Source organism: Salvia splendens, chromosome 18 (genome assembly GCF_004379255.2).
Source record: "Salvia splendens isolate huo1 chromosome 18, SspV2, whole genome shotgun sequence".
Classification (NCBI taxonomy): Eukaryota; Viridiplantae; Streptophyta; class Magnoliopsida; order Lamiales; family Lamiaceae; genus Salvia; species Salvia splendens.
This window is the reverse complement of record NC_056049.1, coordinates 8,901,676-8,971,502: the sequence shown is the minus strand read 5'-3', so window position 1 is coordinate 8,971,502 and position 69,827 is coordinate 8,901,676. Positions and strand designations below refer to the sequence as shown.

General features: G+C 37.8%; 8 protein-coding genes across 10 annotated transcripts; 6 read left to right on the top strand and 2 right to left on the bottom strand.

Annotated features, from left to right (window-relative positions):
* Window positions 1–17,254: 17,254 nt before the first annotated feature.
* On the top strand, window positions 17,255–22,071 carry LOC121777497 (probable inactive receptor kinase At5g10020). The gene is made up of 3 exons (XM_042174770.1): window positions 17,255–18,431; window positions 19,473–21,128; window positions 21,269–22,071. The coding sequence occupies exons 1-3, from the start codon at window positions 17,501–17,503 to the stop codon at window positions 21,838–21,840; spliced, it is 3,159 nt and encodes a 1,052-aa protein (XP_042030704.1). The 5' UTR covers window positions 17,255–17,500; the 3' UTR covers window positions 21,841–22,071.
* Window positions 22,072–23,400: 1,329 nt separating this feature from the next.
* Window positions 23,401–25,697, top strand: LOC121776512 (glutathione hydrolase 1-like). Of its 2 annotated transcripts, none has more exons than XM_042173681.1 (6): window positions 23,401–23,564; window positions 23,763–24,270; window positions 24,334–24,569; window positions 24,708–24,963; window positions 25,038–25,175; window positions 25,365–25,697. In XM_042173681.1, exons 2-6 carry the CDS (start codon window positions 23,893–23,895, stop codon window positions 25,596–25,598), a joined length of 1,242 nt encoding a protein of 413 aa, XP_042029615.1. In that variant the 5' UTR covers window positions 23,401–23,564; window positions 23,763–23,892; the 3' UTR covers window positions 25,599–25,697. The 2 variants fall into 2 exon arrangements, with proteins under 2 accessions (XP_042029615.1, XP_042029616.1); XM_042173682.1 differs by having other exon boundaries at window positions 23,445–23,536.
* A 99-nt stretch (window positions 25,698–25,796) lies between these two features.
* Window positions 25,797–27,326, bottom strand: LOC121776513 (60S ribosomal protein L30-like). Its single transcript, XM_042173683.1, has 5 exons — window positions 27,218–27,326; window positions 27,027–27,132; window positions 26,806–26,907; window positions 26,054–26,122; window positions 25,797–25,960 (listed from the first exon to the last, which is right to left on the bottom strand). Exons 1-5 carry the CDS (start codon window positions 27,236–27,238, stop codon window positions 25,920–25,922), a joined length of 339 nt encoding a protein of 112 aa, XP_042029617.1. The 5' UTR covers window positions 27,239–27,326; the 3' UTR covers window positions 25,797–25,919.
* Window positions 27,327–31,135: 3,809 nt separating this feature from the next.
* On the bottom strand, window positions 31,136–33,700 carry LOC121775781 (18S rRNA aminocarboxypropyltransferase-like). Of its 2 annotated transcripts, none has more exons than XM_042172825.1 (10): window positions 33,555–33,700; window positions 33,420–33,454; window positions 33,199–33,251; window positions 33,023–33,088; window positions 32,880–32,920; window positions 32,312–32,448; window positions 32,021–32,111; window positions 31,650–31,721; window positions 31,465–31,583; window positions 31,136–31,356 (listed from the first exon to the last, which is right to left on the bottom strand). In XM_042172825.1, exons 1-10 carry the CDS (start codon window positions 33,638–33,640, stop codon window positions 31,232–31,234), a joined length of 825 nt encoding a protein of 274 aa, XP_042028759.1. In that variant the 5' UTR covers window positions 33,641–33,700; the 3' UTR covers window positions 31,136–31,231. The 2 variants fall into 2 exon arrangements, with proteins under 2 accessions (XP_042028759.1, XP_042028760.1); XM_042172826.1 differs by having other exon boundaries at window positions 33,199–33,248.
* A 5,211-nt stretch (window positions 33,701–38,911) lies between these two features.
* Window positions 38,912–48,071, top strand: LOC121777537 (protein CELLULOSE SYNTHASE INTERACTIVE 1-like). Its single transcript, XM_042174824.1, has 8 exons — window positions 38,912–39,209; window positions 39,665–39,801; window positions 40,483–40,556; window positions 41,075–44,123; window positions 44,240–46,784; window positions 46,869–47,323; window positions 47,404–47,520; window positions 47,622–48,071. Exons 3-8 carry the CDS (start codon window positions 40,540–40,542, stop codon window positions 47,796–47,798), a joined length of 6,360 nt encoding a protein of 2,119 aa, XP_042030758.1. The 5' UTR covers window positions 38,912–39,209; window positions 39,665–39,801; window positions 40,483–40,539; the 3' UTR covers window positions 47,799–48,071.
* Window positions 48,072–51,985: 3,914 nt separating this feature from the next.
* On the top strand, window positions 51,986–52,601 carry LOC121776484 (heavy metal-associated isoprenylated plant protein 23-like). Its single transcript, XM_042173660.1, has 2 exons — window positions 51,986–52,142; window positions 52,310–52,601. Exons 1-2 carry the CDS (start codon window positions 51,986–51,988, stop codon window positions 52,597–52,599), a joined length of 447 nt encoding a protein of 148 aa, XP_042029594.1. The 3' UTR covers window positions 52,600–52,601.
* A 3,192-nt stretch (window positions 52,602–55,793) lies between these two features.
* LOC121777024 (agamous-like MADS-box protein AGL66) lies at window positions 55,794–57,731 on the top strand. Its single transcript, XM_042174156.1, has 11 exons — window positions 55,794–55,985; window positions 56,069–56,122; window positions 56,201–56,219; window positions 56,298–56,353; window positions 56,476–56,503; window positions 56,586–56,647; window positions 56,727–56,826; window positions 56,899–56,952; window positions 57,045–57,190; window positions 57,319–57,496; window positions 57,600–57,731. Exons 1-11 carry the CDS (start codon window positions 55,801–55,803, stop codon window positions 57,681–57,683), a joined length of 966 nt encoding a protein of 321 aa, XP_042030090.1. The 5' UTR covers window positions 55,794–55,800; the 3' UTR covers window positions 57,684–57,731.
* A 1,521-nt stretch (window positions 57,732–59,252) lies between these two features.
* On the top strand, window positions 59,253–61,255 carry LOC121776438 (protein NEN4-like). The gene is made up of 6 exons (XM_042173613.1): window positions 59,253–59,706; window positions 60,287–60,333; window positions 60,431–60,494; window positions 60,624–60,707; window positions 60,823–60,945; window positions 61,040–61,255. Exons 1-6 carry the CDS (start codon window positions 59,269–59,271, stop codon window positions 61,106–61,108), a joined length of 825 nt encoding a protein of 274 aa, XP_042029547.1. The 5' UTR covers window positions 59,253–59,268; the 3' UTR covers window positions 61,109–61,255.
* The last annotated feature ends 8,572 nt before the right edge of the window (window positions 61,256–69,827 follow it).

Below are 69,827 nucleotides of genomic sequence, written 5' to 3'. Positions count from 1 at the left end.
TGGGTCCCCACAATGACCACGACTCCCGTCGAGTCCACATCATTACCTATGACTACCCCTAACGCCATGAGAAATTACTAACCCGTTTGGGTTGATTGGTGCATCCACCTTTGGTGGAACCGATGGTTCCATATTAAGTGGTTCCATGGGATCTTTGATAGGATCGATTGTTGGACCATTCGAGGTCAACACGGGTGTTGGGGCCTTCGGGACCAACACGAAGAATGACGGTTCTACTTTTTGTGGTTCCGCAAGATCCTCCAATGGATCGTGTGTTGAGTCCTTTGTGATCAACACGAGTGTTGGGGCCTTCGGGGCCAACACGTAAATTGACGATTCCACTGTTAGTGGTTCCTTGAGATCCTCTAACATATCAAGTGTTGAGGCCTTCGGGATCAACACGTGTGTTGGGACCTTAGGGGCCAACACGAGAACTGGCCACTTTTAGTGGCTTTATAGAATCCTCTAATGGATTGAGTGGCCGGGTCCAACACGAGAGTTGATGCCTTTGGGATCAACACGACTGACTCTAATGTGGGGGAGAGACCTTGTGAATGTGAATGGTCGGTAAGTCCTACGGGGACGTCTCCCGTCGTTCCCACAGATAGGGTCATTGGGCGTGTCCCATTGGTCTCAAGGGACGTCTCCCGTTCGTCGGCAGACATGGGAGGCATTTTGCTCCCGTCCGTGCCTTAGAAAATGTTCGAAGACATTTGGCACACATTGATCCCAAGGGACGTCTCCCGTTCGTCGGGAGACATGACGAACATTCGACTCCCGTCCATGGCATGGGAAATGTCGGGAGACATTTCTCACCGTTCGTGCCTTCAAAACGACGGGAGACATTTCGCTCCCGTTACTGCCTTAGAATATGTCGGGAGACGTATGACACACATCTGTGTCGTGGGAAATGTCGGGAGCAAATTTTGTTCGTCGGGAGATATGGGCTCCCATCCGTGCCTTGGGAAATGTCAGTAGACGTTTTGCACCCTTACATCCCTTGTGAGATATCGGGAGAAATTTTGCACACGTCTGTCTCTTAGGAGATGTCGGGAGCAAATTTTGCACCCGTCGGTCTCCCATTCGTCGGGAGACATGGGGAGACATTTGGCTCCCGTTCAGATGTCGGAAGAAAGATGAAGCCACCAACCAAGAAGCTTGGTGGAGCCAAATTTATCAAACATGCCAAAGGCAACATAGCTGCCTTGGTAACTGAAGAAGTCAACCACGTCGAGAACAAAGGTGGTTGGTATATCGACACGGACGTCACTGCCCACGTGTGTGCCAATAGAAGTAAGTTCTACACTTACAAGACTGTTGAGGGGAGGAAGCTCAACATGGGGAACCAAGCCTCGTCCAAATGTGTCGACTTTGGAGATGTGGTCCTCAAGATGACTTCCTACGTGACAATCACTCTAAGAAAAATGCTACATGCCCCGGACATACGCAATTCTGGATCAATACTTGTAAATAGGGGTTTTTTAACTTGTATTTGAGTCTGATAAGTTCTTTGTGTATAAGTTTGGAAAACCCATCGAAAAATGTTATGTAACCAATGGTTCTTTTTAAACTAAGTGTATCGGCTATTCGCCGCGTTGAAAAGTCATTGGCTAATAATGAAAATGCAAATACTTCCTCCTATTTGTGGCATTGGACTTGTGAATCCTAATGCTATAAAAGTTTAGTAAACATGGATTTACTAAAGACAAAAGAAGTCAATACCCAAAACAAATGTGAGACTTGTCTTCAGGCGAAAATGACTAGATTATCGTTTCATTCTATTGAACGAAACATGAAACCCCTTGAAAATTCACATTGACGTATGTGATTTAAAATTCGTGCAAACTAAAAGTGGTATAAAATACTTTATCACGTTCATAGATGATTGCACAAGATGTTGCTATCTTTATTTTTTAAGAAGTAAAGATGAAGCAATTGAAGTGTTCAAAAATTATAAGAACGAAGTCGGGAATCAACTTGGATTGTAAATCAAAATGATTCAAAGTGATAGAGGAGGCGAATACGAAGCCCCGTTTGAGGAATTATGCAACACAAGTGGTATAATTCTTCAAACGGCTGCACCATATTCACCACAATCTATTGGTGCTACAGAACGCAAGAAATTGAACTCTTAAAGAGATGATAAATGCGTTACTGATTAGTTCAGGGATGCCCCAGAACATGTGGGGGAACTGTTTTGACAGCCAACTACATCCTAAATAAAATCCCACTCAAAAGTAAGGATGTTACTCCTTATGAGTTGTGGAAGAGAAGGAAGTCATCCTACAAATATCTCAAAGTGTGGGGGTGTTTGACAAAGGTGATGGTTCCGCTGCCGAAAAAAGTTACAATCGGTCATAACACGGTTGATTGCATTTTTATTGGGTATGCACTTAATAGGAGTGCTTATCGATTTGTTGTCTACAAGTCTGAAATACCGACTGCGACCGTAGGAATAACAATCGAGTCAAGAAATGTGGTATTTCTTGAAAAATATATTTCCTCTCAAAGACAAGGAAAATGTTGCATCTAATTCTGAGATGAGAATTGAGGATGGAGCCACTAGTTCTGAATCAGCGGATGAAGAGCCAGAATCGCACAAGCGAACAAGGCCCGACCCAAACGATACAATACTAAGACGTGGTAGTAGGGTCAGTACACCAAAGACAGTTGGTCTTTACTATATTGCTTTTATGTTGAATGAAGAACTAAAATCGATAAAAGTAGCCTTTGCTGGCCCAGACGGGCTGCATTAAAGAGAAACTGTTCAAAGCGAAATTGATTCGATTTTGCTAAACCACACTTATGTGTTGGTTGATCTACCTGAAGGTGCTAAACCTTTAGGATACAAATGAGTCCTTAAAAGCAAGTTTAAGGTCGTTGGAACAGTTGATAAGTATAAATGGTGACTTAAGATGAAATCTATATGGAACAACCTGAAGGTTTTGTAGTACCTAGACAAGAGAGAAAGGTTTGCAAATTGGTTAAGTCCTTCTATGGATTGAAACGAGTGTCGTTGCTTGAAATTTGATAGTGTGATGTTATCAAATGAATTTAAAATCAACGAATGTGACAAATGTGTCTACATTAAGAACACTGATAATGGATACGTTATAGTGTGTCTCTACGTTGATGATATGTTAATCATGGGTAGTAACATCTAAGTGATTAACTATACGAAAATCATGTTAAAGAGAAACTTTGACATGAAGGATATAGGTCTAGGCGATGTGATTTTTGGAATGAAAAATTCTAACTCAAATGAATCATCTTGACACAATTTCATTATGTTGAGAAAGTACTAAAGAGATTCAACGCCTATGATGGCATGTCGGCTGTGACACCTATAGAGCTCAATGTTCACTTGAGCAAGAACAAGGGCGAGCATGTTGCACAAGAAGATTATGCACAGGTCATTGGGTGCATTATGTATTTGAATAATTGCACTGGACTTGACATTGTTTGCATAGTGAACAAGTTGAGTCATTACACAACCAATTCAAGCAAGGAGCATTGGAAAGCTCTTGTAAGAGTTTTGAGGTACTTGAAATATACTCAAAATCATGGGCTATAATTCTCGATATACCCCCCGGTACTTGAAGGGTACTATGATGCAAACTGGATATCCGATAACAAAGACTCACTTTGAACAAGTGGATATATCTTTACTATTGGGGGGTACTGTCTCGTGGAAATCCATGAAACAGACATGTATAGCCCGATCAACCATGGAATCGGAATTCATAGCTTTAGATAAAGCTAGTGAGGAAGCCGAGTGGCTTAAGAAATTCCTTGATTATATTCTATGGTGGTCTAAGCCGGTGCCTCCAGTGTTGATTCATTGTGATAGCTAAGCTGCTATAGGAAGGGAAAATAATGGCTTTTACAATGGTAAGTCTCGACATACTCGTCGACGACATAATACCATGAGACATTTGATCACAACAGAGGTGATTACATTTGACTATGTGAAGTCATTGGGTAATCTAGCGGATCCGCTAACCATATGGTTAAATCGTGATCAAATGAATAAATTGTTAGAGGGAATGGGTTTAAAATCCACAAACTAAAGAATTTTCATAGTGGTAACCCAACCATGATGACTGGAGATCCCAAGAACTTGGTTCAATGGGAAAACTAAGCTATAAGAGTTCGTGTGAAACACTCATCTATATCTATTTCCTAGAGAGCAATATAGTGTTGAAAACCTAGTCTAGTGGTGAGGTTAAGTCTATGACTTTTAATGATCCCTAAAGGATCTCGTTGAGATGAAGTTCTCAAGGAGACCAAGTATGGCAAGATACTTAACGAAGAATCACCTATGTAAGTGTGAAGTGAGGTCGCTTCAAACAATACACTTATGAATCCAAAGTGGTGTCCAAGGCCTGAAATGGACACAAAACATGAAAATGGATGAGGTTGAGGTGTTTAAGTGTTAACATTATTGTCTCGGTGCACGCCGTGGAGGAATAGTTCAAAGCATCGCGTTACTAGTCCGCTTGTGTATCCGATGGTGTTGATTATGGATGGTTCAAAGCCAAAAACTACTTATCCTTATGCTTACATACCTCTTGAGGGTTGAGCTTGTGTCTGCATACATATGCATTTGGCAATTTCCACTCATGTGGGGGATTGTTGGAATCGTGCTTGGTCAAACGACTTTGACTAATAATAAATATTACAAGACATTTAATTTTGTGAAATTAAATACAATAACGTCGATCTACGTTCTGAGTAGATGACCGTAGTATATTCATTTTCTCAAATCCGATTCCCGGTGAGTGAGAAATAATATATTAAAGTTGGTCACAATAAAGCTAGAAATGAGCTATGAGAAAAACTAAGGGATTAATTAACTGAGTGTTAATTATCCCACATCGGGGATGATAAACTTCTTTGATGAAGTATTTAATAAGATGAATTATAATGTGTAATAATTATCGTGGAATAAGATGGGTGACAGAGCCCACACGCGTGCCGCCGCCCGCCCGCGAGCCGCGCGCCGCGACCCGTGCCCCGTTCACCGGGTGTCGTGCACCTTGGATCTTGGCAATTGGTCTTTGGGTGGTCTTTGGACTGTTCTTTGGAGCTGCTCGTTGAGTGGGGTTCAAGCCCCGCTTGTTCTTTTTTGACCACCTCAAACTCCACGCTATCCCCGACGGACCCCGACTCATGGTGGTCCCGGTCCACGTCAGGACCCCGACGCATAACGGGAGACAAAAGGTCCCCGATGTACCCCGACGGTCCATGGTGTATCTCGTCGTGTAGCGTGTCCAGATGCGTCGTGTCTCTTCAGCTCCCAATGACTAGTGCACCAGTCAGTAACCCCCGGCGGTTACAGTCAAGTCATCATGGCACACATAATGGTTGTTGACTCCATCAATGCCCAATGGGTGGACTTGGCTTATAAATAGGCACACACCCCATGCATTGCATACGATTAAACACACAACAAACTCATATCATTTGCATAGCTCTCTCCCTCTTTGCATAGTCTTCTCGTCGAAGCTCTGCCCCCGCCTTACTCCCGTTTGCCGAAGCTTTGCTGCAAGCGGTGCTGCTACTTCAGAGACGAAGCAGTTTTATCTTTGGGGACGACACGCCAAACCGAGAGCACTACTGGGGCGTATCTCGTCTTGCGGAAAGAGGACTCCTCGACTCGGCTTACAAATTATATCTACGGTTATAATTTCTAATTTGTTATTTCAATTTAGTTTATTTCCGTTTAGTTTCTCTGTTATTCATTGAGTTATATTACATCCGGTTAGTGTATCTTTGTATCACATTCAATTTTATCTAAAACCAACAATTATTATCTCATTTAAATAATTTTATTAGTAATATAACATTTGGATTTGGTCAATCAAGGATATTTAGATTGGGAAGCGGACCCATTATATCTGAATGCTGCACACACAATAAATTTATAAACAAATAAATACGGAGTAAAATATTTAATTCAATTGAAATTGTTGATAATTAAAAGGTTTTATTTTATAATCTTTTATGCAATTCTTTAATTGTAAGGCAGAATCTGGTCGAATGAACTATTTTTCTACTATCGAATGAAAATATGCCGTAGTGTTGAAAACCTTATGCTAACTTTTTATCAACACCATAATTTATATGGCCCATATATGTAACATTTGATTTGTCGAATGAATATGCGACTCATTATTAGTCAGAGAAAAGTAAAAGGAAAAGATTCCTAGCACCACCAATTCTCAAATCTCAACGCAATGTGGATAACTGCATTTCAATTTGACTTATAAATAGCTATAGCGTTTAGGGTTTAACCTATAGTGTAAAATTTATATTGGTGAACAACTAAAATGAGACAATAAAGTGCGTCCTAATTGATAATACACATATCTCTTCTTTTAAATTTTAGGTATGTTGCACCATTATTGTTTTTAATTATATTATAGAGTATTTTTTATTCGATTTAAACTAAAAGAGACGGGTCTTAATCGATACTCCCCCAGTCCCACAATAATTGTCACTCTTATTGTGGACACGAGTTTTAATAAATGTAAAGAGAAGTTGGTTGGAAAAGTTAGTGGAATGTGAGATCCACTTTTTTATATTTGTTTCATAATAAAATGTGAATCAAGTGAGTTAGTGGAATGTGAGACTTACTTACCATTTATGGTAAAGTTAAAGTGTGACAATTATTATGAGACGGACCGAAATAGAAAAGAGTGACAATTATTGTGGGACGAATGGAGTAATAGACATATCTCTTTTATTTAATATACTAGTGTTAGCATCCGTGCTATGCACGAACCAAAGAATTTTCAGTTAATGAATACAAATTGTAAATAATTAAAACAAATTCTCATTATATATACTTTCTATCTTTTTCATTTCATACTTTTTTTTCTTTATTTTAATTCATTTAACATAATTTTTCTTAAATCGTGTGGAACGAATGGAGTATTACTATTTAGAAGCTCAATATTACTCCCTCAGTCCCATGGTAAGAGTCCTATTTGGTTTGAGCACGACCTTTAAGAAATGTAAAAAAAGTAATTTGAATAAGTTATTGGAATGTGGGTCCACTTATATATATTAGTTTTATAATAAAACGTGAGTGGAATAAGTTTGTAGAAATGTGAGATCTACTTGCCAATTATAGTAAAAGTGAAATATGACTCTTATTGTGGGAGAATGGAAATGACAAAATAAAATTACGAAAGAGTAAATCAAATTTGTAATAGAAATATCATTATACTTGTATATTCAAAAAAATGATTAATTATTTAATAGTAATACTTATACTTAGAGTATCCACTATTCCCGCCGCCGCCCCGCCGATCTATAGTGGCGAGGACGTCCGCCCTGAGGCGGATGGCATTTCCGGGGCGGAAGGGCCTCCGCCGAGAGTTGTGCGAGGATGCTCCGGTGCCCGATCGCCGCGACTATAGGCGCGCCTGCCTATAGTGCGCCGGCCGCCCCGGTCAATTTTTTATTTTTTATTTTCGAAAATTCTATTATAAATACCACCCCTCCACCACCCATTTTACACCCTTTTCACACACTCTCCATTCTATTATAAATACCACCCATTTACATTCTGATAATTTATTATTATAATTGATTTAAAATAAATGAAAATAAAATTAAATGAAAAGTGGATACAAAATTTTGGGGCTATTAGAAGTGTCCACCTTATAGCTGCGAAAAACTTTTTTTTGTGGACACAGACAAATAAACTGGGGTTGTGGATAAAAAAAAAGTCGGAGCAATTAGGGCTGTCTGCCTATAGTGATACTCTTATACTCCCTCAGTCCCACGACAACCGTTATATTCATGTTAAAAAATACTAATGACATTACAATTAAAAACAAAATAATGAAGGGACAATCCCTGCCTCATTAATCAAGTAGTACTATCTTTTATTATTTATTTAAATTTTAAATATTTAATTGACTCAAATTATTATTTGTCTTCCTCACAAAATATGCTTTGGGAAGAAAAATGTGTGGTTAGTGCCAGCTTGACAACATAAAAACTTAATATAAAAATGTACTTGACTAAAATTTCAACTAATAAAATGCATAATAGAGAAATGAATCATACGATAATAAAATTATCTCTCTTTATATGATTAAAAATTTGATAGGAGTAAATTTTATATTCGCAGAAAAAAGTCAATAGTACATTATTGAATAATGCTTAGGGACAAAGGTGATTCGCTCACCCCAGCGCCCCCATAACCCGGCCCGACATCGCTATGGAGAGGTTCAAACACGGTACCTCAGCGGCCCATTAGGTGGGAGGAACTTACACTGGCAACCAGCACACAAGGAGCCACCACAGTGGTGAAACTCCCACACTGCGGCTGTCAGCATTCGATCTTGTCTGCTTAGGGACAATCTACCACCCAGGAACCAACTGAGTTAAGCCCTAAATTGGTAATTGGATGCCAGCAAAAACATGTAGGGCTAAATTAACCATTTCCCGATACAGTATATTTAATTAATTGATGAGGAGTTTACAGTTCTGCAACCCAACCCTATCCACACTCGCCGCCTCTTGTGAATGCAGCAGTCGCAGTAGATAGCCGGCCTGTGGTTTGCTGCTCCGGTGATATGTTTTCCTGGTTTAATTAAGTATTTTGATTTTTGTTTGTGAGTTGGTATTTCCTCACCGCCTCGCTTGCACAGCAGCTGCTGCATCGTCCGGTCTTCTTCTCTCTTTCTCTTTCCGCCGCCGCCGCAGCTGTCCTCCTCTCTCTCCTTCCTCTTCTTTTTCGTCTTCTCACGTTTCCTCCCTCACTTTCTCTCCCTCACTTTCTCTCCCTCAGCCACAGCTGTCACCCAATTCTAACAGCTTTGCTATGCTGCAATCAAAATCAAAAATAAAATAAAAAAATATATCCGAACATCAGATTCAATTAATGGATTATTTGTTTATATAAGTCACTAATCTTCTCAAAGAAGCCACAATTTCATTTGACCAATTTTTTCTTTGCCCAATGTTATTTGTTGTCCCCCACTCTCTCTTGGTCAAGTCACTACACCACAATAGACTGCTGTATCTGTTAAAAAATGCAACAACATAAAAAAATAAATAAATACACATGCTTTCATCAGTTTCCCTCCATTAGATATGTATAGAATTACTATTGTATAGAATTATTATGGGATAGTTTTACAACTGCTCCATTAGATATGTATAGATATGGTCAATTTTTTAAAGTTTAGGTATGGTGCAACCATTAATAGTTTTAAATTATGTTATAGAGTATCTTCTAATATGGTTTAGAGTTGCGGTGAAAATGTGCAGATACTCACGAGTCACGAGTGCTTCATCTTATTTTATATTTTCTTGTTTCTATTTTGATATAGTTACTTTTTTGGTATTCCTTATTTGAATTGTTTCTGTAATTGTGGCTCGCCATTTTTTATTTAATGTATTTATAAGTTTCCATGTTGATACGCCTATAAAAAAACACAGTATATTTATGAATATATAAAATTATTTATATTAAGATAAGATCATTAATTGTTTTTAATTACGCAGTATATTATATTCCCTCCGTCCCAATTAAGTTGATACAAAATTTTTGGGCACGAAGGTTAAGAAATTGTGTTGAAAAGTAGGAGAGATGAATAAAGTATGAAAGATAAAGAGAGAATAAAGTAGATGATTGAAAAAAATAAGAGTAATGGAATGTTTTGTTTTCAGTCAAGAAAGGAAATGACTCAACTTTGATGGGACATCCCAAAAAAGAATACGATTCAACTTAGTTGGTTTACAGTTATAGTGCTCTCGAGGTGATGAAAATGGGCTGATAATGACTTTACGCAATTTTATGTTTTCTTATTTTTATTAGGTTAAAGTTCAATTTTGGTCATAAACATATGACGAAGATACAAATTTGGTCCAAAATATTCATTTTTTGTAAACCGGATCCATAACAAGTGAAATTAGGTTCTTGGTGGTGTAGGGAAGAAGAAATGAAAGAGAGGGAGAACAAAAAAACAAAGATTTTGATTATGTTTTTCATGTTTTTATTTACGGGTTTTCTATTGTATAAATATTTCAGAAATTTTAAAAAATAATGCTACTCGCCAATTTTTTTTATTTAAGCGTTATATACCCCATATAAAAATATAAAGAGGATATTTCATATTCCCTCAATCCCTTAAAAATATGAACTATTTTATTTTTAGTTCATCCTTAAAAATTATAAATTTTTAAATTTTGGAAATCTAATTACACTGCTAATAATGTAGACTCACGGGATAGAGGGAATATATATTTAATGTCCATATTAATAAATCTATAAATAAGATAATAGTGTCATATATTTTTATCATGTGAATAAATAAAATGATTTATACTAAGGTAAGATGTGTTGTTACAAAGTGGATGCAACTCCATTATAGTTTAAGAATATATCTTAAATTTGATGATGATTAAATGTTTTACATTTTATAATTATATCTAGTTTTCATTGTTATTTATTGGATTGATTGCATATTAAATTTATCGGTAGTAATCTGATTAACTCGATGAGTCACCCCAAAACCCGAGCTTTTAGGGTTAGGGTTGAGCTTTTATAACCCGAAAAAATACAATCCGATTAGCCTGCACCCCATTGACCCACAACCCGAGTAAGGTTGGTCCGAAACCCGTTGGGCTAACCCGATTGACATCCCTAAAAAATAGACAAACTTGAAAACGGACACGGATTTTAATATGCAATTGGAAAAGTAAGAGAGTGATGGAAAAAAGTAAAAGAGAGAGAAGAGATAGTGGAAGTAGTGTTAGTGGATTGCATAGTCTACATTATTAGTGGTATATAATTGGTTAAAAAAATCATATTTAAATTTGGTCTAATTTTGGAAAAAGTCCAAAATGATAAAACTAGTAGTAGTATATATTTTTAGTTAGGCGTTTCAACCCTAAAAAGAGTATAAAATAATTTAATTAAAAAATATTTAATTAATTTAATTAGTTTAAATCATTAATTTAATTAGGTGATTTGTTCTTGATTTATATTATGAATGCAATTAGATGTATGTATAAAACACTAAAAAGAAAGAAGAAAAAGAAGAGAAAATAAAAAAGAGGAAACATAAACTAAGGAGAAAGAAGAAAGAAGAAAGAAGAAAGAAAGATAAAATACTAAAAAGAAAGAAGAAATGAAGAAAAAAGAAAGAACAAGAAACTAAAGAAGAAGAAAAGAAATAAGAAATGAAGAAAAAAGAAATCACATGTTTGGTACTATTTAATTGAAAATTTCCAAAAATATGTCTCATAACAAACAAATCACATATTTGGTACATAGGGTTATTTTTATTACTAGGTACCAAAACGATATAAAATAAAGATCGGGTACCATTTATGTGTGAAAGTGAAAAATCAGGTACAATTTATGTAGTTTACTCTTTAAAATATATTAAGAAGTAACTTTTCGATACTACTATAAATTATCCAAATAGACACACCATTATGCCACTCACCAAATAATAGTAAACTCAATTCAATTAAAAATACTACTCCATATTAAAAAATTCTAAGTATTAAATTTAAAATAATTATTTAATATAATCCGGTCCAGATATAAGAGCATCTGCAAAGGTGGACGGACGGCGTCCGTCTGTCCATGCCAGCGGCACGGAAGACGTCCAGCCGCCAGCGAGCAGGCGACGTGGCAGCGTGTGATTGGCCAACGGCATATCCGTTGGAAAATCTTTTTTTATTATTTTTTTAAAAAAATCAAAAATAATACCAAAAATAAAAAAAATATTTTCCCAATCCCAAAAAAATGCCCGTTTTTCTCTATTTTTTCCCAAAATCATCTATAAATACACACATTCATCATCCATTTTTCACATCAAATTATCTCTCATTCATCTCTCATTCATATTTTTCATACAAACTTATCTACACCTTCATCTCTCACTCAAAACCTCAAATGGATTTCACTCATCTCATTGCGGAAGCCGAGCGCGAAGAACAAGAATACTACGAACAACATCGCGCCGCTTATGAAGCATATGTCACAGCGAATACCCCCGCCCCTCCTCCTCAACCAACTAGGTCAACTCGCCGCTACATCCATCGTGACCGGGAGGGAGCCCACGAAAGGCTCGTTGCCGACTATTTTACCGACCCGCCACGGTTTCCAGCAGATTACTTCAGGCGCCGTGTTCGCATGTCAAAGCGCTTGTTTATGCGTATTGTCAACACATTGTCCGCTCGTGTTGAATTCTTCCAAACAGGTCTAGATGCAGCCGGTAGGCAAAGTATCTCGGCGTTGCAGAAGTGTACGTGTGCCATCCGACAACTCGCTACTGGGCAGACGGCCGACCTCTTCGACGAGTATTTGCATGTCGGTGAGTCCACTGGAATCCTTTGTCTTCAAAATTTTTGCGAGGGCGTTCGTGCAGCTTTCGGTGATGAATTCCTTCGGGCACCCACCACCGATGATTGCCAACGGTTGCTTCGTCTTCACGAATCAGTCCATGGCTTTCCCGGAATGCTTGGCAGCATTGACTGCATGCATTGGAGGTGGAAGAATTGTCCCACTGCTTGGAGGGAGCAACACTTAAGCGGCCACAAAGGCGGCGGCCCAACACTTATCATTGAAGCGGTCGCCGACTACCGCCTATGGATTTGGCATGCATATTTCAGCGTTGCCGGATCCAACAACGACTTGAACATGCTCTATTCTTCACCCCTCTTCAATGATGTGTTGAATGGTGTAGCACCGGCGATCGACTTCACCGTCAACGGAAATACATACCACATGGGTTACTATCTCGCCGATGGTATCTACCCAAGGTGGTCGACTTTCGTGAAGATGCTCAGCAACCCGCAAGACCCGAGACGGGTTCTTTTTGCGCAGCGTCAAGAGTCCGCGCGGAAAGACGTCGAAAGAGCCTTTGGGGTCCTTCAAGCCCGATTCAACATTGTGAAGGCCCCGGCTCGGCTGTGGTACTTGAACAATATTGCCGACATCATGTACACGTGTATTATAGTACACAACAAGATTATAGCCGACGAAGGACCGAGGGCGGCTAGCTTCTACGACGAGGATGAAGCCGGAAGCTCAAGCGCGAGGTCTCCCCCACGCCGAGGTGTGCATACGACGGTGGGTGAGAGGATCGAAACAAGGCACACAATGCGCGATACCCGAACCCACGTTGAGCTACAAGAAGACCTAATCAAACACATGTGGGCGAAATTCAGCAACACGTAGTGGGTTTTTTTAATTTTACGAATTTAATTATGTAATTTTTAATTTTTAGGATTTTAATTAATTTAATTTTTAATTTTTAAGATTTTAATTCTGTCTTTTTTTATTTTATTTGTAATTTGTAATATTATTTTGGTTTTTTTAATGAATTTTAATATTATGGAAATGTTTTTATTTAAATTGAATTGTGCTCGTCCTTGCGGAAGAGCACAGCTGTGGGTGTTGTGCTCTTGCCTAAGAGCAGGTAGAAAAAGTGGGGTCAGGGCCACAACCGTGCTCGCTGGCAAGAGCACGGTTGTGGGTGCTCTAAAAATCTTATCACAAATGTATTGGTTGCCGCCTACCTTTACTAAACAAATAGATGTACTTGCTTCGTTAAAAAAACATACTCCCTATCTCATTTCTAGTCCGTCCCATAAGAGCATGTACTTTTTCAATTTAAAAATTATTTTCTCTCTAAGGAGATGAGACAAATTCTCCATTAATAATATTTAATTACTTTTTCTTTCTATCTTTCTCTTACTTTACTAATTGTGCATTAAAACGAGTGCTCAACCAAAAGTATATACTGAATGGGTTGGCAGCGGAAGCGCATCATAAATCAATTACATAATAATTCGGATCTATTTAGCAAATTATTTAGACAAATTCTATTCGCATAATTATCACATGTATCATGCTCACAACTTGAATCAAATCGTGTTTTAAGCGTAATTGAAACCTAAAACATGCTTTTCTACGGATTAGCCATTTTACCTTGATGATTCTCCAAAGAATCGAAGATAGCTCGTGTCTTCTCCACGTGAAGATCTTGAGTACTAGACCATGGATCTTCTGACTGGTTCTCGAACTCTATGCTGATATCTGTGTGGGCTGATCTCACCAGGATACTAGGACTTAAATAAAGAAGACAGAATTCTATCTCACGGAGGAGAGAAAAATCATCCCCTATGTGCAATAGGAGGGGGACGAAAATTTTGAATAAAAATAAGTGTATTTTATGTCTCCTTTATTCTCCTATTTATATTAAGTTACATATTGGGCCCAGTCAGGGATCTATGAAAGGTTTTGGATATGACCTCCCCCAATTAGCTTTTTACTAATTAAATTGAATCCACAATTTAATACAAGCTTATATTGGAATATTATTATCAGCCACTACAGAAATAATATTGCACTGTCCATCCAAATCCAAAATTCCAAGTAATTTGGGTTTCCGTTGTTTGTCATTCATTTCCCGCGCTTAAGATAGAAACGTCCATTAATTAATTAGTGTCTGCTATGGACTTCATTAATTAACATCTTATTAATTCTAAGAGTGGACTTAGCAAGAAACGCTTATTTATTATACATAGATTAATCAAACTCCAACTAGCTAGGTCCCGAATAATAAAGTCTTGTTTCGAGCTCCTCTTGAGGACGTTATCAAACGAGACTCACCTCGCCCACGATTCAACATAAATAATTATCAAAACCTCATCTTTCAGTAGATAGCATAAAGACTTGTCTCGCTGTTAGATTCAATTCTGTGCTCTACCACACCAATGTCATTTTATTTCAGTAAGGCTTAGAAATGCGGAATGACATTGCAACCTTTCACGATAGGTAGTTTATGCCTATCTGGGTTGTGAAATTCTTATTTTTCTTTGTTCAGAACTGACCGTGTTACCTTAAAGTGGACGACGCCCACAACCGGTCTACTAAAACAAAGACTTAGACTTTGTTAAGTTACTTATACATTTAAACATGCAATAAACATTCATTAAATGTAAAACATACCAACATTATAACAAAAATAATCTGTTTCATTCATTGGAAAATAAAATAAGAGTTTTTACAGTATTCAATCACTCGAAAGGTGATTTCTAGTATACGAACTCTAACATATACTACTATTATTGGACGAAGGAAGTTTGACTTGTCTTTACTTGGGAAAATAGAGAGTTGGATTAAGAAGATATCATAACAAATATGATAATGGCATTATTACTGTAAAATATACACTTAAAATATAATCCAAAGGTATCGTAACAATGCGAGACATAAAATGTCAAACATCTATTCGATTCTAGTTTTATTTTGCAGGTTAATAAACTCATAGAGATCGAGGACGTAGACGTCAAAATAAAAAAGGAATGTGTGATGGACCCACCACCAGGAGTACAACTTTTTTGTTGGTTTATACTAAAATAAAGACACCTTATCGAAGGGTGGCCCTTGAGAATGGGCGTCAAAGAGTGAAGATGATCTATGCATCTTTTGCAAGGAAGAAGTTGAATCCGTTGAACGCATCCTTTTACTATTGGCTTGCTTTTAAAGTTGACTTGGAAGCCTTTTTCGCTTCCATTGTGATAGTCTCTAAATGATGACATGTGAGGCAACATCATAAAGATCAATTGAATTTTACACATGCTAAAGAATAATATTACCTATTTAAATCATAAAAGTTGATCAAATTCAATTATGTCACATAACATATCAAGTAGATCTATGGATAAATTAACGTCTTTTGATGTTGTAAGGCCATCCACAATAGGAATAGCCCAGCAATAGCCCAGCCATAGCCTAGCCACTGCCACATCATCAGCACTAAAAATCCTTCTGCCACATCATAAATAGCCTAGCCATAGCCTAGCCACATCATAAATAGCCCAGCCACATCAATAGCCACATCACTAATAACAATTATATAAAATGACATAATTAACAATCACACAATATACGGAATTTAATTTACGAGACATATACGGGAAAAGTTTAATAATACTATTAAATTTTAAAAAAGTACAATAATTTAAAAAAAGTACATTAATTTTTTAAAAAAATACATTAACAAAAAAGAGTGACAATTCACTCCTCGTCTCCGTTAAAACAAGTGGTGCGAATGAAAATGACGAGCAAAGCGCGTATATATAGTGTTTCGGAAAAAAAAAAATAATTTTCGCGCTAGGCGCTGCGCTGGGCGATCCGGGCGCTGCAATAGCGCCGAACGGACCGCCCAGCCGACCGCCCAGCGCCACATAACCGCCCAGCGCTGCGCGGTTTCTCTCTCCACTCAGCCGCTGGGCGGCTGCAATAGACCGCCCAGCGAACCGCCCAGCGCCGGCGCTCGGCTGGGCGGTCGCTGTGCGCCTATTGTGGATGGTCTAATAAACGAATAGTTCAATAGAATAAGAAAATTAGAAAAAAGAATTAAAAAAATACTACTTATTTTATTAAAACATATCGATTTGAACATCATTAAAAAGATAACATTTTGTTTACAAATAAAATAATTAAAAGAATTAAATCTTCACGCTTTAATATTTCAATTTTAAAAATTATGGAAGATACAAGAATTTGACTAAAGTCTATAATTTAAATAAAATAATTATAAATAGTCAAATCGTCTAGTAATTAGCTGCGACCGAAGTTTATAATTTAAATGAAATAATTATAAAGAATCAAATCGTCTAGTAATTAGAGATAAGGTATTTACTGCCATTCATTGAGTATAATATTCAATTTGAAAATAGATACTACACACCAACGTAAGAGAGGCCAATGATTATGTTGAACCCAAAAATAAATTAACATCGTCTTTGATTCTAATAATAACCATATCTCAATTGGGCAATAGGCAATAAAATGCTGTTAAAATAACTAGGCGCTTTGGATTCCATTATTGAAAAAGAGGTGACAATTTCACTAAATTCTACAGAATTCGATACTTAAATAATTAAATTTCACTACTCCAAATATACAAAAATATTCTGATAAATTGGTACAGGTGCGAAAGCAACTTTTTTCCACACTCGACTAGATCCAAAATAACATAAATAAAATAAACCTTTACCAAAAAGTCATCCAAAAAAAACGTTCATTTGCACAATCAAATAAAAAAATTGTTGCAAAAAGAAAACAAATTTGTGAATCATAAACAAACCAAAAATAAATAAAGAGCAAAAACCAAAAGATAATTCAGAGCGCGGGACCCACTCATGAAATAAAACTTCCATTTTCTTCGCCTCTTTCTTTTCACCCATTTTCTCACTCACTTACAACTCATTCTCCATATATTAAAAACCCTACTCTCTCTCTCTCACACTCAATGCGAGAGAGAGAAAGACACAGAAGAAAACACAGACACGCCTATACTTACAACATATATACACACAGAAGCCAACTCAACTCCTCATTTTCCCCCAAATCAAAACCCTAATCCGCCATCTCATTACCCCCCTCCCTTCCCCACCCCCCAAATGCCTCACCCCTAGCACCGCCATTACTCCACCACCACCACCAATGACTCTCTCTCTCACTTCTCTCCTCTCTCTCCCTCTCCTCCTCCTTCTTCTCCACGGCTACGCCTCCGCTTCCGAGGATGAAGTCCGATCACTCCTCGAGTTCAAAAAGGGCATCAAATCTGACCCCACTCAGAAGATCACTAACACTTGGATTTACCCCTCCAACGCCTCCGCCTGCCCCGACGGCTTCTACGGCGTCGTCTGCGACGCCGCCACCAGTTCTGTCGTCTCAATTGCTCTGGACCGGCTAGGCGTCTCCGGCGACTTGAAATTCAGCACGCTTTTACCGTTGAAGTCGCTGCAAAACCTAACCCTCGCGGGGAACGCCTTCACCGGACGCCTCGTGCCTACTCTCGGCGTAATGTCGTCTCTCCAAGTGATTGATCTGTCTGGGAATCAGTTCTACGGCCCGATTCCGGCTAAATTGAATGATCTGTGGGCGCTGCATTTTCTCAATTTCTCTAATAATAACTTCTCCGAGTGGTTTCCTGCTGGAATTCACAACTTGCAGCAGCTGAAGGTGTTTGATTTGCATTCTAATCAGCTGAAGGGGGATGTAGGGGAGCTGGTTCCTGAGCTGAGGAATGTGGAGCACTTGGATTTAAGCAGAAATCAGTTTTTCGGCTCCTTGGAATTGAGTGTGGAGAATGTTTCTAGTTTGGCTAACACGGTGCAGTACATAAACTTGAGTGGAAATCAGTTAACGGGGCGGTTATGGGGGGCTGATGCGATGAAGTTGTTTCGGAACCTGAAGGTTTTGGATTTGGGCGAAAATGAGATCAATGGTGAACTGCCGGAGTTCGAGCAGTTGCCAAATCTTCAGGTGCTTAGGCTTGGGAATAATCAGCTCTTTGGGGCTCTGCCGACGGGATTGTTGCAGGGAGCTATCCCATTGGTGGAATTGGATCTCAGTGTTAATGGATTTTCAGGTGAGGTTTTTATGCCAATTGAAATGGATTAGTTCTTCTCCTTTTGATCGCATAGGAGGGGACTACTGATCCACCCTATGCCCTTTAGTATTGGATCAGTTAGTATTGGTTTGGGGAAGATTGGTTGTTATGCTATTTAACTGGCATATGGTGCGTTTTACATGATCGTCTGTGGTTAAAATTGGAAAGCATTAACTGATTCTAGATCTCTTCACCCTGTTCATTGGGAGACGCGTGGCAACTATTGCTTTTGCTGTTTAAATCTGTCGTGAAATACCGTTGAAGTTTTATATGTTGTGTTGATTGCTATATAAGTACCTTATTTTCTTAGAAGTTAACAGTAGTTCCCATGTTAGAATTCTAAGTTCCACTAGTTGTTTGGGCCTCATTAACCATTGCAACTGCAGCCAAACTTAGGGAACAAATTCAAGAGCCATTCATGGGAGTTGGGTCAGTCAGGTGACGTCTTGCAGCCGTTTAGCCAGAATGACAAGTCATTAGAAATTCCCTTTAATTAATCCTTGACCTTTTTTGACTTGGCTAACCGCTCTACTCTGCTACATTTATTGGAAGCTTTACCATGAGATGTCGGAAAAATCTGCGTGCCTATCTCTCATTTCGCAAGTGTGTATGATTATTAGTGGTGTTTGGATGGTATGTAGATGGGGGTGAATTATGGAAACCCACTGAGAAATGTAGATCATCTATAATTTTTCGCGGTTATGTTAAGATAATTTTGAACAATCTTGGAGCAGAATTTGTTTACGCAGCAGTATTCATTTATTGCGTCTTTAATAATTGAATATTGAAATGCCGTCTGCATTTATTCTTTATACCTTATCTACACAACTTACTTAAAAAGTCTTATGGGCTTGCTATTTAACGCTGTGCTCCTAAATACCTTATCTTTTCCACTAACTTTTATGTGTCTTCTTGTATTGTATGGATGCAGTTCTACTTCAATTGAAAATCCCCAATTCCCCATTCCCCGTGAATATTTGTCGAGCTATATTGAACTGCTTAATCTTCCTTTAATTTCAGGTTCCATTCCAAATATCAACTCAACGACTTTGGTAACTCTCAACCTCTCGTCGAACTCTATCTCAGACTCATTGCCACTGTCTTTGGGAAATTGTGAAGTTGTTGATCTAAGCAGAAATCAGTTATCAGACGATATATCTGTTCTGAGGAATTGGGGCAGCAATCTGGAAATTGTAGACTTGAGCTCCAATAGCTTGAGAGGAAGCATTCCCAATTTGACACAGTTCCAAAGATTGACTTCACTCCGTATTAGGAACAATTCCTTAGAGGGGGCTCTGCCCTCCACTCTGGGTTCCGACACGAAGCTCACTACAATTGATCTGAGCTCCAACAGATTTGATGGTCCAATCCCATATAGCTTCTTTACTTCGATGTCCTTAACAAATTTGAACTTGTCAGGAAATCATTTGACAGGAGCAATTCCTCTTGAAGGTGCTCATACTAGTGAATTGTTGGTTCTGCCTTCTATTCCTCCGATGGAGTCCTTAGATCTTTCGAACAATGCCTTGATGGGTGGATTGCCTTCTGATATAGGTAACTTGGGAAGGCTTAAGTTGCTGAGTCTAGCAAGGAATAATCTATATGGACCACTGCCAGACGAGCTGAGCAAACTTACTCTCCTCGAGTACCTTGATTTATCCCATAACAATTTCAATGGTCGTATTCCTGCTAAATTATCATCGAGTCTGAAGTTCTTCGATGTGGCTTACAATAATTTGTCAGGAAAAATCCCCGAAAACCTGACTTCTTTTCCTGATTCGTCATTTACTGGTAATAATCAACTTGAAAACCATCACTCATCTTCCTCTGGAAATGTCCCGCACAATATAGGACGTGAGAACCACCCTAGCTCCTCTAAACGCAGTGTAAAAATAGCCATCATTGTTGCATCTGTTGGAGCTGTGGTGATGATTGCTTTTGTTCTTTGGGCTTATCAGCGAGCTCGGTTTCAGGACTTCCGTGCACAAGGTTCGCATCAGACTGATCGTACTGATGCAAAAGCAGGAAGATTTGGTCGGTCTTCGCTCTTCAATTTCCATGGAAACACGGAGCCACCTCCAACTTCGTTGAGCTTTTCTAATGATCATCTATTGACTTCAAATTCAAGATCTCTGTCTGGGCAAATGGAGTCTGGTACTGAAATTGTTGAGCACATACTGCCTGAGGGAGTGGCAGCTGGTGCTGCCTCCACAAATCCCAGCCAACATGACAGTCATCCTACAACATCTGGAAGGAAATCCTCCCCAGGATCTCCAATGCAATCCTCTCCCCGTTTTATCAACACAATTGAACAACCTGTTACACTGGACGTGTATTCACCTGATCGGTTGGTTGGTGAACTGTTCTTCTTGGACTCCTCACTCAAATTTACTGCTGAGGAGTTATCTCGAGCTCCAGCAGAAGTGCTGGGTAGAAGTAGCCACGGCACTCTATACAAAGCTACCCTAGATAATGGGCATATGCTCACTGTGAAATGGTTGAGGGTTGGCTTGGTCAAAAACAAGAAAGATTTTGCCAAGGAGGTAAAGAAGATTGGATCAGTCAGGCATCAGAACATAGTTCCGTTGCATGCTTATTATTGGGGACCAAGAGAACAAGAAAGGCTTATTTTGGCTGACTATGTGGTGGGCGACAGCTTGGCCCTGCATCTTTATGGTAAAGGCCCAATATAATTTAATCTTCTAATCTATTTTGGCATCTATCTGAATCCTTCAATAGCACCATTTATTGACCAAGATGGTGAATTTGGAAGTTCAACAATTTTATTTATATTCACATTTGTACATTTGATGCAGAATCAACACCTCGGAGGTATTCCATGTTATCGTTCAACCAGAGGCTGAAAGTTGCAGTTGATGTTGCTCATTGTCTCATGTTCCTCCACGACAGAGGCCTACCTCATGGAAATCTAAAGCCAACAAACATACTATTGGAAGGCTCTCAATACATTGTCCGGGTAACTGATTACGGCCTCCACCGCCTGATGACGCCTCCAGGAATTGCTGAGCAGATACTGAACCTGGGGGCTCTGGGCTACCGCGCCCCAGAACTGGCCACTGCAACGAGACCGGCCCCATCATTCAAGGCAGACGTGTATGCATTTGGTGTGATCTTGATGGAACTGCTGACAAGAAGAAGTGCAGGGGACATAATATCAGGCCAGTCGGGCGCTGTGGATCTGACAGACTGGGTTCGACTGTGTGATCAAGAGGGACGGGGGATGGACTGCATTGACAGGGACATTTCCGGAGGGGAAGAACACACGGAAGCCATGGACGACATGCTGGCCGTGTCGTTAAGGTGCATTCTTCCTGTAAATGAAAGGCCTAACATCCGACAGGTTCTGGACGATCTATGTGCAATATGAGTGTGAAGCTTTTTGTACATGTGCTCCTGAATTAATTCTTTTGCTGTGACTTGTTCATTGTTTCTTCTTTTATTTTTTTTTTGTCTAAAATTTTTTAGTGGTTGCAATTGCCTTCTAATTTGGGCTAGTCTTCACATATGTTTAGTTCCTCCCCTTCAATTTTTGTGTAAAGGGATGTTTAATCCATTGATTAATTGACATAAATCCCAGTCCCATATCTTACCGTTTCAATTCTCGTTGTAAATTGTTTTCAGTTTTTGGTATGGTTTAGAAAAAAAGTTTACTCGTTTATTAGTCTTTGCGTTAGCCCATATGTACAAAACATATTTTACATTGATATGCCTCGTCTATAAATCTCACATGCTTCGTGAAACTATATTTTAATCTCCATTATATAGTTACTTGATTGAAGTAAATCTTCGTAGGAGATCCATAATTATGTTTGTCCAAGACTTGTTCTTAGATGACCAACTCAAATTGAAGACAAAGGAATATGATCTGACCCATATAAAATTAGATCAAAGAGAAATAATATATGAGAGAAAAGAAATGGTGAAAGTGTGTGAGGTAGGAAATCATCTACACATCTTAGGACTTTTTTATGTTTTTTCATTCATATTTTACAATTTACACTAGCTTCTGCATTTACACTAGCTTCAAGGTTTTTAGTTTTACTTTTTTCCTTGTTGGGTTTATAAGAACTGCCATTAGTCTTACATGATTACAATTCTTAAATAAAATCGACTTAACATGATTACAATTTGAAGATTTAGTTAAATAAAATTGAATAACTGGATGGGATGGGATGGGATGTTTAGCATTAATCACCATGAGAAAGTTGGGCATCCCAATTTTGCTGCCTCTATTTCGTTTTGATGCTATTTTGGTCTCATATTAAAATATCACGATTGTAACATCAAGTTTTGCACCACACACAAATGTTTCTATCGCCCGAAACGTAGGGTAACTCAAACTTATTGATTAGAGTAAACACATCTTACAAGATTATCCAAATAAAAAATCGAACCCCTAAATATTGATTAAACTTATCGAATATTGCTTAACCCAAATTATTGACAAATCCATAATTTAAGTTATCGAATCCTTTTCTTCTTTTTCCTAAATTGCATTCTATTCTTTACAACAAAATTCAATGTAAACACATTTGATTGATCACATCAAGAAGCTTGAATTTCTCGCTACGTGCCATTGAAAATAAATGCTAATGTTATTTGAAAGTCACACGCCACACAAGGGAGCCAAAAAATTCACAAATGTTATCCAAAAATCCATCACTCGCATTTTGTGATAGCCATTTTCTTGGCTACAGCTTTCACATATTGTAATATTTTGACGTTAAATTGAAAACGTGCAGAATTAATTTACTATATAGTACTAGTATTTACTATTTAATTGATGGTAGGTAGTTTTAGTTTTGTGGTATGGTCAGAGTCTTGTGAAGACCTCTCTATGGCAGTTGCTCTTGCTGTCGTCATTGTTTGTTGCCGACGCAGGCAATGCCGGGCGCCATAGCGTCGCTGCAGAGCACGGCGTTGTGGCTACTAATCACGGCCTGTGCTCGAGGATCGGGAGGGACGTGCTCACGGAAGGCGGCGCGTTCATGCTTGTCCGTCTCGCCAGTGGCGAGGTGGATGCGTTCGACATGAGAGAAACCGCCCCAAAGCATGCTTCTGAGGTAGAATTGATCACATTTTGTGTACAAGGTTCGTCGATACACACCCAGACTCACATTAGTATAATATTGCCAGTTTTGGATTAAGCACTCACAGTTTTGTTATTGAGACGCTTTTCCAAAAGGACTTATACTAATGGAGTAGTTGTTGCAATTATATATTTCCTGAACATTTTCTAATTCTCCGATGTGGGATGATTTTGATGGTGAATTGTGATGTCCTATGCAGGACATGTATGATGGCAATGCCGGTGCGAAAGCTAGCGGGGCGCTATCTGTAGCGGTTCCCGGGGAGCTAGCAGGACTGGCGGAGGCACGGGAGGCTGCCGTGGAGGAGGCTGGTTGCGCCTTCCGCAGTGATGGCAGAGAAGGGGTTCAAGATATCACCGTATCTGCACATGCAAATGGTGAGTTCGGAGGAGAATATCATGGCGGATGAGGGGCTCTGCGGTGTGTTCACGAGGAACGGGAGCCTGTTGAAGGCGGGCGACGTTTGCTACAACAAGCAGTTGGTGAAGACGTTGGCTCTCATCTCGAGGGCGGGGATAAGGCCATTTTACAACGGCTCGGTTGGGCTCGGCCTAGTCAGGGATGTCAAGAAAAGTGGTGGAGTGTTGACTATGGAGGATTTGGAGGAGTATCGTGTGAAAGTGAGGACACCGGTGAGGGCCAACGTCATGGGACTCGAGATCATAGGCATGCCCCCGCCTTCTTCTGGAGGCGCAGCTATGGTTCTTGTAAGTGTTCTTTGTTCTTGCTTTTGTTTCTGTTGTTGTTGTTGATGATTTTTGATCTATCAGGTGCTTAACATTCTGGCGGGGTATAAGGATAGCTCGGATATTCCGACCTCCCTTATGACTCACCGCCAGATTGAAGCTCTGAAGCACGCGTTCGCAGTGAGGATGAGCCTTGGCGATCCGGATTTCGTGCACGTTGAGCATGTGTTGAAGGATATGTTGTCTCAAGAATTTGCTGCAGATTTGAAGAAGACCATTTTTGATAATACAACCTTTAATTCCAGCCATTATGGTGGAAAGTGAGATATTGTCCCCCTAAATTTAACGAGCTATTCAGGTCAGCCCACGGGTTGGGGGCTGCATTGACATCCTTACTACTACTAGTTAACAAATGCTTCTACTGTCTAATTTCAAAGGCCATGTTTCTTGTGATGCAGATGGAACCAGATCCATGATCACGGCACTAGCCACATTTCCATCGTGGACGGACAACGCAACGCGGTCTCCATGACCACCACCATCAACGCCTATTTCGGCTCTATGTTCATGTCGCCAGCCACCGGCATCATCCTGAATAACGAAATGGATGACTTCTCCGTGCCTGAAGGCAGCACGTCGCCTCCTTCTCCGGCCAACTTCATCCGCCCCGGGAAGAGGCCATTGTCTTTGATGACGCCTACAATCATTCTCAAGGTGAAATAAAGGGATCCTATTTATGTAGCTAATTTTGAAAAATAGTCCTCTACCATAAAACCTTTGGCCTACAGAGTGGGAAATTGAGAGCAGTTGTGGGTGCAAGTGGAGGAGCAATGATAATAGCTGCAACAACTGAAGTTTTGGTAAACCATGTAACAAGAGGGATGGATCCACTCTCTTCTGTTCTAGCTCCAAGGTCATACCATGAGGTAACGAAAACATGTTAATCGATCGTGTGCGTCTATTGGCCTAGTGGTAGAGTGGTTAATTAATGTCTATGTTCAAGTCCATTGTGACGCGGCCTTTAAATTTATGTTAATTTAACAATTAAAAAAAAGCACGTCCATTTTACTAAGGCCGAGGTCGTTTCTCTCTAACCCTGCCCCTCGCCTCTGCAGTTGATCCCGAACGTGCTACAGTACGAGAACTGGACGGTGCCAACGGGCAGCCATTTTGAGGTCCCGGTGGAGACGAGGGCTGCTCTGGCAAAGAAGGGTCATGTTCTTAAAGGCCTTGCCGGTGGCTCAATATGCCAATTTGTGGTTCAACAACTCAATGGCTCAGCCTCAAATGCAGGGTTGCTTGTTGGTGTGAGTGATCCAAGAAAGGGTGGATTCCCAGCTGGTTATTGAAATGATTCTACGAATATCCAACTTATCCTCATGTTCTAAAAATAAAAGTAGATCCATGTCATTTAATATTGAAAATTCGGGTCTAACACCAATTAAGAATGTGACTTAATGTTCTACTGATCCAATTTATATTTCAAAGTTTTTGGAGTTGTAAGCACTGATTTTGGCCAAAATCGGAAAATTAATGTGGAAAAATCATAGAAAAAATAGAAAACTTTATAACGATTCCATAACAACTACAAATGTTCTGCAAATTGAAAATAAGAATCATATAAAGAAATAGATAAAAAGGCAAATACGAAACAGACTATCTCTCTCTTCTCAATGATCACTGGGTAACGACTTGATGATGTCCGAGTCACCTGCATTGCACGGAAGCAGTTCATAACATTAGGAGTGCGAGGAAATAGCAGAAAAAATATAAAAATAACAAGCAATACGAGATTGGTAACTACCTGGGTCGACAATGCTGAGGCATGAAACGCGGAAGTATTTCCCACAAGCTGTGCCCAAATCGACATTGTCTGGTATGGTACAAGTGAGTCAGTCAGTAAAACAAGTATACAGCTCAAACTACAGTTTTTTCTTAGCAACCTTTGTCAAGCAAAAACACAGCTTACATGGAAATGTAAAGCTCAATTAGCATAGAAGAAGGGGAAATTGTAACATTCAAACTAAAGATAGTTCGACAAGCTTGATAAGCTAAATTTTATAAACATGTATATCCAGCAGGTAATGAGGTAACGTAAGGGAGCACAATTTCTAGGGCAATAGCAGAGCATAACATTACTAGATTCACTCACGACACGACAACGAAGGGAAGATTTTTGCGCTGAAGGGTGGAATCATAAATGCAATTGTGCAATTGCCAGATTCAAACACAATGATGGAAAAGATAGATTTGATCAACAATGTATGCATATATATGTATATCACAATGAAATACTAAATAATGATCATTGAAGGTTGTGATATTGATTAAATTGACATGTTTAATGTAATTTTGTGTTCCCTAGATTGAAAAGGTTGTGATTTTAACTATAGAGTTTCCAAGACTATACCAAATTAAGTCATCATCAACATAAATCAAAAGAAGAACAAACGACTATCAAGCTCAGCTGAAAAACAGCATCACGTCCAAAACAGAACGATAAGACAAAATAAAAAAGAAAAACCAGCAAAAACGAGTTAGAAAGAGTCAACCCACTTCCGTTGTAGTGATGAACGCCGATTTTGGCGAGCATTGCATAATACTCAATCTCCGATTTCCTCAACGGCGGGCAGTTGTTCGAGATCAGTATCAATTTCCCTAAAATTACAAATTCAGGTTCGCCGAATTCACCATTAATCATCACCAAAACAAATAAAATGAAATAAAAAAATCGCATAAAATTACCAAAGAAATTGAAGTGTAAAACACACACAGACCTTTGGAGCTGCGGAGAGTTTTGAGGACGGTCTTGTAACCAAGCGTGTATTTTCCGCTCTTCATTACGAGAGCCAATCTGTTGTTGATGCTCTCATGAGTCTTCTTCTGCGGATATAGAAACCGAATCCAAAAATTGAGAAATGAAACACGAAAACTGATAAACAGGCGGAGGTAGAGAGAGGATTCTTACAGTCTTCTTTGCGGCCACCATCGTTACGAAGGGCTGAGCTAGGGCTTCGCGGCGGAGTGATTTGGAGGGCGTAATTTAGCACTGCGGCACAGTGCACCGTGTAGGGTTCTTATAGGGAGGTTTTGCACAAAATTTCCATTAGAGCATCTCCAATAACCGGCGTCACCACCGCGACGCCGATTTTTCGCCCACGCCGGTTTGACGCCGAACCATTGGAACCGGCGTGGGCGAAATCGGCGTCAAAATCGGCGTCGCCATGCCGATTCCCACGCTGACGCTGGTTCCGACGCCGATGCTCACGGGCGCCATTGTGCGTCCCGGATCGGCGCCAAACCGGCGTTGGATTTAAATTTTTTTTTTTTTTTTCGAAAACACTATATATACGCGCGTTGAACCTCATTTTCATTCGCACCACTTATTTTAACGAGTACTCTCTCTCTACCTTACTTTCTGTACAAGATCAATAACGAGCAATGGAGAACAACTACGAAGGTACTCCAGTTAATCCCGGGGGATGGTCTCAGACTCCCCCGCCTCCCGGTGTAGGGTCTCAGACGCCCCCGACTCCCGGGGCAGGGTCCCATACTTCCCCGGCTCCTGGGGGAGGTGGTTGGCCTCCGATGAGCGGGTACTACAACATGTACCCGTGGCAGCATATGATTCCGGGGTGGGCACCCGGCATGCAGCCCCCTATGCAGATGATGCCGGGGTGGGCACCCGGCATGCAGCCACCGGCGCAGCAGATGATGCCACCGGCGCAACAGATGATTCCCCCGGCGCAGGGGACGCACGGGGGGGATAACGCCTATCGGCCGACTTTTGATTTTTCCACCGGTTCTTCGCACACATCGACCCCAACGGATGCACAGTATACGAAGACCTTCTCCTTAGCGGACTTGGGTTTTGATATTAACGAGGTTTCGGAAACTCTCATTCAAAGCCAGGGAGTAGGGCTGGGTAAGAAGAAGGGCAAGGCGAAGAAGGTCGGCGAGTCGTCGCAGCCCCAAGCCGAAATCCGGGGCCGGAGGAAGTGGACAGACGCGGAGAACGTTGCGGTTGCCAAGGCGTGGGTGAGTGTCTGCGACGATCCTCTGGTTTCGAAGAACCAGAGGATCGTCAACTTGTGGGCCAAGATAGCCGCAGCCTACAGGGCATTTTGCCCTGAAGGGAGACCGTGCACCGGGGAGGAGGTCCGGAAGTGCTGGGACCGAATCAGGGCTGGCGTCTCTCGATTTTCGGGTTTGTACGCCAACGCCCTCCGCATGCAGACCAGTGGCCAAACAGAGGAAGACTGAAGGAGGATTGCGGAGAGAGCCTACCCCGATCCGGATAAGAAGTACTATGAGTTCACCTACTGGAACTGCTACGTTGTGCTCAACGAGTCGGAGAAATTCCGGGCAGGCGTCGACGCTGGCTGGCCGAAGAGGCAGAGACTGAACTATACCGGAGATTATAGCGGCAGCAGCGGTGGTTCGTCAGACCTCCCTGAGACGGCCCAGGAGGTCCCGACTCCTCGGTCGTTCGGTCGCCGACCTCGCCCGGTTGGGCAAAGGCGGGCGCAGCAGGTTGCGAGGGGGGGCACCCCGAGTTTCCAGGACGTCCATTCGGCATCCCCCCTCGGCAGGTCTACCGAGGAGCTCAAATTCTTCGCGCGCCAACAAACACGCGCTCAAATGGTGAAGACCTTAGCCGACTTCCAAGCGGCGGTGGACCCCGAGGTGAAGGATTTTCTTCGTGTATTGCTCCAGAGCCAGCGTGAAGAATTGGAGGCGATAAGGAGGGACACCGGCGGGAATAGCCGCGGCGTAGGTGGCGACGGAGGCGGCGGCGACGACGGTGAAGAAGCGCTGGGCGACGACGGAGACGAGGACGGCGGCGATGAGTGATTTTGTTTTACTTTTTTAAATTAATGTACTTTTTAATTTTTGTACTTTTTTTATATTATTGTACTTTTTTTTAAAATTAATGTACTTTTTAAATTTTAATATTATTATTCGAATTTTCCGTATTTGTCTCGTAAATTAAATTCCGTATGTTGATACAAGTGTAAATTAAATTATATAATTGTTATTAGTGATGTGGAAAGGTAGTGTGAAGGCTATGTGAGGGCTATTTGATGTCCAGTTGATGTGGCAAGCTGATGTGGCAGGAGAATTGTAGTGCTGATGATGTGGCAGTGTGAAGGCTATTTGACGTCCAGTGCTATTGGAGATGCTCTAAGAGCATCCTCAAAACACCTCCTGCCACGTCATACGGACTTCTCACTGCACAGTGGCGGACATCCCCGAGGACTTCCCACTATTAAAAAAACTACAAATTCACAAATTAAACAATTTCCGGAATTAAACAATTTACGGAATTAAAATTTCAACACAAATAGGGAAAAAATTCCATTAAATAAAAAAAAGAAAAGTACATTTCACCAAATTAAAAAAAAACATTTCAATAATTAAAAACTACATCAACGACGACCTCTCCGCTGCCATACTTCTTCAATAATATCGTTTTGGAGCAGAACATGGGCTTGTCTTTGGAGCATGTCGGCAAATGCTTCAGGCAATCGCGGGCAGTCGTCTCGCCGATGTGGAGGTACTCGTCGAACATGTCGGCCGCGCCTCCGTATGCCAGCTGCCTGATTGCGACAGTGCACTTCTGAATTGGCGTGTGGCCGGGTTTACCAGCAGCATCCTCCCGCACCCTGAAATACCAATATCGACGCTCCAAAGCGCCCACGATACGCAGAAAGAGCGGACGATGCATCCTAAACCGTCGCCGGAACAGGTTCTCCCCAAACCGTGGCTCCGACGCAAAGTAATCCTCATACAACCGAGCGTGGGCAGCGAGGTGGTCCCGAGGTATTATAGTTCGACGATGGATAGGTCGAGGTACCGCCGGCGCCTAGGCCGCTTGTTCCTCCCTCTCTGCTGATTCCCGCACACGTGCATGAATCAGACGCATCATGTGTTCATAATGCCCACCACTACCACTACCAGCCACTCCGGATATATAAAAGAAATGTAGAGAGAGAAACTTGTTACAACAAGTGGTGCGAATGAAATGCAGTTCAACGAGTCGTATATATAGAAATTAAAAAAATTAATGCAATAAACGGGAATTCCGCGCAGACGTCCGTGGGAGTCAACGAAATGGCGGACGTCCACACGCCCGTCGCGATAGAATTCCGCGTAACGCCGCGGAACTGCGGTGTCCTCGGCAGAATTCCGTATCCGTGCATACCATGCACAATGGCGGACGTCCGCCGCGGAATTCCGCCGGGACGGGCGCCATTGCTGATGCTCTAACCCTTTGGAATTGAAGTTCCATTTTTCATTTTTAATAAGATCGCATTTTTCTTTATAAAAAATAGGCAAAACATATTTAGAGTATTTCTTGTTATAAACTAAAGGTGCTGAAAACCAAATTGTCTTAGAGCATCTACAACAGTGCTAGCCGGTGGTTCGATTCCGTCTCGCTGAGCAAGCCATTGGCAAGACACCATTGTAGGTGTTGCATCGCGAAGAGCCTCATGCGAGTGGGGGTCAGTTATCGAGAAACCGCGCCATGAAGAGATGATTAAGAGATGAAACGGGGGTTGTCTCTTGAATAAGAAATGTAGTAAAAAGTGGTGTGAGACCGTAAATAATATATAGATATGAGATGGGTTAAGAAATGGATAAGAAACACTGATGTGAGAAGAACATGAACACTAAAAATGCATCGAAAATTTCAGGAAACAAATTGAGTTCCGATGTGTAGGAAAAGGAAAAAAAATAGTAGTACATGATTTAGAAAGTAGAAACTACTATAAGCAAACCGAAAAAAACATTGAATGACAACCCTATTACTCACCTCATTAGCTAAGAAGATATAGCAATAGATGCAAAAACGAGCTTATGTATGAGAGATAGACAGAGCAAATGAGCTAAGAAAAGCGGTAAGACTGAGCTTTTTCTTGCAAAACATGGTTCATATATTTGATAAACACCTCTAACAATCAGTATAAAGTAGTTCACTTCACTCGCTCTCATCGTCACTCTCCTCTAAATACAAGTGATTCATGTTTTTCTCAAGCGGAGGAAGCCCGTCCTCGGAGCCACTGTCCGGCCCATCCTCATCATTATTGGACCCAGAATGCTCACCTGAAACATGAAACTCATAATTACTTGAATTCATCATCTCCCAGCAAAAGTGTAAAACACGCTGCTCTGCAAGCTCGTTTCAAATTGAACAGTAAGTGATTTTCATACCTTGCCCTTTATTGATGTCCTTGTCTGAAGGTCGTGAGTTCTGCTGCGAAAGCCACTCGTTTTGGACAGTAATCATGTCAGCCCCGTTCTTGCATTCAGAATACGCCTTGAGAAGCTCTCTAATAGATCCGGCGGGTCAGTTTGTGATTGCATGTAGCAAACGCTTAGGAAGAGACCAGAGTTACCTGTTTAGCGACAAGAACGCGTGACCCCATTTGAATTTGCTGAGAATTAGATGTCCGGTTTCTTCTTCTCCACTGTTCAAATCAAAGACTTAAAAATATCATAAACTGCCTCACTCTTTCAAGATCTTGTATTTGTACTTAAACCATAATGCATACCTAAGTTCGGATATAAAACTTTTATTCAGAAAACCAATAACTTAATTGTAAATTCACAATATAGTTCGGTGCAAATCACTTATAGTGCGGTGCAAGAGCTCTCCCAGTTTTGACTATAAAAGGAAATATGACCATTAACGAAGTCACTGAAGAGTTCTTAATGGTAGTTATAGAGGTTAAATCAATGACAAATAAAAGCTCAAGTTTAATGGTACCATATTATCAAAGCTGCAGCTAGTGCCTCAACACATGAAAGCTCACAAGGCCGGCCATAATTTACCGGATTTGCTGCCACCAACCAGGGCACTGCATTTCAAATTAAACGAATGAGTCGAAACAAATTATGAGGAGAAAGGAATTGCAGCTCACATTTCTTACATCCCCTTCAATTGAGGGAAGCATATGCATGTATGCAAATCATGTAAGTATTGAATGAGATATTAAGTGATTGCACACAGTCAGAACATTAAGTGATTGCACACAGTCAGAACAAACTGAAACCATACAAAGACGAGGAGCAGCACAACGCAGCTTGGCGAAAGGCACATCATCTAGGCGCGCCCACGAGCAATCAACAACAGCTAAGCCTCGCCTTTTTATTAACTCAAGATCCTCTTGGGAGACACATTGTGTTCCAACGGGACTGCAACATGCAAACAGATCAGAAGCACTGTGGCAATCCACCAGTGAAACATGTATTAAGAGGAACACTAAGTGCAGATCTAATCAGGATTCGTAAATTATCTTTTAGTATCACATTTTGATAAAGTTAACTGATCTACCCAAAAGCATGATACCTAAGTACTGCATTATCACGTTATGATTGGGAGTGAGCAAGAGCTATGTTCAACATAGAGTTCACAAAATATGATTGCCAATGCAAAAACAACTAAAGAGTGAGCTCTCTGAAGACGCGTATGACTCTCTACTTATCAGAAGCAGACTTCCAGAGCCAGACTACAAAACCTAGCTCCACATTAATCCATTCCTCTTGTTTTCCATGCCACACGCATAGCATGTGATCCAAATAAAACACTTTTGATCAATAATAGTTACAAGTGACTGCATTTTTACCTTAGAGCAATTCCTCCAAATCCAGTACCAACCCGCATTTCCTGCAAAATGTTGATATAAAATGGTTCAGCAGCAGTAACTCAGATAAGATAGGAAGCATTTTCTTAATAGGATGCAAAAAAAAAGTAAAAACAGATACTTTCTTTCAAAAATCCAAATCTTGCAAGCTTGCGCCCTGTGCACCTCTTTGCATCGCACTGCCCAAAATCCTAAATCCACATAACAATAAGCTTAGAAAAATAGGAGCAATTAACACACCAAGATTCAGTCCCCAGTGTATTCTAACTAATTAAACACAGAGGGAGAGAGGGAGACGAACCCACATGGCGAGCTGAACCGCAGGAACTTGTTGCTCCTGTTCTTCTTCAGCTGCTGATCAAACCATTTCTAGCTTAAAATTAGGTTCATACGCATTAAAAACTATGCTTTTAGCTGAAACAACTCTTGCGCAATTCATCAAACATATGGGGTACATTAATAAAAGAACTCAGTCGTAGAAGAAAACAATGAAGAAGTGCAAACTGGTAACATATGATATACCTGGATCAATAGGCAAAGATCCGTCATCAGCATCACTGATTAAATTTCAAGCCACCCAATTAAGCAACATGAGAAAAGATGAAGTTTTTTAATTGGAGCTCGAAAAGTATTGAAAAGGAAAATAAGTGTTATTGCCTGTTGAGCTGATGAGACGGTCCTTGCGCGTGTTGGCGGTGGTTTTCTTTCCTGTATCGGCGCTGTTTCTGCTGCTTAGGACCCATGCTCGTCGTTGCTGCTTTCGCTCAGCTTTAGCAGATTCGAATTTGGGGTGCGTATTTATATGCGTTTGTTGTCGAAGAAAAAAACAAACTTTGGTTTTGGGCCTCGTGGCTTTTACACAAATAAAACTCTAAATCAGGGCATACTCTAACAAAAAAAAAACTCTCAAATACATTTGGGCCATGTTTGGTTGGCGAGAAAGTAAAGTTGGCAAGGAAAACGATTCCTGGGAAAATGAATCCCGGGAATATGATTTCTAATAACTTTACTTTCCCGTGTTTGGAAAATATCAAGATTTGAAAGTATATATTTGATTTAAACACTAAACTAAAAATATACTTATCATTTTTTATTTATAAAAAATAATAATACATATTATTTAATAAATTATTAATTACAAATGATAATAATTATATTATTTTATTTATTATTACGATGGATAGTTTAAATATGGATTATACATCATAATATATAATAATATAATAATAAATAAGATTATTATTATTATTATTATATTTACTTAATTTTTAATTGAATAAATTTTACAATTTAAAATTTTACTACAATTTTATTGTTAATTACTAATTTATAAATTAATAATTATTATATTATTTTATAATTATAATTTTATTTAATTATTTAATAAATAATAATTATTATTATGATAATAAAAATAAATATTAATAATATAGTTGTAATTATGATAATTTGAATTATAGTTATTTATTATCCTGAAATTAAGTATGGTTTATACTTTTAAATTATTTTTAAAACATTGTTATAAATAATAACAATGATGATGATGATAATAATAATAATAATAATAATAATAATAATAATAATAATAATAATAATAATAAACTGTACTATATTGCATTAAATATGTAAGAATCCTAAAACTGGGAAAAAGAATACCTAAGAAAAGTTAGGATTCAGAATCCTGGAAAGTTGTACTAACTTTCCTTGTTTCAGGATTTTGATTACTTTCCTAGTTTGATTAAAAACGGAAACAAACACAGGAATTTAAAATTTAAGGAATCAGATTACTTTCCCAGATAGAATCCTGACAACCAAACATGACCTTGGGGTTTTATAATTTTGATGTATAATTGACAAATTATGACAAAGATAAAAGAAAAATTATTAGAATACTGTTTTTTATATCACTTCAACTTGTTAGGACATCACTTATATACCGCTTCTAACTTCTCTCAATTCTTCGATGTGATATACACTCTCCGTTTTATAGTATTGGAGTCATTTTGGTACGTTCCATGGTAGTAGAGTCATTTTCCCTTTTAATAAAAGTCAATACTCCCTCTGTCCCGCTTTAGCAGTTCCAGTTACTTTTGAGCACTCATTTCGTAAAAATGATAATAAATAGTTAAAGTTAGGAAATGACAAAGTAAGAGAGAGAATAATGTAGATAAGAGTATTCTCTACCTACTTACTTTTCCCGTTCTCTTACTTTATTATCTACCTTTTCCTTTCTTACTTTAATAGGGCATCCACAATGGGGCGCCCTATAGTCCGCCCTATAGGGCGCCCTATGCTCTGCCACATCAGCATTTCATCCTCCTACCTTTCCACCTGCAGTGGGATGCCCTATAGTCCGCCCTAAGCATTTTATTTATTTGAATATTTAAAACACTATAAAAATTGCAAAAAAAAACTTCATTTCATTAAAATTCAAACATTACACTACGAAATAAAAAAAACTACAAATTCTCAACGGCAGTTACGGTCCCAAACTTCTTCAATCATGTCGTTCATGAGCTGAGCATGGTCTTGTTGGTTGCGCATTGAGGCCTGTCTAGATAGAACCTCATTGAAGCCCATCGGTAATCCTCGAACGTGGGGTGGGGCCGTCGTGCTGGAGCTAGATCCACCTTCATCATCGCCCCAATCAGTGACTCTTCCTATCATATCATACAAGATGATGCACGCATACACGACATCGGCGATGACGTCCTTATACCAGAACCGCGCCGGACCCTTCACTATTGCCCACCGCGCTTGGAGCACACCAAATACCCGCTCCACATCCTTCCGCGCAGCCTCCTGCTTTTGCGCGAATAAAACTCTCTTCTCACCCATTGGGCAGCTGATCGTCTTCAAAAAAACAGGCCACCTCGGGTATATGCCATCGGCCAAGTAGTACCCATATGATATTGGCGTTCATTGGCAGTGAAGTCGATGGTCGGGCTGTTGCCATTGCATTGCTCGGTGAAGAGGTTGGATGAGATGAGGACGTTGATGTCGTTGTTCGACCTTGCTACACCGAAGTAAGCATGCCAGATCCAGAGCCGATGGTCAGCGACGGCTTCGAGGATCATCGTCAGGTGGCTGCCCTTGTATCCACTGGTAAATTGGCCTCTCCACGCCGTCGGACAATTATTCCACTCCCAATGCATACAATCGATGCACTGGGAGTGGAAGAATTATTGGTGTGGGAAAGTGAGAGATTGGAGAGAATTATTGGTGTGGGAAATGGAAGAGAAATGAGGGTTTAAATAGATAAAAATTTTGAAAAAAAGGAAAACGCGTTGCATCATCCGCGTGACCCGCAGTGGGGCGGACGACGCGGACGATGCGTGTTCCGACGCCATCGCCCGCGGACGATGCATCGGGCATCGTCCGCATGGCTATAGTGGCGGATGATAGCCCGCCCGATGCATCGGGCAGGCTATCCTCCGTCCCACTGTGGATGCTCTTTTGTTTTATTTAATACATTACACATCATTTTCTTAATCTTTGTGCCGAAAATAAATGTCTCTACTACTATGGAACGAAGGGAGTAGTTTGCAATCTATGGGCCCGACTCGAACTTGAGTCGTCTTAGGCCCAACCCGAATATGGGTCGTTTCAGCCTTGGCCCATGGGCCCGACTCTAACATGAGTCCTTCAGGGCCCGTCTCTAACCGAGACTCATCCAGGCCTGACCCGAAGCCGGCGCGAACTTGAGTCATCCTAGGCCCAACCCGAATATGGGTTGTTTCAACCCTAGCCCATGGGCAGAATCTAACATGAGTCCTTTAGGGCCCACCTCTAATCGAGACTCATCCAGGCCCGACCCGATTAGGTTCTGATACCACTTGTTAGGATCGTCGAATGCATATTAGTTTGTTATTGTCCGCTTTGGGTCAAGCCCGTACAGATTTATTTTTGAATCTCTCACAAAAGACCTCAAACTAATTGGTGTTGGACAACACTTATATACTATTTCCAACTTCCATACATTCTCCGATGTTGTATGAGTTTGCAGCCCAACAAGTGGAGAATTAGATCCACGTCATTAGAGAAAAAGAAATTATCAAAAATCAAAATAAATTGTTTTTATGGGATGGACTAAAATTAAAAGAGTCTTTATTGGAGAGATGGAGTAATATTTTAGTTCTCAACTATCTAATCGGACTATATTAATACTCCTATTAACTTATGTTCTAATGACTTTTTAACTCGAAATTAAAAGAAGACATAATTTAAAAAGTACACAACTAAAACTAATGGTGGAATAGTTCAAAGGTGAAATTACTCTAGAAGCTGCTATATATTTTTGGGAATATAGGGTAGTGAGTAGATACTAGAAAACATAATCAACTTATTCTCGATGTATAATTTTTCTTACAAGTGATAAGTTGCGGGGAATATAAAACCAACATGATCCTTATAATGTCATAAACTCATCTAGGATATAAGAATAATATGCATGAAAGAAACCAATAGCGAGAACCAAATTTTTTGCCTACCATTTGATATTGATATTGAATCATTCTTGTAAATTTTTTACTTTTGATAGTGATATTGAATAATTCTTGTGCATTTTAGGCCTACCATTTGTATATTATTCAAATATTTCGTGTGTATCAAAGATCATTATTCATACCTAACTCAATCTTCTCTAAATTCTATATAAGTCTTAAAATTTTGGTCCAATAGTTGAGAAATTGTGTGGGGTTTATGAGAAAATATAATCAAGTAAAATGATGATGGGAGCCGGTGACACATTTTGGGGCTATAGTCGAACCGTTTTTTTTATAGTTTTATTTTCTAAATGATAGGTGTAGTAATAAAATGAAGTTGATATAATGTGATTATTGGCTTGGTACATATTCAAGAAGACAAGAAGAACTATAAAGATAGTTCAAATTTTATAGATTTTCTCATGTATCCGTTTGATAGTTGTCAATAATTTGGAAACTATATATTCTGCTCTAGCAAAATGTCAGTATATGATGTAAATGTGACACAGTAATAGTATTAAAAAGTTTCTTAAGTATAATATTTGTAAGATGATTGGCATGTTGGTCTGGACATCGACTTCCTACTTCCTACTGCATGTGGGATTCAAGAATCAAGATTACTTATAATTGAGAAAATAAAAGGAACATGGTCTGTCACACTGAAATTGATTAATTTATTCATTAAATTACACCATCCTTAATAATTGTGTGTCACTTGTGTGTGTGTGCGCGTTGTAGAGTTGTTATGGGTTTGAGATGCAAATTAAGATAGTGCTTAAATCATAGAGCAAATAGCTTGAAGTTAAGATGATAAAATTATTTAATTGGTATACTCCGTTCCCTCTACAAAATATAGTTCTATTTTTGGACGGCACAAGTTTTAATGAGAAATTAATAAAAATAAGAGAGAGGAGAAAAAATAGATAAAATAAGAGAGATATGAATAAAAAGTAAGTGAAGTATGAGGGAAAGAGAAAAAGTAGATAAAACATAAAAGCATAACTTTTATTTTTAGAAATGAAACTATTTTTTTGGACATTTCAAAATGGCAAAATAAGACTAATTTTTGTGGGCGAAGAGGGTTATATTTCTACATGTTTCACGCACACTTAATTAACTTCTAGAGTTTTTGATAATCTAATTGAAAAATTAAAATATAGAATATATATTGCACTAAAAGTTATGTACATAATTAAGATGGGTCAAGAACATGAGATGATGTTTTTCAACATCTGACTGATTGAATGAAATGGGCAAATGAATTAATATTTGGATACACATTTAAAGTTATCGAAATTACACGTATTTACAGACAAGTAGTCTAACCATTGATTTAAATGTGTCCACATTTATTTTCAGTAATTGGTCTAGAATATCAATTAATTAGCATTTATTTACCTAATTAATTAAGTTTTTAACTATAGAATTCAGCTAAACGCCGAGCCGAGCCGAGCCGAGCCGAGCCAAGCTGAGCTAATAAATGCTGTCGGTGGTGCGCGAGCGCGACCCATCCCAGCAAAGCTCTCTCTGTCTCAATCTTCCACACACAGTCACACACTCATCACTCTTCTTCTCTCACATATACACACACACAGACATTACGCTCTCTCTTTCTCTCTCTAAGCAATCTATCTTCCTCGCTTGTCACCTACGAAACTCTCGATTTGATTTCATTTTACACAGTGAGAGAGAGAGAGAGCGCGCGAGGAAGAGAGTTGCTAACAGAGGGGGATAGAGCTGATTCCATATCGCCATTCTCGCTCTACATTTATAGCAGCTCACCGTCATTGTCGGAGAAGGAAATCTTCATTCGCTTCCGCTGAATCTAGTAAGAGCTTTCTCCACATCTGCTAGATCTTATTGTTTCTCACATTTCACGTTGCCGCGCAGTATTTCATCTCGATATACTGTTTTTGCGTGGATGTGTTTGATCTGTAGATTTGTCGAACCATTTTAGTGGAAATTCAATAGGATTTGCTTATTTCCTATTTATTGATTTGATTGGAAGCTCTCTCTTTCTCTCCACGAGTCACTGTGATACTGTTTTTAGTCAATCAATTTCAATTGGATTGCAACTTTCTGTTAAATTAACACTTGATCTCGGTACCAATATGATTTCTAAATTAGTGAGGGGCGTTTCAGTTAGATTTTGACATTTGAGATTGCTGGCATTTCTCTGTAGTCGTAATTTTGTTCGTGCTACCAAACGAATTTCATTGAGAGATTTGATTTGGTCTCTGATTAACTTCTTGATGTGCTGAGGCTGACTTGTAATTTCAACAGGACGTTGCTGCTAGCTTTTGCCTGTGAGAAGGGGAAATTTGGATCTGAAGGGAAGATCTCAGAATCTCAGCAAGCTGGCGGCTACAATAGCATGGAGGGTCGCTGCGCCTAATGGTAGCATTCCCTCCAATGACGCGGTAAGCATTCTTGATTCAGCTAGTTTGTTTTATTTGCCTTATGATTTATGACTGTCGTGGTGGTTATAAACCTTAAAATCTGCTGATCTGTCTGGAATCTGGGTCCAAATGAAAATTTTCTGATTATGTTTCTAGTGTACAGATCACATGCACTGCTCATAGTGTGTTTGTTCCTGTTCGACAATCACTTGTTTGATTATTTCTTCTCTGCATGTTATTCATATTTCATATTGGAAAATTTTATTAAACAGATCAATAAATCTTCCTTAAGCAGTTACATCTTTCGTTTCTTTTTATAATTTTAATTTATGAAGGAGATTATTAGTTTCTTACTACTTTTTAGCTTTGAGTCAAATTCTTAAAATTGCTTATTTCTTATATTAATATGTTGCATAGCATGCACTGTCTACTCTGAGTTTGTCACTCTGGTTCCTTGAAAGTGATAGGTAGAAGTTCTTGACTGGCTGCTGAAATGTTTATACTTTCTGTAGCTACTATATTTACCATTCCCGATGTTGCTTTCTACCAAGAGACCTGCAATATATTGTTTGTTAGGATGCACATATATGCTATTATCACTTAAATTTGATTGGTTGTGTGCTCCTGTTCCATTTCCTAAAGTGTCCATTTTCAGGGTTCTTTGTTAATATTAGTTTGAGCTTTTTATATATTATGTTGTAGGAGAGAAATGGGGAAGGTAGACCTCATGACTCAGAACCTCCAACCCCCTACTCACTCATGAAAATGGGTTCAAGGTTAGTAGTTTCTTTATTTTAACCCACACACAGAATTGAGTTTCGTATCTTCTATTTTCATCTTCAAGGTTGATCATTCATATGTGCTTTGAAGCTTGAACTGAAAGCTGTTACTTAATGCTGGATCTCGTTCCTAAAATCGAGACATACATGTTCTGACCCTCCATGTGTTGCCTTAGCCTATCAAATATTTCACAATTAATCTGAACTCTAATAGCTCCCTAATTTATCTGTGGTGATTAACTTTTTGTAAATGCTAGATATGGTGTAGCATTTTATTATTGAAGCTCTCTTTTGCCTTTGATGTTAACTAATTTTCAGGGTACCACCAACTTAAATAGGTTTCTCATTGGTAGCAACATTAGCTTTATAATTCTAGTGGTTAGGAAAAAGTGGTTATATTGCATACTAATGAGTGAAAAAAGTTTGATTTCAACTTTGAATCTGCTGCTCATTTTAGTTAATGTTTAGATTAATTATGCTGATGGTCACGATTAATGAGATTTATTTACCTGCAGAGATCGAGGTAACATGGAGGACCCAGATGGAACATTAGCAAGTGTTGCACAATGTATTGAGCAACTGCGGCAGAGTTCCTCATCATCACAGGAAAAAGAGAAATGCTTGAGGCAATTACTTGAGTTAATCAACGCAAGGGAAAATGCTTTCGGTGCCGTTGGATCACATTCTCAAGCGGTTCCAGTTCTCGTATCTCTGCTTCGGTCTGGATCACTTGCGATTAAGATACAGTCTGCTGTAGTGTTGGGTTCTCTGTGCAAAGAGAATGAACTACGGGTCAAAGTATTACTTGGAGGATGTATTCCTCCTTTGCTTGGTCTTCTCAAGTCAAACTCGAGAGAAGGCCAAATTGCAGCAGCAAAGACCATATATGCCGTGTCGCAAGGTGGTGCAAAGGATCACGTCGGATCAAAAATATTTTCAACAGAAGGAGTTGTCCCTGCCTTGTGGCAACAATTGGATAAGGGACTCAAGGCAGGAAATGAGGTAGATCACTTACTAACAGGAGCTTTACGGAATCTTTGTAGCAGCACCGAGGGATTTTGGCCAGCCACAGTTCAGGCTGGAGGGGTTGATGTACTGGTTAAACTGCTTACAACAGGGCAATCAAGTACTCAAGCAAATGTATGCTTTCTTCTTGCATCCATGATGATGGAAGATGCATCTATTTGTTCTAAAATATTGGCTGCAGAAGCTACTAAACTGCTCCTCAAGCTACTGGGGCCGGATAATGAAGCTCCACTCAGAGCTGAAGCTGCTTCTGCTCTTAAATCTCTTTCTGCACAATGCAAAGAAGCCAGGCGGGAGATCACTAATGCCAATGGTATTCCTGTTCTAATAAATGCTACAATAGCTCCCTCTAAAGAATTCATGCAGGGCGAGTTTGCCCAAGCTTTGCAAGAGAATGCAATGTGTGCTCTTGCAAATATATCTGGTGGCTTGTCTTATGTCATCTCAAGTCTTGGTCAAAGCCTCGAATCATGTTCATCTCCTGCACAAGTAGCTGACACATTAGGTGCATTAGCTTCTGCTCTGATGATATATGATAGCAAAGCTGAATATGCTAGAGCATCAGACCCAGAAGAGGTAGAGAAGACATTGTTACAGCAGCTCAAACCTCAGATGCCCTTTTTGATCCAGGAGCGTACAATAGAAGCCCTTGCCAGTTTGTACGGTAATGGAATACTAGCAAGCAGACTTGCAAATTCTGATGCCAAGAGGCTGCTTGTAGGTTTGATTACAATGGCAACAGATGAAGTTCAAGAAGAGTTGATAAGATCTTTACTTATTCTTTGCAATAATGAGGGTGCATTGTGGCAGGCCCTTCAAGGTCGTGAAGGGATTCAACTTTTAATATCTCTTCTTGGTCTATCATCGGAGCAACAACAAGAGTGTGCTGTTGCATTACTTTGCCTTCTGTCCCATGAAAATGATGATAGCAAATGGGCTATTACTGCTGCTGGTGGTATTCCTCCACTTGTTCAAATTCTGGAAACTGGGTCTGCTAAAGCCAAAGAAGATTCTGCAACAATCCTTGGTAACCTCTGTAATCATAGTGAGGATATACGTGCTTGTGTTGAAAGTGCTGACGCTGTACCTGCTCTACTCTGGCTATTAAAGAATGGAAGACCCAATGGGAAGGAGATTGCTGCTAAGACTTTAAATCATTTGATTCACAAGTCAGATACAGCAACGATCAGCCAACTCACTGCATTATTAGTCAGCGACTTGCCGGAGTCCAAAATTTATGTGTTAGATGCATTAAAAAGCTTGCTCTGTGTAGCCCCTCTAAGTGATATGGTGCGTGAAGGCAGTGCAGCAAATGATGCAATTGAAACAATGATTAAAATATTGAGCTCTCTCAAAGAAGAGACTCAGGCAAGGTCTGCATTGGCTCTTGCTGGAATTTTTAGTGTCAGAAAAGACTTGCGTGAAACTAACATTGCTGCTAAGACTCTTGGATCAGTCATGAAACTTTTGAGTTCTGAATCTGTAACCGTCTTAGCAGAAGTATCTCGGTGCCTTGCTGCTATATTTCTCTCAGTTAAAGAGAACCGTGATGTGGCTGCTCTTGCTAGAGGTGCTTTGCCTACGTTAGTGGTGCTTGCTAACTCTTCTGTACTGCAGGTGGCAGAGCAAGCAGTTTGTGCTTTGGCCAATCTCCTTTTAGACAATGAATCTTCAGAAAAAGCTATCTCAGAAGAAATAATTTTACCTGCTACTACAGTGTTGCGTGAAGGCTCAAATACTAGCAAGATCCATGCAACAGCAGCAATTGCCCGTCTTCTTCGTTCTCGACAGATTGATTCTTCTTTAACTGAATGTGTGAATCGTAATGGAACTGTACTTGCTATAGTTTCTTTCCTTGAAACTGCAGACAGTGGATCAGTTGCTACATCAGAGGCACTAGAGGCACTTGCTTTTCTCTCCAGATCCATAGGAGATGGTGAGAAAGTAAAGCCTGCTTGGGCTGTTCTTGCTGAATATCCCACTGGCATCACCCCAATAGTTTCATGTATTGCTGATGCCACGCCATCGTTGCAGGATAAGGCTATTGAAATATTATCTCGGCTCGCCCAGGCTCAGCCCCTAATTCTTGGAAATACTATTGCCTGTGCCCCTGGATGCATTTCATCTATAACAAGAAGGGTGATCAGTTCCTCAGATGCAAGGATCAAAATCGGAGGAGCTGCACTGCTCGTATGCACTACCAAAGTCAATTATCAACGAGTAGTTGAAGATTTAAATAGACCTAATATGAGTAGATCACTTATTCATTCTCTTGTTGGAATGTTAGCTTCTTCAGAATCTTGCCTTGCTGCCGATCAAGCTAGCAAGGATATCGTAACTATCTCCAGGATGACTGAAAAAGAAAGTGAAGATGACTTTGAGAAAAGTACATCGGTCATCAGTAGTGTGAATATCGCTACTTGGTTTCTTTCTATCCTTGCTAGTCGCGATGACCGAAGCAAAGTTGAGATCATGGAGGCTGGTGCAATTGAAGTTCTCACCGACAAAATTTCTGAATCCTTTTCGCATAACGCTCTGGTATGTGGTTTATTTTATTGATTTAAGTGCACTACATGGCTTGGATTCTGATGCACAACCTTGCTGGCACAGTCTAGAAAAAACTGGCACTGATTTTTCTTCTTTTGTTTCTTCAGGCTGATTATAAGGAGGATGGTAGCATATGGATTTGTGCATTATTGCTAGCAATATTGTTCCAAGATAGAGATATAATACGTGCTCATGCAACTATGAAGGTGATTCCGGTACTGGCTAGTTTGTTGAGGACAGAAGAGGGGGCAAACAGATATTTTGCTGCACACGCTGTAGCAAGTCTTGTTTGTAATGGAAGCAGGGGGACTCTTCTCTCGGTTGCAAATTCAGGGGCACCGGCGGGACTCATTTTCTTGCTTGGTTGTGCTGATGTTGATATACATGACCTTTTGGAATTGGCAGATGAGTTTGCTCTGGTTCATTATCCTGATCAAGTGGCCCTTGAGAGATTGTTCAGGGTTGATGACATCAGGCTTGGCGCTACTTCCCGGAAAGCTATACCAGCACTAGTGGATTTGCTTAAACCAATTCCAGAACGTCCTGGAGCACCTTTTCTTGCTCTGGGACTTCTAAACCAGCTGGCTACAGATTGCCCTACAAATCAAATCGCTATGGTAGATTCAGGGGCCTTGGAAGGCTTGACGAAGTATCTGTCTCTTGGTCCCCAAGATGCATATGAAGAAGCCGCTACGGATTTACTGGGCATTATGTTCAGCACAGCTGAGATAAGGAGGCACGAATCGGCATTTGGAGCCGTCAGTCAACTTGTAGCAGTTTTGCGCTTGGGTGGAAGAGCAGCAAGATATAGTGCTGCTAAAGCATTGGAAAACTTATTTTCTGCTGATCATGTAAGGAATGCCGAGTCTGCCAGGCAAGCGGTTCAGCCTCTGGTGGAAATTCTGAGTACTGGTTTGGAGAAAGAGCAGCATGCTGCTATAGCTGCCTTGATCAGACTGCTGAATGAAAACCCAGCGAAGGCCCTTGCAGTTGCTGATGTTGAGATGAATGCAGTTGACGTGCTGTGCAGGATCCTTTCGTCGAATTACTCTATGGAGCTTAAGGGAGATGCTGCTGAATTGTGTTGTGTGCTTTTTGGCAACACAAGAATGCGATCCACTTTAGCTGCAGCCCGCTGTGTTGAACCGTTGGTTTCTCTGCTTGTTTCTGAGTATAGCCCAGCTCACAATTCTGTTGTTCGTGCATTAGATAAGCTCCTTGACGACGACCAGCTGGCAGAACTTGTTGCTGCCCATGGTGCTGTCATCCCACTTGTAGGCCTCCTATACGGTCGGAACTATTTGCTTCATGAAGCTATATCAAGAGCTCTGGTTAAGTTGGGTAAAGATAGGCCAGCCTGTAAGATGGAAATGGTGAAAGCTGGAGTAATAGAGTGTTTGCTTGATATCCTTCATGAAGCTCCTGATTTTCTCTGCGCTGCATTTTCTGAATTGCTTAGAATACTAACAAACAATGCAAGCATTGCAAAAGGTCCTTCCGCAGCAAAAGTGGTTGAGCCTCTCTTCCAGTTGCTGACAAGATCAGAGTTTGGACCTGATGGACAACATAGCGCGTTGCAGGTTCTTGTGAATATTTTGGAGCATCCACAGTGCCGTGAAGATTATACCCTTACGTCGCAACAAGCCATTGAACCCCTTCTACCTTTGCTTGACTCTCCTGCTTCAGCAGTACAACAGTTAGCAGCAGAGCTTCTTTCCCATTTGCTATTGGAGGAGCATCTTCAGAAAGATCCTCTGACACAGCAGGTGATCCCTCCACTGGTACGGATTCTTGGTTCCGGCATTCCTATTTTGCAACAGAGAGCTGTTCGTGCTCTCGTCAATGTCTCAACGATATGGCCAAATGAAATTGCAAAAGAGGGTGGTGTAAGCCAGCTATCGAGTGTCATACTTCATGCGGATCCTCTTCTCCCTCATGCTTTGTGGGAGTGTGCCGCTTCTGTGTTATCTAGCATCCTGCAATTTAGTTCTGAGTTCTATTTGGAAGTGCCTGTTGCAGTGGTGGTCAGGTTGCTGCGCTCAGGAACAGAGACCACTGTTGTCGGTGCTCTGAGTGCTCTTCTCGTGTTGGAGAGCGACGACTCTACAAGTGCTGAAGCAATGGCTGAAAGTGGGGCAATCGAAGCGCTTCTGGACCTTCTCAGAAGCCATCAGTGCGAGGAAACAGCTGCCAGACTACTCGAGGTGTTACTGAACAACGTGAAGATCAGAGAATCTAAAGTTACCAAAGCTGCAATCTTGCCGTTATCCCAATACCTTTTGGATCCTCAAACGCAAGGTCAGCAGGCAAGGTTACTCGCCACCCTCGCCCTAGGTGACCTATTCCAGAACGAGGCTCTTGCCCGAACAGCAGATGCTATTTCAGCATGTCGTGCATTGGTGAATCTCCTCGAAGATCAACCTACAGAGGAAATGAAAGTAGTAGCTATATGTGCTTTGCAGAACCTGGTTATGTACAGCCGATCAAATAAGAGGGCTGTTGCAGAAGCTGGTGGCGTTCAGGTCGTGCTTGATCTGATCAGCTCTAGTGACCCTGAAACGTCAATCCAGGCAGCTATGTTTGTCAAACTTCTTTTCTCTAACAACACCATTCAAGAATACGCTTCAAGCGAAACTGTGAGAGCTATAACAGGTAAATCTACCTCCCTCAATTGGAGCTAGCTTGAGTTTTAATTTCTTGATGACGAAAGACCTAATTTTTTCGCTGTTTCTCCAGCTGCAATTGAGAAAGATTTGTGGGCTACTGGCACGGTAAATGAAGAGTATATGAAGGCTCTGAATGCACTTTTCGGCAACTTCCCCCGCCTTAGAGCAACGGAGCCAGCAACACTAAGCATTCCTCATCTGGTCGCGTCTCTCAAGACTACCTCAGAGGCAACTCAAGAGGCTGCATTGGATGCACTATTCCTTCTTAGGCAAGCATGGTCAGCCTGCCCAGCTGAAGTTTCTCGTGCGCAATCCATTGCTGCTGCAGATGCAATACCCCTTCTACAGTACTTGATTCAATCAGGGCCGCCACGGTTTCAGGAGAAAGCTGAGTTTCTGCTGCAGTGTTTGCCCGGCACACTAGTGGTCATTATTAAGCGAGGAAGCAACATGAGGCAATCCGTTGGGAATGCTAGCGTATACTGCAAGCTAACCCTCGGAAACACACCCCCTCGCCAAACTAAGGTATGTATTTTACAGCCACTCATTACCAGACAAATTCGTTTCAACCCCCTTCTGTTTACTTCAACTGTCCTATGGTCTAGGTTGTATCAACCGGTCCTAACCCTGCGTGGGAGGAGAGCTTTGCGTGGTCCTTCGAGAGTCCTCCCAAAGGCCAGAAGCTTCACATTTCATGCAAGAACAAGAGCAAGATGGGAAAGGTAAATGAGATCTAGTGACATGATTTATACATCGCATTCAGTCGTTCGTTTCCACCGTGTTTTCGTACCTACTCTAACTGGGTCTGTTTCTTTACCTGCAGAGCTCGTTCGGGAAGGTAACCATCCAGATCGATCGGGTGGTGATGCTAGGCGCAGTTGCAGGTGAGTACACGCTGCTGCCGGAGAGCAAAAGCGGCCCGTCCAGGAATCTGGAAATAGAATTCCAATGGTCTAACAAGCCCCAAGAGGACCAAGATGGCCAAGCTGAGGTAAACTAGCAAATTTGATGCACAAAAAGATACAGATTTGCTCTTTAATTTATTTTTTTTGGTTTGTGATAATTTGTGGTGTTAGTGTATATAGTTTTTGGTAAATCTTTTCTAGCAATTCATTTTGTGCCAAACGGCTGTTTGTTTGTAATTTGAGTCGTTTTATTGTATGAGAAATTCAGTTTTTAGGCTTTTGTAACGTTTTTCTTTCATTGAAAATGTAATTGTGATCTTGTTAGGGATAAAAAAAATTGAGTCGAATTGATACATACTTGATTACTACTATTTGAGTTTCTTATACGGAGTGGTTTTTTATTTCATTTACGGAACTATAAAAACTGTGCTTGACTTTTTTTTGGGGTCCTTTTGTTACTTGCTTTAAACGTAGTTAATATAGGTTACTTGTTAATTATTCAATTATATATAATGAAATACATTTATTATAGTAGCCTATAGGCATTTCTCCATTTTGAAATAGTTTAGGTGTCGATTTAGCCATAAAATTTACTCATACAATTAAATAGGTTTATCTCAAAAGTATGTATATTTATTTGTATAATTTCCTTAAGATAAATATGATGTCTTAATCAAGTGCAGATAAACAAGACTATATTCTTCTGCCGGGCTAAATAAATAGGTACATTTTCATCTTAATATATCTATAAATTTATTGTAAATGCTATATAAAGTTGTCTGGTCAAAAGAGCAATTAATATCAAATGTTAATGACGCCTGTAGGGAAAATTCATTCACATGACCTTGACAACAAGAAAGAGACAACTGAGTATGGTATATTTGCTTAAAAAAGGTCTTAAATAATACTCCAATATTTTAGTTCATATTTTGTAATTTTATAAAAATTAATGGTCAATCTGGAAGTCCAAAATTTCTTTTGATATTTGCACAAAAAATTATGGGAAATGATTGGCCTTATGGCAATAATTTTATTTTACATTTAATTTAATGTTAAGTTTGGATTTGGTAAATATACTTCCCTACCCCTACATACCCGTTACATTCATTGCAGCAAGATCTGCCCCTCCGTTGCCAACTGCGCTACGCCCCTGCGTGCCCCGTTACATTCATTTCAATTAAGGCAAGTTGGATTTGCTTAAATGAACGTCTAACATCTAATTTTGTTTCATCCCTTTTTATTTTTTATTCGTTGTTTTTCTTCTTATTCAATTTATTTAAAAATATATCGTGCTATATCAAGCTATCAAATTAATTTACAGTTAAGCATAATAATTTTGTTATATAGTGTGTTATTAATACTAACAATTAATTTATTAATTAAAATAATATTAATAACTTTTATTCACAAGATTTATAAATTTTATTGGTAAACTAGTAAATTTTATTTGTAAGAACAATCATCTTTAATTTTATATTTTTTAAATATCATATGAGTATTTTCTCATAAATTAAATACTAGCATGTACAAAAATACTTTAACTAAGACCACAAATACTCTAATTAAAACTCTAAGTACTTTAATTAAAAGAATGAATACAATAAATATGATCCTAATAAGCATGTTTTAATTTAATTATCATAGTCTAAGATATATCTTTCCAAAATAACATAAGGATTATATTAGTCCATATTTAAATTAAACTTATAACAAAATGACATAGGGGTATTATGGCATAGAGACATTATGTCTCTAAATCACTATCCAAAAATGATATGGTACTATACATTAATGTTAATTTATGTTTGATCCAAATCTAACTCATTAATTAGATCAAGATGTAGATGCGGTAGACCGTTAATTTTTTTTTTATGAAAACATTAAATATGGACCAAAATCCATTATCTAAACAAAAAACTTAACACACTTAATTTGTATAACTATTTTTTTAAGTAATAAATAGATGAAATCAATTTTACTTTAATACTCCATCCAATCTATTGCTATTATTTACACATTTTTTTCGCACTCTTTTTTTGAAAAATTATAGTAAAAATTATTGCGTTTGTCCCATAATAAGAGTCTCTCTCTTACTGTACTCTCCCTCCATTTTAGTAACTTACTACCTTTGTCCCACAATAGAAGTCACATTTGGTGTAGGCATGAGTTTTAAGAAATTTTTAAAAAAGTGGGTTGAATAAGTTAGTGGACCATATGTCTCACTTATACATAGTTTTATAATAAAATATGAGTGAAATAAGTTAGTGGAATGTAGAGCCTACTTACTTCCTCCGTCCACGAAAATTACTCATGGTAGATTATAGAGTATAGGCCAAAACTGGTCCTATACATATGACAATTTTACGATTTTGGTCCTAGACATTATGTTTTAAATTTTTGCATCCCACATTTCAACTCGGACCACAATCAGTCCAAAATTGACGGATCCGTCAAATATTTAACAGTCAACGTATTTAAATTCGATTTTGACCCAATTAAACATTTTAATTACATATTTTTATTATTTAAAAAATAAAATAAAAAAATATCGTTAAAATATATTAACTCAATCCTCCAAGTTTTAACCCTGCGCACCAGTACCCTCTCCCACCGCTCCATCTCCTCCATTACCCGACCGACTTCCTCGCCGAGCTCTTTTATTTTATTTTTTAAAATAATAAAAAAATATAATCAAAATATTAATTGGGTCAAAATTTGATTTAAACACGTTGACCGTTAATATTTAACGGATCCGTCAGTTTTGGGCTGATTGTAGTCCGAGTTGAAATGTTTGGGATGCAAAAATTCAAACCATAATGTTTGGGACTAAAGTCGTAAAAAAGCGCAAAAGCAAAAGTCATTGTTCATGAACCTATCGCAACACTATTAAGGGCATCCACAATGGCTTTCGCCCAGCCATAGCCTAGCCAAAACTCCTCCTGCCACATCATCAGCACTAAAAATCCTCCTGCCACATCATCAGGACAAGCAAATAGCCCAGCAATAGCCTAGCCACATCACTCCTAATTATATAAAATAAATAATAATTGACAATCACGCAAAATACGGAATTAAATTTACGACACAGATACGGGAAAACTCAATAATAATGTTAAAAATTAAAAAAGTACATTAATTAAAAAAACACAACTAAGAATGAGTTTGTCCCACATCGAAAGTGGAACATAAAACATTCAAGGATGTCTCTATAAAAGAGAACAACCAAGAATGAGTTTGTCCCACATCGAAAGTGGAACATAAAACCTTCAAGGATGTCTCTATAAAAGAGAAACAACCAAGAATGAGTTGTCTCACATCGAAAGTGGAACTTAAAACCTTCAAGGATGTCTCTATAAAAGAGAAATAACCAAGAATGAGTTTGTCCCACATCGAAAGTGGAACATAAAACCTTCAAGGATGTCTCTATAAAAGATAAACAACCAAGAATGAGTTTGTCCCACATCGAAAGTGGAACATAAAACCTTCAAGGATGTCTCTATAAAAAAGAAACAACCAATAATGAATTTGTCCCACAAAAAAACATTAAATAAAAAAAATTAAAATCGGCTGGCCGATTGCTCGCCGATCGGGAGCCTACAATGGCGGCCAGCCGATCGGCGAGCGCATCGGCCAGCGCCCGAGAATCGGCGTGGGCACGCCGATTTTTTCGCCGATTTGGCGCTCGCCGGTTCCAATGGTTCGGCGAGCGCCGGAAATCGGCTAGCCGGCCCTCTCGCCGCCATTGGAGATGCTCTAAGAAATCTCCTTTCATCACTACATTGTATTGAAAAATTTAATACTCCTTCAAGAATTGATGTTTGAAATTGAGGGAAAGAACAGTACATTCGAGAGAAGACAATTCGTGACATAAACTATTTGATTGGAAAGGAAAGATTAAGTCTTTTATAAAAAATAATGGTTACAGAAAGGTCCATTTAAAAATATCTTTTGGTGTATTAAAATAATGATGTGATTACCAAATTTAGGCACCCAGATTTGTTCATGAATACAGATAAATATCTATAGTATACAATCTTTTGACAAAATTAGAAACATAATTATCTGTACGTACAGTTTTTTTAAATAATTATCTATACAGTGAAAACAAATTAAACTAAAAAATTAAAATTAAAATAACTTTTAAATAATTCACACTTAAATTACAAAAATGTTGTGTCGTTGTAGAGGGGCCACAGCCCCTTTCGTCTCTGCACAAATGAGTATATAAACAAGTGGTCTATATTTGATTGTAGAATTCGAGGGGTTTTAACTAGAAAAAAAAATGGGTGTATCAGGAACATTAGAATACATTTCAGAGATGATAAGAAGCAGCAAAAAACACAAAAGGAAGAAGCAATTACAAACTGTAAAACTCAAGGTTAGAATGGACTGTGATGGCTGTGAGCTCAAAGTCAAGAATGCCTTATCTTCTCTCTCTGGTACCTCGGTCTTTAAATTTATATTCATTTTCTTATAAAAAAATTGATTTTATGAAGAAATTTAATTAGGTCCGTGGTGGTTGATAGAATCTTTAAATTTATATACATTTGGCTATAAAAAATTGTAATTTTGTGTAGAAATCTAATTAGGTCCGTGGTTGATGCAGGAGTGAAGTCTGTGGAGATAAATAGGAAGCAACAAAAGGTGACGGTGACGGGGTACGTAGAGCAAGGCAAGGTGCTCAAGAAGGCGAAATCGACAGGAAAGAAGGCGGAGATTTGGCCGTATGTGCCATATAATCTGGTGGCGCAGCCTTACGCGCCCCAAGCTTACGACAAGAAGGCGCCCCCGGGCTTCGTTAGAAAAGTCGAGTACTCAGCGGGGGCCGTGAAGTTGGACGATCCCTACATGGCTATGTTTAGCGACGACAATCCAAATGCATGCTCCCTCATGTAGTTTTGGATCAAATTATTAATGTGTTTGGGTTGTAGTAGTATTAAATAATTTGATAGATCATGTATGATGTTTTTATTGTAATATAATTATGTAGGGTTTGGGTGATCTTGACGTGTTTTGGACATGTTTGTGTATAGTTGTATAATTAATCCTAATTTTTGACATCAATTATGCCGATTGTCATCAGACATCAGTGGATCTCTTGGTACCATTTCAAATATATGTCGATTTATAAATTACGAGTATTAATTAAGAGAGAAGAGGAGAAGATAAGATATGAGAGAAATAAATAGAAGAGTGAACTTAAAAAATGCTCTCTGTACTATGGATTTATCTCGCCCATAGTCCCTGGACTTTTAAAATATCGTCAGACATTCATGGACTAAGGGTTTATCTCGAAATTGGTCCTTTTGCTATTTTTTGATACGAAAATACCCTTTTGAGGGTTTGGACAATTTGATCTTTTTACAGTTTTAACATTTTAAATCTGATATTATTTCAGTGATGTACTAAATCAGATATTATTTCAAAATTATTATTCTTCTTTCCTTTTTGTTATCCTTCACTTTGTTTCTTTATTTCAATATTAGATTTAATTTTATAAGATTAAATTTTAAATTTAGATATTTAAATATCAATAAATTTTTATTAATCATTAAAATTATTAAATAACAAAAATTAATAATATTAATCAATATTTGATAGTGTCTAATCAATAAGGTATGTCGAAGCTAACTTAGTTCTAGTCAATAATTAATAGTTTTAATCATAAATAGATCATATAACATGATTATTGTGAAATAAATATGCAACTAATGTAAGACTAATATAATTTTTGTTTATTTATTTGAAAACAATAAAAAATAACTAGAAAATTTTAAAAATACCCCTATATAAAATTTTTATTAGTATCAAATTTGTAGTCAACTTCATAATATATAATCACAAACAATTATAACAATCGAACGAAGGCTAAATAGAGTAGCTCTTATTTTTCCATCATGATTAATATTATTTTTCTGTACTTCTTCGATTCAACTGAATATTATATTAAATAACAAAAATTAGTAGTTTTAATCAATATTTGTAGTGTCCATGAATTAATAATTTTAATTAATAAAAAATTATTGATATTTAAAAATCTAAATTTAAAATTTAATCTTATAAAATTAAATATAATATTGAAATAAAGAAACAAAGTGAAGGATGACAAAAGGGAAGAATAATGAATATTTTGAAATAATATCAGATTTAGTACATCACTGAAATAATATCAGATTTAAAATGTTAAAAGTGTAAAAAGACCAAATTGCCCAAACCCTCAAAAGGGTATTTTCGTATAAAAAAATGGCAAAATGACCAATTTCGAGATAAACCCTTAGTCCAGGGATGTCTGACATTTTTTTTAAAGTCCAGTGACTATGAGCGAGATAAACCCATAGTTCAGAGACTATTTTTGAAGTTCACTCTAAATAGAAATGATAGAATTTGTCATTGAACTAGAAAAAAATAAAACAAGAAAACATATTTTTTTAAAAAAGTGAAAAGGTACTTCAAATAAATAAAATTTTAGTCCTGAAATATAGACCAAAATTATTTCATAAATTGTAAATATGCAGTACTTAATTTGCAGTTTACTCTTTACAAAAATATACATAAATAATTTAAGTTTCAATTGATATTTCAATTTCAATATTCTTGTTTTTGATATTTTAAAATTAATTTTCAGTTACTATATATTACTCCATATGTCCCCTACGTGTCTCATTTTAATCCATCACATACTTTAAAAATATAAAGAAAAATAGATTTAAAAAGTTAGTAAAATATGTGTCATACATTTATATATTTATTTTATAATAAAATGTGAATGAAGTGAATTAGTGTAATATGTGGTCAGTTACTAAAAATAAAAGTGAAGTGAGACATTTAATAAGAGACATCTAAAATAAAAAATTGTGACACATATTGAGAGATGAGGAGAATATTAGTTTTCAAAATTAATTATAGTAATTAGTTTTATTTCATTAAAATGAAAATATAATTATAAATATAAATTCAAGATAAATAAATACATAAATGTATTTAGATTGAAAAATAGATTTTGTAACAATAAGATTTAATGAATAACTAAAACTGAAATAGAACAAAAGAAATGTATTGTGATAGTCCTAAAAATTAGTGAACTAAGCAAATGGTTTCTGAACTTTACATTTTGCACGCCAATAGTTTTTTGACTTTAAAAATATCATGGGTAGTATTTATATTAAGGTGTAATCACATTCGTGTTACTTTTTCACAATTCATTACATTTTTGCATCTAAAATACCACCAAGGCATAGAGAGCATTTTTGGACTTTTCATACAAATGTGATGTGTAGGTATTGGATATGATATATTTTCTATCTCTCTCTAGTACTAGGTATGATACTTTCTTATAGTTTGAGTGTCTGAAATGATATTTTTTACTTTACTTTTTTCAATCACTTTATGTTAAACCTGTTTTCCTTCTCTTTCTCTTAAACTTTTAGGAAATAAAAAATTAAAATAAAAAAGTACTGTGAAATTCTTAAAGTTATTAAGTATAAAAATTAAATTATAAATTTAATTATCAAAATAACTTATAATTGATCTCCCTCCGTCCTACGTTACTTGAGGCGTTTCTTTTCGGCACGTGAGTTAAGAAAGTTGTATATAGTGAGTTAAATAAAGTAGAAAAGAGAGTACAATTAAGAGAGAAGAGAGATGATAAAGTAAAAGAAAGAATAAAGTAATTGTTATTAGATGTTTTGTTTTTAGCAAAAAAGAGAAATTACTCAAGTAACTTGGTATAACCCAAAATGAAATACGACTCAAGTAACTTGGGATGTAGGGAGTATATTTATAGAGAGAAGCTCGTCCCAGTTGCTTCAATCTTGGTAGGTCTGGCCCAGCCCAGCACATTTAATAAATCTAACCTAAGATCCAAAATGTATATTATTAATCACACACATATATGGTCATACCATATGATCAAATATGATTAGATGGGAAGCTTAGAGTGAATCTCTCAGAAATAATATACCAACCTCTCCACTCTATAAGCTGCGGTTAAGAGATGGTTTGACCAACAAAAATTCACCATCAACCTCTCATTTATTCCTACTAAACTAAACATTCATAATTTCCAATTCGCAAAGATTATTGCAAAAAAAGTGAAAAATGGGACGAAGCAAGCTCCCCATCAAGAAAATAGAGAATACCACCAATCTCCAAGTCACTTTCTCCAAACGTCGATACGGTTTAATTAAAAAGGCCTATGAAATTGCAGTTTTATGTGATATTGATCTCACTTTAATCATGCTCTCCCCTTCCGGCCGTCTCAGCCATTTTTCCGGTAGGAAAAGGTAATTACCGTTTATCAAATAATTTTCTATGTATTTCTATTATTATTCGAATTCATTATTATTGCTGCATTTTTTTATCATAGAGTTGAGGATGTGATATATCGTTACATTAATCTCTCCGATCGTGATAGAGGAGGGTGAGCATTTTTTACTATATTTTCTTTCATTATTTCTGATTTATTGCAACATAACAATGTGTTTTTTGGAAAATGCAGGATTATTGCAAATAGAGAGGTATATAAAATCAAACAGTATTCCAATAATTGTTTTATATGTTCGGAATTAATAATTCTATTTTTCCCTTTGATGCAGCAAATAGTGAATACGTTAACGAAAATAAAAACTGAAAAGGATCTAGCTATGCAAAGGTATTTTTTTTAATAAAAAATTATGGAAATTTTATCTTTATTGGAAAATTATTTTATCATCCAATGAAAAATATGTTTATAATTTTGTAGTGATAGTGATATTTGTTCTTAATATTTTCCAGTGCCGCAACTCCTGGCTCTGATACTGAGGTAAACAAAATTTAACCTAAAAGATAGTACTACATGATTTATTTGAAATACTAAAAAATAATGATCTCATTTTAATTTTCAGGAAATACAAAAAGAGATTCAAATTTTGCAAAGAGAAGTCACGGAAACTCAGAAAGAACTTAGGTGGTCCTAAAAATAAATTGATGGTAAATATTATGGTGGTTTGATTTGTATAGTAATGTGGTTGTGTGTTGATTAACAGAGTGTTCGAGCCAGATTTGGACATGTTTACGAGTGTAGGAGACTTCGCACTCTGCGAAGTGAGGCTCAAGGAAGCCCTACGCCGTGTAATGCAAAGAAAGGCAAGTGTTATCTCATTTCTTCAAATTATTTTGAGTATACAAATTTTACCTTAATTAATAATGTTATCACAGAGGAATCTCATGAACAAAGTAGGCCAACAATCAAGTTACCAAGACACCATACAGGTGCAAGTTGAATAGTCTCTGTTTTGTACCAAGTTTTATTCAACAAAATAGTAACCCTAAGGAGTAATTTTATGAAAATTTGTTTGCAAAAGCAAATAAATACAGTTGTACAATATATAACCGAAGCACATACAAATGGAGCGAAGCCCTTGTTGGAGAACGACGACGATCATGGAATGGAGCTTGCCAATATTGAGCACATTATTTTCGGGTTGGATGCATGTTCCGCTACTCTAAGGTATACGCATTTTTTTATAAACCCTAATGCACGTTTATTATGTGTAAACATATGTATTGAGTTAAATGTAACACAAAAACCAAAAACCAAACCGTACTAATTATATAATGGTTTGGTCATAAATATAGGAAGCAATCATCGCCAACGATGTATGAGTCCGTTTCTCAGACAAGTGGAAACGAGAATGCACAAACCGTAGAAGGATGTTCGAACAATGTTGTGAACAATGATGCTTTTCAACAGTTCCATTCCTCGAAGAACCATTACACTTCTTTACTGCAGCCAGAGAACTCCGCTCATTTCAAGGTTCTCACTTCTTTATTTTAGTTTCTTAACTAAAGTGTATGTTCGACAATATTTTTGTCACGGGAATGGCTAATGGACTACATTTTGATGTTGCAAATTGCAGGACGTACTAGAAGGTTCGAACGAAACCCTAGCCGGACTAGACGAACATAGTATGTTCTTACCATCAAGTGAACTTCATCTATAAGTTTATAATCAAGATCAATAACAAAAGTAGAGAAGCTATCAGTCTACATACCCACATGATCAAAACTGTTTCGTGAAACCTTATGGTTTTCCCTTATTAAACCAAGATTTTCAGAGTGTTTGTACATTGTTTTAATAAGATACTGTTCTCCATTTCGGCTCACCCTAGTTTTTTTTAGCCTTACATAAATCAAGGGCATATTACTATTCAAGTGTTTTAGAATTAATTACATTCTTGATGACTTAGCACTATAATAAAGGTCTTAAATTGAAATATAGCTAAAGTCTCTATTTTTGGGCTCAAAATCAAAGTTGAGGGCCCAAACCGAATCTCCACATAAGTTCAAGCTTTTCTTGTACAGTTTTGAGCCCAAAACCATATTGTGCAATTCTTCTGAAAGTTTATATTTTTTTAGCCGGCCCAAACCGGCCATCTAAAAAGTAAACGAAATGTATTAGAAAGTGTAAAAATAACAATCAAAAGTATTATTTTTGGATCGAGAAATAAAAGTGTATATGATAAAAATCCTAATATTAATTTACTTTAATAAGAGTTTGAATATTGGATGTTACAAAAAATAAAGGTTACCCAATTTGACAAGTCAAATAAGAGTTAACTTGTACTTGAATGCCACGTCTGCACGCGGAGCCCCACCTCCAAAGCAATAGTATTTCGTGTACATTTTCGTTTAGCCAACTCAACATGGAATATAGTGAATCAAGATTTTAACCAACCTTTTCCCACTTTTTATTTCTTACCATTCCCTAATATATCCAAATGCTATTTCCCCCTATATTGTATCAATAGTATTATATTCCACACATCTACAATCATGTAATAAAGTCATTTGTCCGAAAATTCCAAAATTTTCATTAAATTCTGATTTTGCACATCCCCTATTAATTATAAAACTACTAATTTATTTTGGTTTTGCAATCAAAATATTAATTTATTCTCATTTTGCAACCACTCAGGATTTCGATCCTAACATATCTTCATGACTTACTTACATAGCACTATCAGACATTAATTAAAACTGCGTCACTTTTTACGCACTATGTACAACATCATTTTTTATACTAAATCAAATACTTTTATTTGTTGTGTTATGATTAATATCAAGCCATATTAGAGTGAAAATCTTGATTGGTTGCAAAATCATAATAAATTATTTATATACAGATTTACGAGTTGGTATGCAAAACCGAAATTAATTTAAAGTTTAGGATTTTGTAGGAAAAAAATCGCTATATAATAATGTCCCCATCATATGAATTCTAAATTAAAAAAAATCCTATAAAATAGTGTAATTACATGGATATTTGGTGTGAATTGCTCTATAATTAATATCCCTAGGTAGTAGTATTAGCAATGGTGTTCCTTGGCAACAGGAAACTTAGGTCCTCAACAAGAAGCTAAGGACAACTTTCTCCAAAAACCTTAACCAAAACTAACTTGAATTACAAGACAATCAACCTCCAAGAATATTCCTTCATGCAAAACTCAAAACCCCTCATTTAAAAACCCCTCTCTCCCTCCAAAAACAAAGCAATACAAACTCCAAAAAAAAAGAGAAGAAAAAAAAATGGCAGCTCCAAAGACACCCACAGAGATCGTGTTCTTCGACTTAGAGACGACGGTGCCGCAGAAATCCGGCCAGAGGTTCTGGGTGAAGGAGTTCGGCGCCATCGTCGTCTGCCCTCGCAAGCTCGTGGAGCTCGAGAGCTACTGCACCCTCATCAGGCCGGGCGATCTGTCGGCCGTGGGGGCCCGCCCGGCCCGGCCCGATGGGATCACGCGGAAAGAGGCCTCTGCGGCGCCGCCTTTCGCCGAGGTGGCCGACGAGATATTCAAGATTCTGGATGGGAGAATCTGGGCTGGGCATAACATTCAGAGATTCGATTGTGTTAGGATCAAAGAGATGTTTGGTGATATTGATAAACCTGCGCCTTCACCTGCTGGAATCATTGATTCTTTGGGAGTTTTGAGGGAGAAGTTTGGGAGAAGAGCTGGGAATATGAAGGTTAGTTTTTTTTAATTATATAATATAGATATAAAAAATATTTAAACAAATTTAATACCACGATTTTATTGGTTTTAAAAATCATAAATTTGGACGAATTCTAATACTTTCTACGAAATTTGAAAATGATCTTAAAAACCATAAACTTTTGAAAGTTTGCAATTTTTCGGATTATATATAAAATGACGTAATTTCGACGCTTAATTCTTGAATTCGACGTCGAATAAAATGTGCAATATTGTATTAAATATGTCTTGTAGAATTGTCGGGTTTGAAGATTACCATCAGTCTTAAAAAAAATTGTTTTTGAAACAGCTTTCAAAGCTTGTAGAAAGTACTTGATTTTGTGCAAAATTAATGATATTTAAGACGACTATCCCAATATTTTATTTATATTTATTTCGTCATATAAAAAGCATTTCTAGGCATATGATTGGTTTCGATGATGATATCGATATATACATGCTTAAGTCGATTTAAGTTCCATTTGTCAAAGATTATTCTATAATTTAAGAATAACCCTCAATTTATTTAATTTTCTTGTGCTTATTTTGATATTGGTTTTATGTTTGTTTGAAAGATGGCGACCTTGGCTGATTATTTCGGTCTTGGCGAGCAGAAGCACAGGTATTCAATATTAGTAATTCATAATATTACTACTAGTATTATTTTATATTTATGGAAAGAGGAATGTTTATTGTCTTGGCTTTGGCATTTTAATTAGGAGCTTGGATGATGTAAGAATGAACTTGGAGGTGTTGAAGCATTGTGCCACCGTGTTATTTCTGGTATTTATTTTGGAATTAATACAGTTAGGAGTAGTTTTTTTTTTAAATTTAAAGATGATTAATTGTAGTTACTAGATTGGAGTAATTAATTAACTTGTGACATGTATTTTAATGTGAATTTGGATTTAGGAATCGTGTCTTCCTCCAAGTGCATTGAATTGGCAATGGCAGACAAACAGCCATAATGTCACAACAAGAAGTAAATCTTTATTGGTAGGTTACTAACTTATATCTTATTTTATTTTATTTTATTTTATTTTATTTTATCTTATCAATATAACAAATAAAATGCGACATAATTAATGACTAAAAACATAAAATTTTGCAGCAATCGTCTAGCCCAACTAGTATGAATATAAAGGGTTCAGAAAAAGCGAGTAGAAAATCGCCTCCATCAACTTCTGCAGGATATCAGAGGGCTGTACCTTATGCTAGAGAAAGTATTGGAAAGGTTTGTGATATTACTTATTAATTTATTATTATTACTAATATTATAATCAAAATTTGTCACATTTTTGACATATTGATTTACATGTATGTGACAGATGACTGCTAGAGTGAAAAATGTAATATGCAGCAATCTATTGAAGCATTCGCAATCATTGATTAGATGATCAAGAACAAAAATTGTTTAATTTTTTCTATTATTAGAAAGAAATTAGGGTTGATTATGGCTAGTTCATTTCCCATGATTCATTGATTCTTTTGTAATACTGTGTACATATGTATAATCTCAAACATATTGGTTATTGCGATGAATAGATTCACCATGTTATATTTTGTACAATATATACTATTATAGTATTATTACTCAGTGAAGAAAACATGTTAGAGCATATTTTGATGAAATAAAATAAGCTCGACATAGGTGGATCTAGCTAGGCGTGGGAATATGGGTATCCATGGGTACCCGACCTGAAAAAATATCAGGTACCCAAATCTGAAAATCATGTAAAATACCTATCCGATACACAACCCGATACTTTTTCGGGTACCTAAATACCCACTCCGGGTATCCAAACCCGACAAATCGGGTACCCGACTCTTTACATATGTTAATAACTACTAAAAAATTCAAATTAATATTATATTAATATATCATATATTTTGTTGTATAAAACTACAAAAAAAGGTCACATTTATTTTAAAAAACACTATTATTTTTGTTTTTATGGGAATTGGTTATGCAATATGTAAATGTGTTACACATCTAATCAAATATAGAAACAATCAATAATATAATTCAAAAGTAAAAAAAACTAAGTCTAAATAATGAATCGGTTATTTGGGTAATACCCAATACCCAAATTATTTTAAATTCCATTACCCGATCCCATACACAATCCCAAAAAATTGGGTATTGGGTATCGAATACCCATTGAATATCGGGTCGAGTTCGGGTAAACACAATAACCGATATCCGTATTCCCACAACTAGATCTAGCATATAGCTAGAGCCTAGAAGGGGCAAATGACCCCCTCCAATTTCTCCACATATATATAAATACTTTATTGTAAAATTTATTTATTTAAATTTTCCACTACAGAAAGGCCGAGCGCAAATTAGACCTCTCCTTTTACCACTGAATTTAAAAAGGTTTTGGGCTCGGCTTGATATCTGAATTAATGCGAATTAAATGCCCAAATAATAGGAGTAGATATTAATCTGAACCCATCTGTTTTGGGCGTAGGCTTGGTTAGGTTATTTATTTGTAAAGCCCACAATACAAAAAAGATAGTTTATTGGATTAGAAATACAGTTTCTTAATCACAAATTCGGAAACTATAATCCGAAATCATCAAAATACATTCTTAGATATAATTAGGATAAGGAATATTATAAAAATCACAAGGATGTGCAATAAAATATTTAAAAAAGTTACACTAATGAATACTCCATATATACAAGAACTTACTCAATGAAAACACCTCGAGTGACTCCAAAACTCATGTGACAACTTTCTATGTATCATAAATCGTATCGAAACCCTTGAATATCCAAATCTATATATGTGCGTCGGTGAGATGATGACGCATTAGATTAATAAGCATGTACACTATATCTTTAGTTTAGTAGTAGTATAATTGTGTAAATCAATATATGCACAAAAATATGTATATACAGTTAAGATAAAGAAAGCATTCACATGATTATGCACTTTGGGGACTCCTCAAGTATGGAAATTCAGGGTCCAGTTGTAACTCATGAGAGAAAAGCTGTTTTAGAGTAGAATAGTTTGTATACATGAAATTGTGGAACTTTGTAGAGTAGAGTAGACTAGTTTGTTTTTGTTTACGATGATTACCAATCTTGCCCACACATAGCAACTTAGCACATGACCACTTACAATTTAAGTGGTAGCAATTTTTATTTTTTGTTTTCTTTGTTACAAAATTTTGGTTATCACTTTGTTTTGGTAATTCATGAATGTGACTCCCCAACAGGCAAGCCAATTTAAAAACGGTCGTCCTATTTATGATAGAAACTTTTATTTGCCACATACTACTTCCATTAAAATTAAACACTTTTTTTTTATTTTAGGAAATATTTTCTTGTTAACGGAATGATAATAATTCTTCATTAACAATATTTCAATAGATTTTTTTCTCTCTTTTAGTTATCTATTTTACATTAAAATTCATGTCGTTTTAAAAGTTTCTAATTTTAAATGGTATAGGCAGCGTCAAGGTTATATAATGTATAATGTTATCGTTAATTACTATATTAATTTTATATGATAACAGTGTTATTACATTAAAATGTGCATATTTACTAAGAAAACCTCTTATATCCCATCTTGGAATATTATAAAATAATTGGTTTCTTAATTTAGACAGTGTTGTGATGTATACAAAATTCAATTTTAATGTCAAACTGCAGAATAGAAAATGAAGGACATTTTTTAGATAACGTGAAGGTCATTTTTAGATTGCTTTTACATCATTTGAGAAAATTCTGATTTTAAAAACACGGAGATGACCATAAATGAATTTAAAAAGATCATGGGGTTTTTTCGTATCTGGATTTTCTAAAATAAACTAAAATAATCTAAAAAAAGACATCCATGTTATATAAAAATGACCTTCCGTATTTTAATTATGTTGTATGACATATACATTGAGTTTTATTTTAATCACAAGGCATGCTGTTTTATAAGTGAAGTCCTAAAAGACCTCACAAATAAATGAACAAATTGCTTATATTATTTTCTGACTTAAATCTTTTTTTTTGTCATAATATATATCATCAAAACTTCCAATAAGTGGAAAAGGGTTTTTCTCTAACAAGTTCCAATAAAAATGGTGTTAAAACTAGTAATAGTAGTGGACACCATTGCGATAAGTGATTGACTGGGACAATAATTGTAACACTAAAATTGAAAACTTTCGTTTTAATTGTTTTCGAAATATTACTCAAATGATGTCCACATTCCTCAACCATTTTGGATTCTTCTAAAGTTTTCTTCAATTTTTTATTCTATGTATAGTGTTTTGCAACTTACACACCAATTCTATTATGAGGAAAAAACAACCAGCGATTTATTTGTATGGTACCCATTTATCAATCCAACTAGCTATAGTCACAATCAACCTCAAATTGAATTACAGGACCATTATTTTGGTTTTTGGTCCAGATGCTAAGAGTACCAATTTTATTTTGATTTCCCCACCATCACCCATTATTCTTCATGTAAATTCCAATGTTTAATTGCATCCATTATCTATATTCATTGGGTTTCACTTTACTACTATTTTGAAAGAATATTGGTGGGTTACAAACCCGTGTATATAATTCTTGTTAACCCCACTTAGTTTGAGGCTTATTGAGAGTGACTCAAAAATAAATCTGTGTTGGCTTGATCCAAAGCGGACAATATCAAACTAATGTTGCAATCGACGATCCTAACAAATGATATCAGAGTCAGGTTGCTTTGGGTCGTGTCTGGATGAGCCCCGGTTAGGGTCGGGCCCTGAAGGACTCGAGGTAGAGTCGAGCCCAAGATGACCCAGGAGCTAGGGCTGGAACGACTCATCTTCGTGTCGACTGCGTTTCCGATGTGGCCTTGATTTGCGGGGAGGTTTGTTGGGTTACGAACTCATCCCACATCGGATGATTGAGAGAAGTTGAAAGGTGTATATATTTCATCTTCAAACCTAATTAATTTGAGGCCTTTTGGAGCGATCCGAAACAAATCAGTGTGGCTTGACCAAAAGCAGACAACATCAAACTAATGTTGCAATTGATTATTATTATTATTATGACAATAACGAAAATAAGTTGAATAAATTACATTTGAATTTTAAGTAAAAATTGTTCTTATTGAAAGTGATTGATAATGGCTGATACGTTGAAAAATATTTGGTATATTATTGGCCAAGTGAAGCCACAAAGTGAAATAAATAATGATAGACATACATTTTCGCATTCTTCAATTGACTCACGCCTATAGCCAATTTTAGTAATTTGTTTCTCAATACAACAAAAGGGGCTTTAATGTAGCTTAGACTTTGTTAGTTAGGTACCGGTCAGCCAACGAACACATGTACATGTTGAAAGCACTTAAGCCATCTGCAATGCTGTGTCTCTTATCCGTCCTTTAACTGTCTCTTAAATTACTATTCTTGGGTCCCACTGTACTTTTTACTTCATCTCTTAACTAAGGGAAAGAACCTGCAACCCTCCATCTCTTATCTGTCTCTTAACCATCTCTTAAATTACTATTCATTCATTTTCATTTTTTATTTTTATTTCCAACAAATTCAATTAATAAAAAACACACTTCATTAAATAAAATAAAATTAAAGCATAAAATAATAATACAACTTAAAATTCAAAACAATAAAAAACGCATAATTAAAATCCTAAAAAAATAAAAATTACATAATTTAAAATACAATTTTATAGAAAATAAAAAAAATTACTCCCCCGACGAATCATCCCCCGAAGGTGGTGGAGGTGCACTGAAGCCACCTGGAGGCGGAATACCAAGTTGTCTTGCCATAAACTCAATTCCGGCAAGATAGGCTTGGTATTGGGGAGGCGTCATGCGGGAAGTGTCCGCCATTGTGGCGGTCATGTACATGGACATTAGGGAGTTCGAGGGTGCCCCCGAGCCCGAGACCGCTTAGCTTGATTCGGCTCGGCCCCTCCTCCCTCTAGCCGCCTTCGCCGCATTTCTCCCTTGCGGCCGACGGCGCCCACGGGAGGACCCCCCGGCATCGTCTGCCGTGCCCTCAACCTCCTACGAGGCAAACTCTTGTACGGCGCTGCCCGAACCGCCCTCACTAGATGAGTATTGGCCACCCGTCGTGTGCTTCGTGCGCTTCGAGGTCGAGCCCGAGCTGGACCGGACACACCCCACCTTTCCTCGTCTTTGACGACCTCCCAAACATCGACATGTTTGAATTGTTTGGCGGTGTCGTCGAAGTAGACTCGCAAAACCGACCTCAGAATGTCGGCTCCTGTGGCTCCGCTTTAGTAATGAGCCGCTTCACTCTTGTAGATGGCGTAGAATTTTTTGACCTCTCTGTCGACTCGGTCAAAGTGAGCGTGGAGCATCTTAAATGTGCGGCGGCGGGACCCCTTCGGCTTAATCTCGTGGTAGGCCTCGGTGACCTTTTCCCATAAGCACTTCCGGGATTGTTGATTCCCGACGATGGGATTGTACGAGACGATGATCCAGGCGTTGTACACAGCTAGCGTTTCCTTGGGGCTGTACGGATGCCGGCCTAGATCCTCCTCCTCGTCCGCCTCCGCCCTGGAGCTTCCACCGCCTCGGCCTCCTTCCGGAGTGGGTTCAACTGAATAATCCTCCCGAATCTGGGATAATCCCTGCGAATACCTTGGGGCGGAGGGACGGGCGTATGCATCCACATCAAAATGGGGTGGTTGATACCCCCAGCGTCGACGAACCGGAACCACCTCCCAGGACATTGTACATGCCCCCCCAGTCGCCGAACGCGTTGATGTCAAACCCGCCGGAGCCGCCACCGCCAGAGTTTCCGTCGCTGGACATGTTGTGATGAGAGGTTAGATGAAAATTGGAGAGGAAATGGAGATGATTTGAGAAGAATATATGTGTATTTGTGTGTGAAATGAGGATGAGTTATGAGTATTTATAGAGTAAAAAAATATTAAAAAATAATAAAAATAAAAAAGAAAAAACGGTTGAAAAAACGGTAATATTACCGTTTTTTCGATTTTTTATTTTTTAAATTCGAATTTTAAAAAATGATTTATTGCGTCAGCGTGACGATGTCCACTAGCGGGCCGGCGAGTGTGCATCACGCATGGCGTCGGAGCGCGCCATGTCGCGCGGGCGCGTGAAGAGATGGCTCGCCATTTGTCTCGGCGGGACGGGACTCTCGGCGGGCTGGGGACGAGTCGGGACACTGCAACGCGTCTCGCCGCCGTCTCATCCCGGCATGACGGGTTACGAGCCACGTGTGACGCGTTGCGGGTGGCCTTAGCAAGCACAAACAATTCTGTTTGAAAAGGGTAAATTTTCGAGAATTATCGAGCACCAACGTGCTTAGTATTTGTCATACGCTATCAGTACTTGCCGAGCAACTAAACGAATCGAAAAACAAGAATTTAAAGATATTGCATTATAGGATTCAAATCCTACCACATCTCAACCGACTCCATACTATAAAAATTCATTAGTAGTTTATTATTATGATCCACTAGGATCTATTATCCCATCATATTTTCTAATCGATTCCTTTTATATGAAGAGAGCTCTGGTAAGTGATCAAGCAAAGTAAAGAAAGAGATAGTAAGAAAGCTGAAATAGACATAATTAATTTTCCACACAGATTTTTCTAGTTTAACTTTATGTTTAACATATTTCTTAGTTAAAGATATGCTTGCTACTTTGTGTCCTAGCTGGTGGGGTCATTATAGGTAAGTTTGTCTTAATCTCAAGAAGGTCCAAGATACTCAGTGGATGAGCCTTTTTTTTTCTTCTTCTTCTTCTTTATATTAGCCACAAGAACAAGTTTTAAGACCATCTTCGTTTCATTCATGTGTGATGGTTCACTTCATATAAAATTACCAATTATATGTAGAGAAATTGTGTGTTAGATGAATCATATAACTAATCTCTTCAATCCTTTGTTGTTGCACTTAGTATGGATTCTAGATATTTTTATTTGTTCTCAACTGCTGGTAAGTGAAATAAAAATAAAAATATAATTATTTTATATTAATGTAAAGAGAAAACTGAAGCTACTATTATAAGTTTTATGGATCTCTCTTCTTATTATTAATTGATTTTAGGATGGAATATCATGGATTCTAGCATGATGTATATCAAAGTGGATCACCTCTATGAACCAAATTTAACTGATCAAATAGTATTTCTGGACTGAAATTAAAAAATGACTAACCCAAAATTATATTTGGGCCGGTTAGGTAGATGGTTGATCCAACTAATAAAAAAAAGTTTCATTCTTTCAAGGTTCACCTTAAAGGCCAGGGAAGAGTGTTGACAACTGAATAAAAATAAAAATATAACTAACCCACGACAATGTAAAAGAGAACTAAAATCACTATATAAATCTCATAAGCATAATTTTGTATACTTCTCCTCCTATCACTAATTAATTTTAAGATGGAATCTCATGAACTTCTGTCGCAACTCTCCCGAATGTAAAAGATTATTTCAATGTGAGTATATGAGGTCCTTTCAGCCTTAATCCGCAACCCCGATCGAGCAGGATTAGTCGGATTCCGCCAAAGACAGATTATGTATACCCGTGGTCAAACCAAAAATAAAATAGAAACATTTTCCAAGCATTGATAGTTTTTGGTTATGTTCTTATTAAATGAAATATAGAGTAATTTTTTTTAACAGGGCATCGATGGTGCTCGATAATATATATATTGAGAAATTATAATACTATTCTATTCGACCAAAAAAATAGAGACTTTGGTAATAACACAAGTTTTAATGCTAAATCGGTAAAATAGGAAAGATATAGAAAGAAAAAGTGATTAACTTATCATTAGCGAAGAATGAAGTTCACTTTTTAAGCGATAAAAGACTTGCCAAAAATAAAAATAAGTTTTTTTATGGGACGGACCAAAATAGAAGAAGAAAGACTATTTTTCTGGGAAGTAGTTGTATTTACATATCACCTCGGTAAAAAAATTAATAAAATACTTCATTTGTTGTAAATGTTCAATAACTTAGCGATAAACCCGACACCAAGCACCGTAAATACTCGAAAATTCTATTTTAGCGAGCACTTTGCCTATTTTAACGAGTCTAAGGTTTTTGTAGTTTTTTTGTTACACTAATCCCAAAAAGAATATTATCTACAAAAATACTCATATTGCAAATTGCTAACTCGATAAACCCAATGTAAAAGATAAGTTTTGGGACTTTGAGAAATGATCCTTCAAATTCAATTTATATACCCCACGGCCCCAACTCAACCAGCTAAATCATGTGAGAAATAGTTATTGGTAAAATGATTATATTTATATGAGGATATGGACTGGAAATATAGGCTTACTAAAAAAATTAATACTCGATTAATAAAAGCATACATTAAGTAAAACGAGTGTGTTGGTTCCCCGTTCACTTAAAATGCTAAAATTCTCCACATTTAATTTTCAGTCACTTAAATAAATAATTAAACCAAGTTGTCAATTATTGCTGTCACTAGCACGTCATTGTCAAGCTCATACCTTCGAAAGACATTGAGAGAAAATGACAAAAATGGAAAGAAAAATATTTAATGTTTAAATGGAAAAACAACATTTAATGCAAATATAATACTCCGAAGAACATTGTGGAGCCTTTTTATATTACTATGAACAAATTTTATGCAATAGTTAAGGTGTATCGTGACTGATTATCACGTTTTTCACAACCATAGTTTACATTTATTACTATCATTATCAATATGAAGTAACAAATTAAATTCTGAATGTATAATCTAAGGCCCTCCACAACGCTGTCTCTATACCGTCTCTTAAACCGTCTCTTAACTACTATTTGAGCACTATTTGAGGGCCCCACTGTCCTTTTTTCCTCCATCTCTTAACTAAGAGATGGAACCTGCAACGGTCCGTCTCTTAACCGTCTCTATACCATCTCTTAATTACTATTCATTCAATTTAATTTATAAATTTTTTTTAAAACCCAATTCAATTTAAACAAACACACTTTATTAAAATTAAAACAACATTACAACTTAACATTAAAAAAACGAAGACATAATTAAAATTCTAAAAAAATAAAAATGACATAATTTAATCTTCTCCGCCAAAATTTTCCCAAATGTGCTCAATTAGATCATCTTGGAGTTGGGTGTGGGCGC

Coding starts and splice junctions, on each gene's coding strand:
- LOC121775781 (XM_042172825.1), bottom strand. CDS start 33,640: ATGGGTCCTAAGCAGCAGAAACAGCGCCGATACAGGAAAGAAAACCAC. Junction 32,921..33,022: donor CAAGATTTGGATTTTTGAAA/GAAAGTATCTGT, acceptor AACATTTTGCAG/GAAATGCGGGTTGGTACTGG. Junction 31,722..32,020: donor GCTGCAGCTTTGATAATATG/GTACCATTAAAC, acceptor TGATTTGAACAG/TGGAGAAGAAGAAACCGGAC.
- LOC121776484 (XM_042173660.1), top strand. CDS start 51,986: ATGGGTGTATCAGGAACATTAGAATACATTTCAGAGATGATAAGAAGC. Junction 52,143..52,309: donor TGCCTTATCTTCTCTCTCTG/GTACCTCGGTCT, acceptor TGGTTGATGCAG/GAGTGAAGTCTGTGGAGATA.
- LOC121776438 (XM_042173613.1), top strand. CDS start 59,269: ATGGCAGCTCCAAAGACACCCACAGAGATCGTGTTCTTCGACTTAGAG. Junction 60,334..60,430: donor CTTGGCGAGCAGAAGCACAG/GTATTCAATATT, acceptor CATTTTAATTAG/GAGCTTGGATGATGTAAGAA. Junction 60,708..60,822: donor CAAGAAGTAAATCTTTATTG/GTAGGTTACTAA, acceptor AAAATTTTGCAG/CAATCGTCTAGCCCAACTAG.
- LOC121776512 (XM_042173681.1), top strand. CDS start 23,893: ATGGCAGAGAAGGGGTTCAAGATATCACCGTATCTGCACATGCAAATG. Junction 24,570..24,707: donor TCCAGCCATTATGGTGGAAA/GTGAGATATTGT, acceptor CTTGTGATGCAG/ATGGAACCAGATCCATGATC. Junction 25,176..25,364: donor CTCCAAGGTCATACCATGAG/GTAACGAAAACA, acceptor TCGCCTCTGCAG/TTGATCCCGAACGTGCTACA.
- LOC121777537 (XM_042174824.1), top strand. Junction 44,124..44,239: donor CCTTTTCGCATAACGCTCTG/GTATGTGGTTTA, acceptor TTGTTTCTTCAG/GCTGATTATAAGGAGGATGG. Junction 47,324..47,403: donor CACCCCCTCGCCAAACTAAG/GTATGTATTTTA, acceptor CCTATGGTCTAG/GTTGTATCAACCGGTCCTAA.
- LOC121777024 (XM_042174156.1), top strand. CDS start 55,801: ATGGGACGAAGCAAGCTCCCCATCAAGAAAATAGAGAATACCACCAAT. Junction 55,986..56,068: donor CATTTTTCCGGTAGGAAAAG/GTAATTACCGTT, acceptor TTTTTATCATAG/AGTTGAGGATGTGATATATC. Junction 56,953..57,044: donor GTTACCAAGACACCATACAG/GTGCAAGTTGAA, acceptor TGTTTGCAAAAG/CAAATAAATACAGTTGTACA.
- LOC121776513 (XM_042173683.1), bottom strand. CDS start 27,238: ATGGTGGCCGCAAAGAAGACT. Junction 27,133..27,217: donor TGGTGGCCGCAAAGAAGACT/GTAAGAATCCTC, acceptor CTATATCCGCAG/AAGAAGACTCATGAGAGCAT. Junction 26,123..26,805: donor CGTTCATCACTACAACGGAA/GTGGGTTGACTC, acceptor GTACCATACCAG/ACAATGTCGATTTGGGCACA.
- LOC121777497 (XM_042174770.1), top strand. CDS start 17,501: ATGACTCTCTCTCTCACTTCTCTCCTCTCTCTCCCTCTCCTCCTCCTT. Junction 18,432..19,472: donor CAGTGTTAATGGATTTTCAG/GTGAGGTTTTTA, acceptor CTTTAATTTCAG/GTTCCATTCCAAATATCAAC. Junction 21,129..21,268: donor CTTGGCCCTGCATCTTTATG/GTAAAGGCCCAA, acceptor CATTTGATGCAG/AATCAACACCTCGGAGGTAT.